At 39.4% G+C, this 72,089-nt stretch overlaps 1 protein-coding gene across 1 annotated transcript; it reads right to left on the bottom strand.

Annotated features, from left to right (window-relative positions):
• Positions 1-27,730: 27,730 nt before the first annotated feature.
• Positions 27,731-30,672, bottom strand: FZD8 (frizzled class receptor 8). The gene has a single exon (XM_063452641.1). It carries the CDS (start codon positions 30,322-30,324, stop codon positions 28,558-28,560), a length of 1,767 nt encoding a protein of 588 aa, XP_063308711.1. The 5' UTR covers positions 30,325-30,672; the 3' UTR covers positions 27,731-28,557.
• Positions 30,673-72,089: the final 41,417 nt, after the last annotated feature.

Genomic DNA, 72,089 nt, shown 5'->3' on the forward strand with positions numbered 1-72,089 from the left:
CAATCTGCTGGTTGGAGAAGATCCGTTAAGCAATGCCCTCCTTCCATCTTGGAAGTGCTGTTATGCCTCATAACCATTGAGCTGTCTCAAATTTATCATTGCAGGAGCCTCTTGTATATGATTAAAGTTCAATTTACAGAGCAGGAGAAAAAAATGATGTAGCAAGTTAACCTATGATTGAAAATAAAAAATGTTTTTCATTGTGACTGTGTTAGTCACAGCCAGGGGAGGTGGGGCTAGTGCTGCATAAACAGAAACATTATTAACATTAACTCCCAAATGGTCGAGAATTAGCAGTGAAACTTCAGAGGCATGATCTATACACCAAAACTGGTCCATTAAGTTGTTTTGGTAACTATAATGTTTCCTTTAATAAATATACAATATAAATATAGATTGTTTTACTCCATTTTCCCCTCTATTGTTTTTTTTCTTCTTACTTGATTTGTGAACCAAATGATGTGAAAATGCACAGATCAGTGTACTGCTAAATATATACAGAATGTTTTCATGCCATTTTGGGTTTTCTGAATAATTTTTCCTGGAACAATTGCATGGACAAAATCTGTCCAAAGCAAAATGCCACATGGACCAAACCCGAACGGCCACGAACAAAAAAAAAATTTCTGACCAGTCGATTAAGATGTACTGAATTTGTCCACTGTGCATAAGTCTTAAGAATATAATTAACGTGTGGTAACAGGTTGATCCAAGGAGAAATCGGACTGCCTTTATGGAGTCAAAAGGGATTTTTATTCACATTTTTGTGCCATAATTACTTCAAATTGTTGTTTTTTTCCCCCTCTTATATCAACAGCATAAAAGGATGTGTTTTAAAGGTTGAGCTCTGTGGACTTGAGTATTTTATCTACCTAGATTATTAGATAACTCTGTAAGAACTAGCTTTGGAAAAATGTCAGTGAACTAAAAACGGAGCTTCAGTTTAAAGTTGTTTTACAAATAAAACCACAAATATAAATAAGAAAACACAGCCCTGAAAAGTGAATATCAAAACACTACAATATGTAACCATTGCAGAGAGCCTTAAAATGGTTAGATGGAGTACAATCATTCCATATATTTAAAAGTGAAAAGTTGTGTCATCTAGTGGTGAACCTGAGAAAATGTGTTTTTAAAAATATTTTTTCTTTATTTAAACATCTGTAATAAAATGTATTTTTTTATTGAGAGGGTGTTTTTATAATGTTCGTAGCTATAAATGTAGCCTTTTGTAGGATGGGGCAGAGTTACTAACACTATGACAGCAGTCACTGCTTGCCAGAAGCACATTCATCTAGCTAAGAAATGTTAATGATACAAAGAGCTTCACACAGACACTTTACGCATCATGTAGTTTTTCTTCTGCAAAAGTTCACATTTATTATAGCACTATGCATAATACAAGGAAGTACAGACAAAAAATTATAACAAAGAGAAAAATAAACAGGACTGCAGATACACTGTAACTATCTACCAGAGGAGGCAAAACAGGGACAAAGAGAGTGTTGGAATGTTAGATCAATGTACAGAAGATTATCATGCCCCCGTGCGGATAAGGGACTGCATTGGTCCACATCTGGGGCTTCACCCCCAAAAACCATAACACCGCCAATGTGGGTGCTTAAATAAATTGAAAATGTGCATACGGTATCAATAAAGATTGCGGCTGTTTGATAAACTCATTCTGCTAATTCAGTGTATACATTGTTTAGATGACATATCCCCTTATGTGTACAGTTTGTTATTTGAATCTCTAAATCCGAACTGTTTTGGTACTTTAATGTTTGCAGCAATATTTTTGATTTATTGTGTGACAACAAAACACAGATCATTCCCACGGTCTCCCCAGCCCCGGTCCATTGTACTGATTGGTCATAGTAATATATGAATTAGTAATAAGGCATTGCATGTATGGGTAGGGCTAGTAATGTGGGCACACACATTGGTTGTTTGAGACAAATATAATAAATAAATATGAATGGGATTCCAAGGGTATATGATTTTTATTTTATATTAATCTCTGGAGAATCATATGGGTCACGTCATGGGGGTGATAGACACTGAATTCTGGTACATCCAACATTCACTTAAATTAGAATCAAATCCTCAAAATAGGCAGTGATAAAGTCAGCAGCAGCCCCTGTATGTGGTTCCATGTTATAGGGATTCGTATCAGTGGAGACATATATCACACAGGTCCTCTAGTGAGAGGTGCAGATGAACAGACCGAGATACAGTCAAACAGAGAGAGACAAACAGGGGGTTAGAATGAGAATTAAATGTAAATGGACACGTGGAGAATGATAAAGCAGAACGTGTGTTTGGAAACAGACAAATGGGAACAGAAAGAGAGACGTAAAATGAGACAGTGAGAGAAACCTGGAAAATGTCGGAAAGAGATTGGGAAACAGGAACAGAGGTAAAGAGCTGACAATGACTGTAATAAAAGAGTAATTGAGGGAGAATGGCTTATATAAAGCATATATAGCGAGATATATAAACATATATAATGTGGAAAAGGCTGAGAGAGGATGCGGATAACAAATACATCAGAGAGGTAGGTGTGCCATATAAGGTGATACACAACAGAAAAAGAATCAGGATGACGCGGTAAAACGTATATAAATATCTGCTACACACAGTTTGAAATGTTAATTACGGCCCTCTATTCATGCTGTAATCAGAGATTGCCGTATCCCCCCTGACATATGAATTTGAGACTCTTCGAATGAGTGTCAGTTCTGTGGGTGAAAAAAAAGTATTTTTAATGAACATGGTCACGAGAATGGCCAGACAGTGACAGTAACAGAATAAACCATGTTTATTTATTTATTTATAATATATTTTACCAGGAAGGGTACATTGAGAATTCACTTGCCTTTAAGTATGTTGCTACCGTGTTCGGGAGAAGAGCTGAACCTTGAAAAGGATTGGTTATAACAGCAAAAAACCACACCGGGTTCTGTAACTTCAAGTTACATAGTTACATAGTTACATAGTTACATAGCTGAAAAGAGACTTGCGTCCATCAAGTTCAGCCTTCCTCACATATGCTTTTGCTGTTGATCCAAAAGAAGGCAAAAAACCCAGTCTGAAGCGCTTCCAATTTTGCAACAAACTAGGTAAAAATTCCTTCTTGACCCCAAAATAGCAGTCAGATGTCTCCTTGGATTAAGCAGCTATTACCCCACTAATTAGAAATTATATCCCTGTATGTTATGTTTTTGCAAGTATTTATCCAATTGCAGTTTAAACATCTGTATAGACTCTGACAAAACCACCTCTTCAGGCAAAGAATTCCATAACCTTATTGCTTACTGTAAAAAAACCTTTTCTTTGCCTTAGATGAAATCTCCTTTCTTCAAGCCTAACTGTGTGACCTCGTGTCCTATGTATAGCCCTGTTTATGAATAGATTTCCAGATAATGGTTTGTACTGGCCCTGAATATATTTGTATAATGTTATCATATGCCCTCGCAGGCGCCGTTTTTCCAAACTGAAGAGATTTACATTTTTTAACCTTTCTTCATAACTAAAATGCTCCATTCCTTTTATCAATTTTGTAGCTCGTCTCTGCACTTTTTCTAGTGCCATGATATCTTTCTTTAGAACAGGTGCCCAAAATTGCACAGCATATTCAAGGTGTGGTCTTACCAGCGATTTATAAAGAGGCAAAATTATATTTTCATCTCGAGAATTTATGCCCCTATTTATACATGACAAAACCTTACTGGCCTTAGCAACGGCAGATTGACATTGCATATTGCTACCTAATTTGTTGTTTATAACAATTCCCAAATCCTTCTCATGTGTGGTTATCCCTAGTTCACTACCATTTAGGGTGTAAATTGCTTGTGCATTCTTAACCCCGAAGTGCATAACTTTGCATTTTTCCACGTTAAATTTCATCTGCCATTTTAGTGCCCAGTCCCCCAATCTATCCAAGTTAAAAAATGGGGAATATTTTCTTGACAAACATTAGATATCTTATTATTGTTTATTTTTTTTTTACATAATCTTTATTAAGAATTTTTCTCTTTTTTTTAATACAAATATTTTTTTTTTTTAAAACAGGACACATAAAACAAAAAAAACAAAAACAGTACAACAAAGAAATAACAAATACAGTTTTGGCTCCGCAGTCACTAGATTTCAGTCCAATAGAGTTCGATAGTTTTGTGCCGGGGCTGATTACGCCATCGGCACATGTGATTTAGGTAGCTTGAGACTCTTTATCAGGCTGCCAAATGTTAATCCTGTGCAGATATTACATCTGATGCCATCATGCACTGCCTGCTGACAACATACTTAATGAGCTTCTACCATCTTGCAGGCAATGATGGGGAGCCTAAAACACTCCCTCCCGCCTCCCTGAATTTACAGTTATTATTATTATTTTTAATAAACCCCCCTTATTTGTCCAATCTCTATTCCCTCTCACTTCCCTTCTAGGCTCAGAGTGTGCGCATGCGCTCTGAGTCTGCAGATTGGTCCAATCAAAGGGAAGTAATGATGTATCATGTCAGATGAGCCATTGAAGAACCTCGCCTGGCCCTGGATTAAAGGTAAGTTAATTATTTATTTATGGATTTTTAAAAAAGGTGGTGCCCCTCCAGAACTTTATATCAGACTTGATTTGAATGCCCCTTGGTATTCATGATGCCGTTTCTTTACCAATGTCCTGTAACAAACCATGAAGAAAGAAAACAGGTGCATTTATTTTGATACGATTTGATGCTTTAATTATGCAAAGATGGATTGGTGGCCCCAAGTATTAGTGGGTCAATTACAGGGTTTAATATATAACCAACACATATCTGTTTTGTTTTTTCATGTTTGAATAACTTGTGTCAAAATAAAAATAATCTGCACATTCAAAGTGTTAGGTATGTAAACAGTAATATCCATTTCAATTCCAGGTAGTAACACCACAACATATAGAGAAGTCCATGGATGGACAATATGTTTGCTAAGCAATATTTGACATGTACGGGAGCATACGAGCCACACGTACTGCAAGGCAACAATTTCAAGTTCTTCCAGACAAAATGCAAAACTTGTAAATTACTCAAAAAATTGTGACCTGGAAACGCTAACATTCCCCTATTTAATAAATATTTGTTCATTATATTCTTCTCTTGGTTTAACAGTACTGTATAATGAATGCACTACGAAATGTCCACTTTTGGTAAGAAAATGTTACATATTTACAAATCTCTTTGCTGAAATCTGCTCACATTACTTATTTTTAATGTCTGCCGCCCTCTGCTGTACAGTGTGCAGAATTCAAACCTATTCATCAATCACAAATTAAAAATGAGCCTTTCAATACATTAGCAAGAGTTATGCAAAGTAACGGCTCGTAGCAATGTGGGTCGGTCATAAATAATCGTCAAACACTTTATAGCTTGGCATCTGAATTAAATGGCTCTACTTTGTAGTCCACGCACATTGTACGGGCTGCTTTTTCCCTTTCAGTTGATTTTGCTAATGAGACCTTACTTCTCAGTTGTGTAGCGGAATATTCATTTGATCTACTAATTTGTACCCTGTCCACATATTGGTCTTGTGTGTATCTCTGGCCCGGAGATAAATAGGGGACTCAGCTCTTTAAAAGCTTGAATACACAAAACTGCAACTTATACATCTGTTGTAGGATGAAAGGCTAAAAGGATTGATTGACACAGCCCTGTTCGGTTAAAGAATCGTTCGGCTTTTGCATTGCAGCTAATTATTAACAAACACAGTTCCCAACTTTGATTTAATAATGGCGAATTTCCCAGTATATAAAATCTAAACACATTTCAAAGAAGTCATGTATTTACATATGTTTTTTCATTACGTTTTAACCCAGTTAATTACTTTACTAGTTATACAAAAAAAACATAAAAAATAACCAGGGCGACCTTCTTAAATTCCTATAACGGAGAGTCTCTTGTTTGGATGTGACATTTTATTACCTCCTCTCCGCTAATTGGCCTTTTTCATTATCGTGATGTAACCCTAGCATGTGGACTTGGGATGTTGATTGGCCTGCGGCAATAGCAACTTGTTTTCGGACACTGTGGGATTCATTCACTAAACAAGATATTGCACATTTTAGGCAAAAAGATGAATTAGAGAATATGTCCCTATCAGCTATTATGGTGTAAACGTTGCAATTCCCTTTTTATTTTCCACAGTTCCCATTTTAGTGAACAATTCTTCTCCTTCCAGTACATGGTGTGAAAGAGGTCAAGTGCATTTGTGTACCATTCCGAAGGAAACATTTACAGGGTTATTCACTAAGGTGAGAATTTGCAGTGAATTCAAAGTGAATCTCAGGTTCAAGGCCTGAGTAGCTGAATTGAAAGCATAGTTGAATTTTTCCAGATCAGCTATTTTGACCTTAAATTTACTTAGAATTCTCACTTTAGTGAACAACTCTGAATAAGTAATCTATGGTGAGTTAACTCTGTACTACATAAGCTAACTACAATTTTGAAAACACTGTTAAGAACACAATATATTGTCACTTTATGAAACTATACCTAACCTTGTATGCTTAGGATATAAGCCATCTATTTACTACAAGGGCAGCATTCCATTTAACCCTTAAGGACCAAACTTCTGGAATAAAAGGGAATCATGACATGTCACACATGTCATGTGTCTTTAAGGAATAAACAGGCTTATTTACTAAGTTCAAAAGCTGACACTGAATTGCAAAAATCAAGGGAGATATTAATATTTTTCCCAGAAAATCCTATTCAGATATTGTTAAAAGTTCAAGAGGCAGTTAAGAAATTGACATGCAGTAATACTGTTTCTTCAATAAACTAATAAATGTTTTCTTATAAGCCTGTCAGGGCTCGAGTCCTGCAGGAACGCGTGGGAACGGTGTTCCTGCACTTTTTTTACAGCAGGAACGCCGTTCTTGTTGCTCCTGCAGGCACTCAGGGGGCGGCAAAAAATGCCACCCCGGTCATGGGGGGTTCAAGAGGTGGCCTGATGGCCACCTGATGGACCCCCCCGAAAGGCTCCTGTCTCCATATCACACGTGGCGAGGGAACTGTGTTCTCCCAGCTCTGATCCGTCGCGTGTAGTTTGCTGATGCCGGAATATGACTTCATATTCTGGCTCCCAGCAACAGTAGACAGCCCGCACGGTGAGACGGAGCAGAGCAGAGAAAACACTGCTCCCTCGCCACGTCTGACAGGCCCCACTGGACCCCAGGGCAGGGACAGGTCCACATCAGCTCTCCAGGTAGGGAGGCAGGGTGGACTTTTTTAAATTTAAAAAAAACATGAATCATTTGTGTGTCTTCCTGTGAGTGTATGTGTGTGTGTGTGTCTGTGAGTGTGTGTCTGTGAGTGTATGTGAGTGTGTCTGTGAGTGTATGTGTGTCTGTGAGTGTATGTGTGTGTGTCTGTGTGTGTGTGTGTGTGTCCGTGTGTTTGTGTCTGAGTATGTGAGTGTATGTGTGTGTGTCTGTGAGTGTGAGTGTGAGTGTATGTGTCTGTGAGTGTATGTGTGGGTGTCTGTGAGTGTATGTGTGTGTGTGTCTGTGAGTGTGTGTCTTTGAGTGTATGTGTGTGTATCTTTTTTTTATTTTTTTTTTTGACATTCTTTATTTGTAGTTTTTCATCATACAAGTATATTGGAAAGTGAGCATCTTTAACGTAGCGGATAATACAGTAATACTTCACTTTAGTCTCCAAACAGGCGTACATATTTACGACAGCAGTCAGTAATAATCGCATACATGGACATTGGTTCGGTCAAAGTAAATAGTTACTGCAATGAGATACATACGTATGACAGTAATACAATAACATGACATGGATAGGCTTACGTAGGGACTTCCCGGCCCAGGGCCGGCGTCCTGGTTCTTAGGTGGTTCTACAGTATCCTGACTGTTATGATTTAGTGAAGGTAGGCCACTTATCGCAATGTAAGAGTTTCATTACCCAACAGCCCGATTAAACTTCTCTTCAAGCTATGTGCGGGTGCTAGTTAGAGCTCTAGGCGGTAACAATAGTAGGCACTTCGGTAAGCAGGCGGGTTTTGTCTAATTTGGCATGTCCCCGTACTCGCAAGTTGAGGTTGCGGGCGGAGACAGCGGGGGTAATGTGTGTGTATCTGTGTGTGTGTCTGTGTATGAGTGTATGTGTGTATGTCTGTGAGTGTATGTGTGTGTGTCTGTAAGTGTATGTGTATGTGAGTGTGTGTGTGTCTGTGAGTGTATGTGTCTGTGAGTGTGTGAGTGTGTCTGTGAGTGTGTGTGTGTGTGTATCTGTGTGTGTGTCTGTGTATGAGTGTATGTGTGTGTCTGTGAGTGTGTGTCTGTGTGTGTATCTGTGTGTATGAGTGTATGTGTGTGCCTGAGTGTGTCTGTGAGTGTGTATGTGTGCACCTGTCAGTGTGTGTGTGCACACGTTTATATATGCATACGAGTGTATATTATTATTCTTTTGGGGGGCTGTGGACCTTGGGTAAGTTCCCACACTTTATTCCGGAGGACTTGACCCCTGAAGCCTGTATGCTTTGTGACATATTCTATATTTATCGCATGACGGGCGTTTATTTTGTATAAAACATTGATGCACCTCATATCCTTTGGACAGTCCTGGTTTATCTTTGATTATTGTAGTTAGACCATAGTTCTGTCCTGTGCAATTTGTTGGGAATAATTAAAATAGTCGAGACCTTAATCAGCTCTCCCATGAATGCTCTCGATGACTTTCTTCAAGCCTCTCTACCTCAAACTACATCAGACTGTAGGAGCAAACTATTACATAGTTACATAGTTAGATAGCTGAAAAGAGACTTGCGTCCATCAATTTCAGCCTTCCTCACACCTGTTTTTTGCTGTTGATCCAAAAGGCAAAAAAAAACAAAAAACAAAAAAAAACCCAGTTTGAAGCACAATTTTGCAACAAGCTAGGACAAAAAATTCCTTCTTGACCCCAGAATGGCAGTCAGATTTATCCTTGAATCAAGCAGTTATTACCCTACATTGAAAGATTATATTCTTGAATATTCTGTCTTTGCAAGTATGCATCTAGTAGCTGTTTGAACATCTGTATGGACTCTGATAAAACCACTTCTTCAGGCAGAGAATTCCACATCCTGATTGTTCTTACAGTAAAAAAACCTTTCCTTTGCCTATTGAGTTATTTAATGCCTGTTCTATGTTAAATTTGGTATATATTGTTTTAGTATTTTATTGTCCCCTACTGTAACAATGCAATGTTTTGTGGACCCAGGACATACTTAAAACCTTAATGTATCTTTCCTGGTAAAATATGTTATAAATAAAAATAAATGATGTGGATAATACCAAATAACAAATCCTGGATACACAAACAAACAAACAAAGAAACAAACAAAAATAACCATACCAAATTTCTAACAGCACATTGACAAATTTACCCTACAGTTTAACCTATTTTAAAAAAAAACAAAAAAAAATTCTCTACCAAAGCTGGGTCTCATAGACAATAATTTCACGGAGATGTTGGAATGAGCTGTGTGGTTATAACGTTGACCTTGGCCTATCTCTTCAAGCCACATGTAGCGTATTGTCATGGATTTTCAATAAAACCAGCCCACCTACCTGATTGTGATACCAGATAATTCAAGGGACTGCTCTAAGACGGTGAAAGCAAGAATCCTGTTCAATAAATGCACTTTTATGATACATAACTATAATGTAATTAAATACGAAATATGAGCATATTTAATATATATAGAAATCCCCAGTTTGTGTATCATTAAAATTGTTTGTGTTACATTGTGTACTCGTGTATCTTTTGTATTCCATCCTCTGATAATCCGAGACATCCCCCCAAACTTTGGAAGCACCAAATTCGTATGTAGCGGTGGCATGTTTCCAGTCACCCTGTGATACGAAAAGACAAGCAGAGAATTGCAGAATCCATTGAACACACATCATCGTGTTCTACACAGGAATACTGACTGCACATTCAATGCTCTAGAATTATTTTTTCTGATATCGTAGCGGAGGTCGCACTGGAAAAAAGCATTGAATGGCAGGGCACAGTCGTGATCACTGGTCTCCAGGTTTGTGCATCTGAAGCTACTGGTATCTATTCTAAGGAGGCTGTGTACACTTTGAAACCCCCCAAAACCAAACAAAGAATTAGTAAATTACTATATTGTTAATGAAATAGTATTCAAAACAAAGCACTTGATTTAAGTGAAACCTGTTTTGTGAGAATCCCTCCTGTTGGCAGCAGTTTGGAGAGTTGAAGCCTTAGAGAATAAGTTACTTGGAGAGATCTGTAATTTTACATTATTTTAGCCTAATTTACTATGAAACCTAACAAACGAACAACGCCCTGTCCCCCATTAGGCTGTGCTTTACCTATGGATGATGCTGTAATATTTTATATTCCAATTTTGCATTTATTGTGAAAAATAACCAATAACATCATTCTTAGGATTTTTAAAACAAAATATTTGTGATTAATCAATATTTGAGGTTTACAATTTTTTAATAAATAAATAAATAATAATAATTATAATAATAATAATAAAAACAGATTATATTAGTACCTATATTAGTTGTGTCTTTGTATGGGTGCAATCAGAACTTGCAAACAAACTGTATCATTTATTATTTTCTCAAATGACAGCCAAAATTGTCGTAGAGTTCGGTTGCACATTTAATTCTTCGCAATCAGCTATGGAGTGAACTCTTTTTAGATATAAGTAATGCTAATACTGCATGGGGCAATGATGTGGACTAAGTCTGACCAAGTTAAACAATCTGTATCACATAGATATGCTAATGGCCTCGGCTAATTGTTTATCAGTATCTGGTGCAGTGGATTAATTCAGCACAATGCTATGTCAGGGCTGGGGAGGAGCACTTAAATTAAGGGAGAGCTAGGTGTGGGAGCTATATGTGTGTCTGTAGAATGCAGCTTAATCCTCAGACCTCCCTGCTTTTACCTACATTAGATAAAGACAATAGGGAGATGCATTTAGAAAATACAGGAACTAATGTTCTTAAAATGACTTAATGATGGCACCAACCAGTCCAATTTTTATAATCCTCTCTGAACCCCCATTTTTGGTGCTGTGTATAAGGAATCTGATTGAAAAGGTCAGTATGTCTTGACTGCAGAGATGATCATGATCATTAATATTTACAGAATGTACACGAATATTTTTATGAAGATATGAATTAAGTAATCTTAAGATGTTTGTACATAATGCGTAGCTTGGAAAAGAAAAGAGTGGGGGGATTTTTATTGACAACATTGCCTGTATTCAACATTCAACATTCAACATTGCCTAAATTCAACATTCAACATTCAACATTGCCTGAATTCAACATTCAACATTCAACATTGCCTGAATTCAAGATATGGAACCATTATTATGAACCAGGGCCGGACTGGAGAAAAAATCCGGCCCGGGCATTTTTGAAAACAGCGGCCCACTGAGAAGGGGGCGGGGCCAGATAGGGATGTGTTTTGTCATCACCAATGACAAGCATACCCCCTCTCAAAGTGAGCAGGTTGGTTCAATGCTCTTCCAGGGTAGCCCATGCACAGAGCCTTGGCGAAGAGCTCTTGCATGAGAAAAAGGCCCTGTATTTGTTCTGAGCAGTGCAAGTACATTTATTAACATGCTTGTGCTGTGTTTGTTTGTGACTTGTCTCTGGTGTCTCCATAAGTGGGATACCAGAGAGGACAAAAGTACCAGGAAAGGGTATAGTGCATGTGTTTGGAGCCTGCTTGTGGGATTGCGTGTGTGTAGAGTGAGCCGATTGTGGTGTTTTGTGTAAATAGGTCGGTTTTAGTTGTGTTGTAATATGTGTGACTAGGTGCTGTAGAGAGTGAGAAAAAGAGTGTGTATATATAGGGTGCATAGTGTGTATAGGGGATGTAGCGAGTGTGTACATTGGGGCTACAGTATGTATGTGTAGGTGATGTAATGTGTGTAAAGAGTGGTATTTAGGGAATGTAGTGTGTTTGCTTACAGGGGATCTAGTGTGTGCACAGGGGATTCAGAGTGTGTATGCCAGAAATGTAGTGTAGCATGTGTGTGTGTGAAGGGTGAGATGTGTGTGTATGTGTGAAGGGTGAAATGTGTGTGTATGTGTGAAAAGTGCAGTGTGTGTGCGAAGGGTGCAGTCATTGTGTGTGTGTATGTGAGTTGTTCAGTGTGCGTGTGTGTGTGTGTGTGTGAAGGGTGCGCAGTGTGTGTATGTGTGAGGGGTGCAGTCAGTGTGTGTGTGTGGGGGGGGTACTGTGTGTGTGAGGGATGCAGTGTGTGTGTGAAAAGGGTGCAGTGTGTGTGTGTGAGGGGTGCAGTTAGAGTGTGTGTGTTTGGGGTAAAGTGTGTGTGTGTGTGTGTGTGTGAGAGAGAGAGATGCAGTCAGGACCAGATTAAGAGCTCAGTGGGCCTGGTGATGACAATTATGATGGGCCTAATTACAGAATCTTATCAACGAAAAACACTAAAACACTCCCAAGTGTAATGTATCTGATGGAGATGGTGCTGGAGGGAAAGAAAACAGCAGCTATAAGAAAACACATACCCTATTCTAATCTCCCTCTAATTTATGTTTTCATCTTTCAAGTAAATCCATAACCCCTAACAGCAGTGTCCAGTGAAGCAGGAAGTCAATTGGCGTGGTAAAAGGGTGTGCCACTGCCAAAAATCACGTAACCTGCCAAAAGGGGTGAACATGCCCAAAAAGGGGGCATGGCTGCCCAAAGAATTAGAAGGCTGTCTGCCAATCATGCAAGCTGGCCAACTAAGGGCATACTATGCAGACAGCACCCTGAGCTTGGCATAAATGCGTATAATAATGTATTCACTCCACACTTTCTAAGGACTGTCCCCTAGCACTCACTGGCTCACTTGTCTACCTACCTTCTTACTAGCAGGCTCCTGGTATATAGTCTGGGACAGAGAAAAGGTGTATGTAGTGAGTGTAGAAGAAAGGGAACATGCCACAGAGTTAGACAAAAGTCAGCATTACCTTAACTTATTTCATTGTCAGACAGTCCACACAAGTTTTCTTCTCATACATCCCTCTTGAGTTTCCATACTTAAGAAAGAGTATGTGAAAAGGAGTTAGGGTTTCCACCTTTCTTGGAAAAAGATAGATGTAAAATGCTGTAAAATCACCAAAAAACTACTTACAGTTTGATTCTGCTGTATAGATGGATTGCTCCCAGTGTCCCCCTGTCCCCCAGTGTCTTAATTCTCCCACTGTCTCAGTGTCCCTATCTATCAGTGTCCCCATGTCTCCCAGTGTCCTCATGTCACCCAGTGTCTCAGTGTCCCCTAGTCTCCCAGTGCCCCTATGTCTCCCAGTGCCCTTATGACTCAGTGTCACCATGTGTCGATTACCCCAGGTCTCACAGTGTCCCTATGTATTACAGTGTCTCAATGCCCCATGTCTCCCTGTGTCCCCCAGTATCCCCATGTCTCTCAGTGTCCCCTAGTGTCTATGTCCCCATGTCTCCCAGTGTCCCCTAGTGTCTGTGTCCCCCTGTCTCCCAGTGTCTCCATGTCCCAATGTCCCCTAGTGTCTGTGTCCCCCTGTCTCCCAGTGTCCCCATGTCCCAATGTCCCCTAGTGTCATGTCCCCAGGTATCCCAGTGACCCTATGTATCACAGAGTCTCAATGCCCCATTTCTCCCAGTGTCCCCATGTCTCCCTGTGTCCCCCAGTATTCCCATGTCTCTCAGTGTCCCCTAGTGTCTATGTCCCCATGTCTCCCAGTGTCCCCTAGTGTCTGTGTCCCCCTGTCTCCCAGGGTTCCCATGTCACTAGGACACTAGGAACACTGAGACACATGGGGACACTGTGAGGCAGGGGGAAACTAAGACAGGGGACATTGGGAGACCTGGAGCATATATATATATATATATATATATATATATATTTATAAAAAAAACCAAAAAAAATATATATAGTTTATATCCCCCCTCCCTTCTTACCTTTACCTATAAGGGGGGACTTTGCTGCCAGCCCTGGTGGTCCAGTGGGAAATCCATGGTGGCCATAGTGGTGAGTGAGCTCACAGCTCCTGGAGTTCACTCTCACGAGATCGGAGCATTGCCATGCAAATGCTCCGACCTTACGAGAGGAACCCGGCGGAGCTGTAAGCTAATAGCTCCCGGGTCCTCCGCGCTCTCCCTTCCTCCTGCGCCGGCTGTCCTGTAAAGTGCCTGTGGGCTGGTGAGGGAGATCTTTGATCTCCGCACTGGCCCATGAAGGCACACAGCAGGGCTAGCGCTCCGATAGCGCAGGCTTGGTATGGGCCAGCAGGGGAGATCTCTTGATCAATACACTTTCGCCAACGCTGCACCAGTTTTTGTAATGTGTCCTTAAAAACAATATTTTTGTTTTTTAAATAATTTACTCACCGCAGACTTTACCTCTTCATTACAGCTGAAGCCCTGGCCATCAAGTGTTCAATTCATTTTGGAAACAATTGCGCTACATGGGTACCCATCTGGCACCAAGTTTGCGGAGTCCGATAACACCAATAATGTAATTGTATCCCACTATCTCCATAAAAATTCCCAATTTAACAGCAATTTATTTTTGTTTGATGTGACAATTTCCGTGGATCAGTTCTTTAATGTGAATTTCATAATATCACAATGTTGGAACCAAACGTCTGAACACTCTTCCATTTCGATGTGCACTGGATGAGAAATATAAGCATCTGTGTGTGCATGGTCAAGAATGATGGAGTGGAGAGATACCGTGAGACTACACAGAACCGGTTTTATCCTGAAATGACTAATGTAACGAAAAATATTACAACGGAGGCAAAATTTATCAGCCCACTCTCATAGAACCTAGAAGGAGGAAATATAAAGATGGCTGCTACCTATAATTTTACTTGGTATCATTTTCTAACAGATTCCATTGGAAAACTGCCAATAAACACAACAAAAAATTGTTGGCTGAAAAGCTACCCACTTTGACGGGTTAATCCGCATTTTATTTCAGTGTAACTGAGTGTATATAATCTTTATTTCTTTTTCTTTAAACGATCTGTAGTTTTTTTGGTGTTTTTTTTCCCTTAGCTGCTAAGAGTCCATTTTCCAGACTCCAATAATACTGATATAAAAAAAGATAATCTGATTTTATTTTTTTAATGGGTTTGACAACAAATCCCTAATGTACACAGGTTTTAATTTACATAGTAATAGCTTTCTTGGCTACCTGGAGAGCCTTTAACATGTTAGGAATGGTAGTGGGTCTTCTTCCATTCAATGAGCTTGTTAAGCCTAATGTTTGAGATTGCTTAAGTTATTTGTCTGTTTGTTTGGGAAACCCATTGAAAAAATATCTACTGTAAAAAAAATTCATTTCACCTCAGCTGAAAATTCTAAAGTTTTTCCAAAATGAGACTGCTTTTTTTTTTTTTTCTACTTCTTAAAATCCACATTTTTAATTAGTTGGACAAATTAGTGGCTGTAAATCAGATAAAGTCCTTTTTTTTAGGTAACCCCTCTAGCGCTTTACCTTTCTCACAATGATTTACAGCTTAAATTTTTTTTCAGAAGAACACACCCTGACTGCCAGGTGTCAAGCTTTGAGAAGGAAGAGCCCTTCCCTTCTGAAGGCCCTCGGGGGTCTAATCTCCTCTCCTCAGACCTGACCCTTTCTAGTAGTTCAGCAGAAACCCAACACCACCAAGGCTTAAACATAAATCTATCTCAGGGAACCTAATCTTTTTTGAAAGATGAGTCATTAGGATTGGATAACCTATTGTATTCAGGTTTACATTTGTAATAGCTCCATTATAGTCTTAATACTCATAGAACATAGCCTCTTTCTATTATTAATCAGACACTTTATGGATTGGTGAACCTTGAATTATGTTTGAAGGGACGGCAAATTGGAGTGCGTTTTGGCAGAAAAAGACGTATAATTAAGGTGACTCTTTCTTACTGCTTTCAGGATAGATATAGCAAGTAGCTAAGTACTGCCTTACAGTCATTTCTGAGCTGAACGATGTATCTTTTATAAGTGTCTTGAGCTTAACTGATGGTTTGGTCTCCCTTAGTGTAAGGAGAAGCAAAAAAGCAAAACAAATTAAACAGAACAGTGGGACAGAGTTCCGAACTTTTCCCAACTTGTTCTGTTAGAATCCATGTCTTAGCAGCTAAAAATGGAGTGATTACTGTTGCAGCCAGGCCAATATTTGGGGCATGTTTGTCATCTGGTAAAAATGTTTTGAGGCTCAAACAAAAAAACGTAAAAAGTCTATAAGTGATGAAAGAACAACTTCTGGGCAATGGTTTAAAATGCTGGTCTTCAGGTTCTCAATTAGCTTGTGGTAAGGCCGAACAGAATTGCATTTCCATTGTCTCACACTGGGGGCAGCAGTGAGGCATAATAATTATTATATATTAATAATATGCGATTTTTATAGCGCTTTTCTCCCTGTGAGACTCAAAGCACTTTACAAATATACAAATCTAAAGACCTAAAAGTTAGGAGTTTCTGAAGGTCAGATAAGCGGACTGAATGCCTGATGGAAGAGGTGGGTCTTTAGCTTTAAAAAAAAAAAAAAAAAGTCTGTAAGGACAGTGCCTCTCTGATTGTGCACGGTAACGAGTTCCAGAAGGTAGGGGCAGCGTGGCTGAATGCCCTGGAACCTGAGTCTGCCTTTATTCTTGGCACTGACAGGAAGGATCTGCTGGCTGACCGAAGTGTATGAGATGGATTGTAGGGTGTCAGGAGCTCTTTCAAGTACTGTGGGCCTTGATTGTTTAAGGCTTTGAATGTCAGCAGGTCAATTTTAAAATATGTTCGCCATTTAATTGGAAGCCAATGACGGGAGTGGAGAACAGGTGTTATGTGGCAGAAGCAAGTTTGATTGGTCAGTAGTCTGGCTGCTGCATTTTGTACCGTCTGAAGGCGACTGATTTTTTTTTCTGGGTGGTACATTGCAGTAATCTAGCCGAGAGGATACAAATGCATGGATTAATGTTGGCATATCATCCGGTGGAATTAAGTGTTGTATCCTGGCTATGTTTTTCAGATGAAAGTAGACATATTTTTATTACGGAGGAAATCTGCTGTTTAAATGATAGTCCAGAGTCAATCAGCACTCCGAGGTTTCGTGCCTTTGATGAACTAATGAGCTCAGAGCCTCCAAGCTCCAGGCCAGTTGGGTGATCATGGGATATTTTTGTTGCCCGGGGTCCCCTCACCAAGAGTAACTCTTTTTTTTCCGGGTTCACTTTAAGTCAACTAGCATTCATCCATTCTATGAGATCTGCTAAGCAACTGTTAATGCGGCATGTTGGGTCTGTGATATCTGGAGCAAAGGACAAGTAGAGTTGCGTGTCATCAGCGTAACAATGATACCTTAGGCCATATCGCCAAATGATGTCCCCCAGTGGAAGCAAGTAAATTGCAAATAGAATGGGAGACAAAATGGATCCCTGTGGAACTCCGCAGGCCAGTTCTTTTGGTGCAGATGAGCTTGACCCTGATGTTACTCTCTGTGATCTACCAGTGAGGAAAGATTTAAACCAGTTAAGGACTGCACCTCCTAGACCACAGATGTGCTGCAAGCGCTCTACTAAAATCCTGTGGTCAATGGTGTTAAATGCAGCTGGGAGACCCAAGAGGATTAGGATGGAGTAATCACCTTTGTCTCTCGCCATAAGGAGTTCATTTAGTACTCGGACTAGCGCTGTGTGCACCTTTTTTTAACCCTCACACTGCTGCCCATTATATGATGGAAGAGATTGGGCCATTCTGACAGACTTCGTAAAAATAATAAAGAACCAAAGGAACTCTGTATTATTTGATTAATCCCCCTAATTTTAATTTTAGCTCGTTGTCCACTGATTGAAATTTATGTTATTCCAGACTAACATGCTGCCTGTCCACATTTTGGTGCTTTGTTGGGGCCGTATCAGTTTCAAAGAAGCTCTAATTGGGGCTAATTTAGGCTAATTCAGACATGACTTTGTGAAGTCCAGAGGACATTTAGTGAGTTTCCTTATTGCCACATTTACCTTCATTTTTTACACATTTTGTGACTCACTTCATAAACCACCTGTAACTGTTTCTGCTGTCTCCAAATCGTGTCTTCTTTCCCACACTCTGTCATTCACACTTACTCTTTCTTGCATTTTTTCTCACGTTCCCTATTTTTCCCCCACAGCTACACTCTCACCTGCTGTCTCAAGATTTCTCTTTCTTAACCACTGTCTCTCAGTCTTTCTCACATGAACAGTATAAAAAAGAACAATAAGGAGCCTCAACACCAAAATAAATTACAAAGAGATTTATTCCACCTGTGTGGAATCGTCCGTTTCGTACCAAACTCAGGGTCTTTATCATACATTTGATAAAGTTTGGGTCAAAACGGACGGTTCCTTATTTTTTTTTATACTGTTTATGAGGTACTTGGAAGGAGACCCTGAAGAGCTGCTCCCAAATTTTGAGTGGAGTGCTGGCCCTCTCTACTTGCTTTGTATTAGTCTTTCTCATGCGGTCTTGCACTCACATTCGCACACTATTCCTTCGTATCTCACAGTCTCACTATTTCTATCTTGCAATCTCACTATTTCTATCTTACACTAGCTGTCTTGCATGCTATTGGGATCACACTCATTTCTGCACTCACTTGTTTCTACACATCCTTTCTTATACTAAATTTCACACAGTCCCTCACGTTAACTTGTCCGCTATCTCACAATTGCCTTAATTCTGTCTTCCACACCGGAGACTCATACACATTCACTTCACTCACTCTCTATGTTTTCTCTCTATCTTTCTTTGTTTTTTGAACTCTTAATCTTTCTATATATACTCTATATACTAACTACCTTAATGACAGGATATGCCCCATTTATGGGCAAGGTGAATTGTAATTTTAAACTACATTGTTTAACTGAATTGTAATTTTGGTAATTTAGATAAACACACAGCTAATTTGTTTACAAAAATTGCTCGGACACCAGAGAATAAATTATGTAAAAACACAAAATAATGAAAATATTTATAAACATATCCAAAATTACCATATCCAAAAAATGACCAAACTATTCATATTTAAAAAAAAAAAAATGAATCACACATACCCAGATATAAAGTCCTCGGTGCATTGGACAAATTGACAATCTCTGTTGGATTAGTGCAAGCCCGGGCTGACCGAAAGATGGACATGCAGCTCTAATTGAACTAAAATTCCAATGATCACCAGTCAGCCATTGCTTTTAGAGAATCCTCTAATCACTGATACATATTTTGAGAATTTGAATTGTTCATCTTTGTTAAATTCTGCAAATAGTTTTGGATCCACAAACTATAAGTCTAGATCTAGAGGTGTTCAAACCACCATGTTTTCCTATATATATATATCACTTGAGATGCTGATTGGCAAGACAGGAAAGATGCTGCCCTGGCAGGGAATTAATTAGCCGATCACAAAGGAAACCAAAAGAGACTATCTTGAGCACCACAAACATGAATGGCAATACAATTTTAAAGGAATGCCGCTACCCCAGTGTGCAATACCTGAGTGGCACAACCTGAGTGGCACAAACTTACAGTTAAACAGTTAAACTTTAATTAGGAGTAATGTTTAACATTGCACTCCAATTCAACTCATAGGTAAGGTGCACTCTAAGCACCATAACTACTATGGTGCTATGTAGTGGTTATGGTGCCTGGAGACCTCTTGACCATGATAAGCGTTCTACCTTAAAGAAACACACACTGCGATGTCAAGGTAGAAAACGATGGGTTAATTACCTACCTGTCACCTCTCTGCAAAATCTATGCACTGTGACCTTCAACTAGTGGTGAGGCAATAAAAAAGGCCACAAAACCACAATTTTTTGTCATTAATCTCATGACATCGCCCCTATGACCTTACCAGTTTGAGTTTAATGAGTGAGTAATGAATTAGGGCTGGTTTTAACTTGATAATGTTTTCTAATATTAGTGACATTATGGTCAAAAACATGGCTCTCTGTGTTGGAGTCTGTTCTCAACATTGCACTTAGTTCCCAATTAATATATCTGTGTCAGACAACCAGCATTTCACCATTAAGACGCCTCTTCCAATAATGCTTGTGAGCGAACTTAGTTCAGCCCGAAGTAGTGGTTATGATGCCAGGAGCACACTTGGACCAGTTTCCCGGAAATCGGGCAAACTATTTTGAAACAGTTTCCTTCTTACCTGTGTACCCACCGAGCTACGAGGCTTCTTTCCCTTCTGGTAAATCTTGTTCCAGGCTGACCAATGATACCCCAACGATGATGCTAGAGGTTAAAGGGGTTAAACTCTGTGTGTGCAGCTTTTCACACCGAAGAGCTGCACATACAGATAACAGTCACCATGACCACTTCACATCACTGACCATAGTTCTTGGAGTAACCCTTTAACTGTAACACAAGTACTTCCTCCCATTCAAATGAGACAGTGGTTGATAGACAGGTATTTTTTTAATTTAATATCCAGTAGTCACCATGCTGTCTAATATACTGTATTTATGTACAAATTCCATTCTGTCCCTTTGTCCACAAATCCATCAATCCATCCATTCATCCATAGGATACATAATATCCTATATTAGGGAAAGGGCCGAAAGGTCTAGTAGTTTATAGATGTTGACAGAAACCCTGAGATGGCATTATTTTCCGCTAACACATTGTTCACCTTTAAGTATTATTCATGTCTGTTGTATATAGTGAGCATGTGTGTGTCTGTCACTGAGCTTGCCTGTAGTGAGCATATGTGTGTCAGTGAGCTTGTCTGTAATGAGTATGTGTATGTGTGTCAATGAGCATGTATGCTGTGAGCATATGTGTGTGACAGTGAACTTGTCTGTAGTGAGCATGTGTGGGTGTATGTCAGTGAGCTTGAATGTAGTGAGCGTATGTGTGTGTCAAAGAGCTTGTCTGTAGTGAGGATGTGTGTGTCAGTGAGCTTGTCTGTAGTGAGCATGTGTATGTGTATCAGTGAACATGTCTGTAGTGAGCATGTGTGTGTCAGTGAGCTTGCCTGTAGCAAACATATGTTTGAGTCAGTGAGCTTATCTGTAGTGAGCATATGTGTGTGTGTGTGTGTGTGTGTGTCAGTGAGCTTGTCTGTAGTAAGCTTCTGTGTGTATATCAGTGGGTTTGTCTGTAGTAAATACGTGTGTCAGAGAGTTTGTCTGAACTAAGTTTATGTGTGTGTACGAGCAAGCTTGTCTGTGTGTGTCAATTATCTTGTGTGTGTCAGTGAGATTATCTATCAGTGAGTCTATTTGTATGTATCATTGAGCTTGTGTTTTTGTAGCAGTGATCTTTTTTTTTTTTTCAAATTCGTGTTTTATTGAGTTTTCAAATTAACCTTATGGGGAGGGGGGGAAGGTACAGAAGAGCAGTGATCTTTTGTGTGTCAATGAGATCTCCTGTCTGTGAAACTGTGTATCAGTGAGCATGTGTGCTTGTGTCAGTGAGATTGTCTGTGCCTGCATGTGAGTATGCTTATTGTGTAAATATTTATTTATTTTTACCCTGAAAGGACCAATATTTTGAAATAAAAAAAGGAACATACCAATAATAAAAGTATATATACTTATATACACACTTAAGTGATAATGTTAAAAGAACACTAAACGGTCAGGAGCACAAACATGTATTCCTGACCCTATAGTGTTAAAAACACTTTTTATCCCCCCCCCCTCCTCCATCAACCTTAAATATAATAAAAACTCACCTTATTTCAAGTGCTGCGTGGGTGCACCAGGGCTGGCCTCACCACCAATCTGCCTCCTTAGCTGGCATAATCAGAATGGATGATCTCAGCCAATCACAATGCTTTCCCATAGGAAAGCATTAGATTGGCTGAGATCTTTATTTTTCTGAAAAAGCAGTGTTTCCAGCAAAAAGCCTTTAGGGACAGGCTATTGACAGCAGAACAATTAGCTGTAGTTGTTCTGGTAAATATATAGTGTCCCTTAAATATTACTTTATAACACTTAAAATATGGCTATGTCTTGCTACTACAGATAATTCAATAATTTATAAACATAGCATTTAAAAAAAAAAAAAATATATATATATATATATAAAATAATATATATATATACACACACACACAAACACTATACCATGGCACAATGTCTGGCATATGTTTTTTCCCAGTGCTGCTTTGCATTCCCAGTCCTGCCCGGAATGCAACACACACACGCATACACACAAATAAACGCACACACGCACTCACAGAGAAATGTATATAGAAATATCAATACAGAAAAACACAAACGCATGAGGAGACAGATGTAAAAGCTTATTTACTGAAGTGAGAATTAAAAATGAATTTAAAATTTTAGGCCAACATTGTCAAACTGGGAAACATAGCTGATTTACACACTTTTTCCAATTAAACCTATTTCGCCCTTACATTTGAAATACTTTGAATTCTCACTTTAGTAAGTGGCCCTGTAAGTGAAAGCATATATAACAGAGAGTTTTTCCATTTTTACTATTTTCACTTAAAATTTTAAATTCATGTTGACCTGATATTGTTCTATCAAACCGTGTAATTCTTTTATTGCACAATGTGATATCTACATCTGCCATACGGGATGAGAATATTATCTGACCTAGAATAGACATTAATTAAATTCTCATCCTCATTCCTTACGTATGTAATAATATGTTTTTTTCACATAGCTAGAATTGTGGAAATTGAATATTGATTTACACAAGATTCTAATATTCCCTAAACTACTTAGCAGCGTGGATTATAATATTTCTATAGTATTTACATTTGAGTAAGAATACATTATCTTTTTAACTGTAACAAAATCATGCCATTCTTTGGGGACCCTCTGGTACTTAAAAAGGAAAATAGTTGAAAGAGAATCATGCAAATGTCCAAATACATTATTTATAACATTCCTGAACAATGAGGTTGCAAGATTGGGGCACTTATCCCTTCTGTACCTGTGTATATATGTATGCCTATGTCATATTTTATTATTATTATTTATAAGTGCCAACAAGTTCCACAGCGCTGTACAATACGCGGACTAACAAACAAAAAGTTGCAACAATACAAGTTGGATGTACAGGAACAGAAGGGGCTGAGGGCCATGCCCAAATGAGCTTCCATACTACGGGAATTCGGGTAAAATGACACAAAAGGTAAGGGTGTGATGTTTTTCATGTAATGGAAAAGCAGGTTTGTAGAATTTACAAAGAAGTCTTAGTTTTGTAGATGACAAAGTTGCAGGTTATATTTCAATTCATGGTTTACTGTCGGACAGCTTTCTATATCTCCTATCATACAAAGATGCAGAAAATGTATTCTAGTGTTCTTGTTATCAGTGGTAGTATGATTTAAAAAAAAATATTTGTATAATTAATCAACATTACATCTAAAATATTACATATAGAATTACCACCAGGTGGCGCTGTAGCATTACCAGCACAGGTATACAGTCGAAAACTATGAATGAGTCAAGAACTATGTCAACAATCACACTTTCAACTATTCCTTTTCTTAGAAAGTATATTATTATATTCTACTCATAATTTGTGAAGTTATATGCCTTGTTTTATAGTACATGTCTATGTAAAAAAAAGGGCTCTTTATATTTTTATTATTTTTATTATTATTATTATTATTATTATTATTATTATTTGTATCCATTCATGTAGGGCCAATCATATTCAGCTGCACTTTGCAATGTTAGAATTTGGATATAAAACAGCAAGTAATTAGCAAACATGTAATGATGTCAACAAAATAACAAAAAAAGAAGGTGGAATGGGCCCAGTGTAGACAAGGTTACAATTCACTACAAATATAGTTTAATCAACAAGTTAGCTGGGAAAGCTGCCAAACAAAACAGTTTATTTGATGAACTATATTTTTTAAGGATTCACAGTGAATTTAAAGTTTTAGGTCAAAGTAGCTGATTTGGAAAAATTATCCAACTCGTATATGGTTACAGTTCTGCTTTTTTGGCCTAGAATGTGACATTCGGTGTGAACTCACCTTCATTTCCTGGCTACTCACACTAAAGCGAATATCTCTGTTGTATTTGTAATGAAAAAATAATTTTGTGTTTATGGAGGTTTTTCAGCTAATTGGTGATCAAAGTTTGTCCTCAGCCCTACCTACCTGAGCTTTAACCCCGCTATTGCTGCACTGACATTTAATACATTGATTGTGATTGTACATCAGATCTCTGCAAAAATCAAGCCCTTAATACAAGCCGAGTCCACGTTACTGATAAATTCCATTGCATTTAGTGCCTGCAGCTACTCTAATCTGCCTTCCACTCCTTCCTTAGAGAAATAAACAAAAAAGGAAAGGGTCACGTAGAAATGCCAGTAATGATTATGGATTTACCTCTATCTAACTTTTCATAAGTCTCTCTGACCTTTTGCTCAACCAGTATTTTCCTATTTACCAATAGTTAAATGTCAAGCAATGTTAACTTCTATAGTATTTTAATTGTATTTGTTGTATGTCACTATGCTCAGTGTGTGTACACTGGGAATAAAAAGTGCTCTCTCTTTCTTTGCATATGTGTTTTAAACTATGAACATTTTTTATTTTTATAAATATTCTTTAGATTGTGCTAAATATCATGCTCCTAAGAATGTGTGGGGTATGACTGTGTGAGTAATCCGCTGATTGGGTTAATTATCTGTGATGGGTCCTGGTAAGCCAGAAAAGTAATGTGCAGTGTGCTGGAATTAAAAAATAAAGTCTCTGTAGTCAGAATTCCCTGAGAATGCATTTATCACGCCCTTATACATCAAGATAAAGTGGAGTCTAGCTGAATTTAGTATACAAATCTGTCTTATCTGCAGCTTAAACATTGACTCTGTGCAGACAGTTTAAGTAATATTTAGTAAAGTCTACCCTCCTTCCCAGAGAACAGCCCCAGGCGACACGTTGAAACAGTTGCATATTTTTTTTCCCTTAACTTTTTCCTGAGTGTCTCCCACACAAAACAATTTGCTGGACCAGTGACTTCCAAATGAGACACCCACACACAGACACAAACACGCACATACACTAAAGATATATATATATATATATATATATATATATATAGAGAGAGAGAGAGAGAGAGAAACACACAATTGTGATATATATACACACACACACAAAGTTTTTACACACACACACACACATACACTAAATATATATAGAGAGATAAACACAAAATTGTGATATATACACACACACAAAGTTTTTACACACACACACACGCACATACACTAAATATATAAATATATATATAGAGAAACACACAATTGTTATATAAACACACACACAAAGTTTTTACACACACACACACACACACTAAATATATATATATATATATATATATATATATATATATATATATATATAGAGAGAGAGAGAGAGAGAAACACACAATTGTTATATAAACACACACACAAAGTTTTTACACACACACACTGAACTATGATAATGTTGAATAAATAATACATAGAGAAGCACATTTTTGAAGTTTCTAATTCTGAGTGATACATTTTTGTTTGGATTGCTCAGGATGGATAAATATGTGAACTGGCAAATGTTTCCATTTTAACCGTTTGGGCCTACATTTACAGGTTGTTAATTCATGACAATGAATTGGTTAGTAAATACTAACTAACTTACTAACTAAAGTAAAATATCTCATTACACAGTTTACATTACACAAAACCAGTAAGATCGTTAATATGTTATATATATATATTTTGGAAAATGTATATATGTTGGAAAATTTAGAAATGCATCTAAAAAGTTATCAAAATGATAGACTTAACGATTGTGTAGCTTGCGATGCCCAAATTGTTCATGATTGGAGATCTAGTGCACTGGATTTTGACACTGCATTTTTTTCTGAGATGGTCAGCCTGTTGGCTAAGTATACAGGACCATGCTATCATGCCCCCCACCCCCATAGATGGATAAATAAATAATTACATAGATAAATAAATAAAACCAGCATTCCAAGCCAATTGTTTCAGATATTGGTAATATTCTGTAGATTGTGCAGCTCCAACCAATGATCTAGCGGAGCATGATGAGAGTTACCATCCACAAGATGTGCAGTGGTAGAATTTGTTTTAACTGGGGAGTCCCAATATTGTGCTGATAAGCACCCAGCAGTCCCTGGTAATAGATGTCATTAGCAGACTAAATAGCTTCTCTGACCCACAATGACAGGCTAATCTGGGTCTCCGGGGCATATGTGCACTTTAACAGCTAGCCTCTTAGCCCTTGCTTTTACACTTTGGATGGAACATCAGCGAATAAACATCAGGGACATCATTTATATTAAAAAAAAAGAGAAGAAAAAAAATCTACTTCCATCGCCTTTCACCCTCCTTGAGTCCTCCCATCTCATTTATTAAAGTCGCAAGGACTTTCAGTGACATGTTCTATAGAAAACCCTGCTTAATAAGGCCTGGGCAATAGGTTCAATTAGGGCAAAGGAGTGGAGGGGAAAATGTGTGTAATGAAATTGTCTTGCAAAAGGAACACTGCAAATTGGAGGATTATGTGGAGGGACCACCTGTAGGGCATTCTTAGTTGGTTTTCTTGAATTTCTGTCCCCTTCTCTTGCTGCCTGCAGTCTGGCTAACAATGTAGGCAAGGCTATTATTTTTTTTTCTTTTCTTTCTTAAAGACCGTCCCCTCTCCCATTCCTTCTGCTGCTCACTAAATGTTACAAGTCTTTCCAAAAAAATATCCTTAGTCCCGCATGCCTTTAATTGAAGATTTTTTTTAAATGCTCTGCGGTGGCCAATTGGTTTTCAACAAGGACATAGAGCTGGGAAAGAGAGCTCACAATCTATGCATCATGTTATAGAGTACAAAAAAAAAAAAAAATAGATCAAAGTTTACCCCATTCAAAAGACTGGGTTCCCCACAGATTAAACCTATTCATTTATATTCCTTTTAACAGGGCCCACAAATTGAACCACTAGGCAGGCAGGTAGAAAGTTCAACCACTGGATACTCAGAAACCACATGTTCCAATCCATGAGGCCAGAATTGACAAAAAGCAAACACTTTTCCCAATAAAAAGCTTTCTTTTCCCATTTTCAAACCACTGGAACTAAAAAAGTTACTAAGATGCTAACCCTTTAAATTAGTTTAGAATAAGGACTATTTGACACATTAAGAATGGGTGAATGGCTCTTGATGCTGTGCCCCTAAATTCTAAATTGCAGTTTGACACCCACATTTGTTTGCAAGTAAACCTGATATTTTGTTGCAAGGTGGGTGCAATTTCTAAACTAAAATGTCATTAAATTGTAACCACCTTGCATCAGAAATGGCTCCCCCAACCCCCCATTCATGGTACAGAGTGGAGTAATTCTAATAATAATAAATAACATTGAGTACATTAAACCAGTCTTATGTATTAGCTATGTTTAAGCAATCATTTGCACAATTCTAAAATAATAGCTAAACATAGAAAAGAGAAGGCAGAGATTAAAAGTTATAATTTATCAAAAGTTTTATTGACAAAATAAAATACTCAAATATTTGTTCTTATTGAGAAGCCTCTAAATTTTATACAACAAAAAAAATGTACAGAAGCTATAAACTTTGTTTATGTACATATATTACACATAATACAAGACATAATTACAAATATTATATAAATACCTCCTTTAGTGGAAAAAAACCCGTATATTAATTGGGGTGTTTTTATTTTTAGTTTTAACTAAGACATGATTTTAACCCTTTTGATGGCCAGAGGGCAGTGTTCCCTCTTCTAGTATTCAATGGGTTAAAGCAGAGTTGATACATTTGTGGCCTTTATTGGACTAGAGCTCCCATCACCCTCAAACTGGCTGAGAGTTAAGAGCTGAAGTGCAAAAAAACTATGAGAGAGGCCACAGGATGTCCCAAGTCTAATTAAGGCATGTGCTCGGCTAACAATTCACTTTCAACAGTCACTTTTCAACTTTAGGACAAAGTTCTAAACGTGGAACGTTCAGCTCAGCAGTAACAGTTTGGTTGCCATGGTGATTGCGCCACTTTTGGAACTTTGCCGCAGAATTACTCTATAATCCATAAGTCTCATTGTGTTAAAGGCACACCCTTGCAGGGTGACCCAAAACATTCAGAAACTTAAATGTTTGAGAACACATTGAAAAATATATATAAATCTATCCAAGCACAAGTCAAAATCTCTTGAGATCTCAGACATGTCCATGGCCAGCAGCCCGAAAAATGAAACTTATTGCCTGTGATTTTTAGCAAGCCAAGAGGACAAACCCCAGTCTCCAGGCAATTAAATGACCGTGTTCAATAAATGATCCTTGCATATAAATGCAGATAAATCAGGGAGTCTTCGATATCAGGTATATTGTTCAGACCAGTCATTCTAGTCCCTGCTAATGGATACCATTAAGAGTTCATTGTCATGCTAACAGCAAGAAACTAAATAAAAAGAGGGGGAGGGAGACGGTTAAGCATGGGTGACAACCTTTTTTCAGACAGTCATTGCTTTCTACAACCCCTCCCCCACCATTTCCAGTCCTCTGGTGCCCTTATACCTGGGATAGGGGCAGCTGTTTTGGGTATGACATTGAGCTGGCAGTGCCAGTCCTCCAGGTTAGCCCAGTGCTGGCATCACTGTACATAGACCCCCCAATAGTTTTGCGCCCCCAACAGCAGCGAGTGTAAAATATTCTCCAAGATTCCAGAGTTTTGTTAGACCAGATCCAAACTCCAGAGGTGATCCCCACCACCAAGGACATGAAGTACTTTAGCATAAAGACAGCGTACTCAGGTTTTCTGGTCTCAGCCAGGTCCTGGTGACAGGAGTTACAATTATGGGCCAGTTCCCAGCCCTGGCGGTTGTGTTGCTCATAGAAAAAACATGCCACCACAATGGTGGCTGGGACAGTGTAGAGGACACTGAAGATGCCAATCCTGATCATGAGCTTTTCCAGTTTGTCAGTCTTGGTGCCCCCCTGTTTGATGACACTGCGGATCCTGAAAAGGGACACAAACCCAGCCAAGAGGAACATACTGCCAATAAAGAGGTAGATGACCAGGGGGGCCAACACAAAGCCCCTCAGGTTGTCCAGGTTCTGGTTGCCCACATAGCAGATGCCAGCCACTGGGTCTCCATCCACTGAGCTGAGGGCTAGCACTGCTATGGACTTGATGCTGGGCACAAGCCAGGCTGCCAGGTGAAAGTACTGAGAGTAGCTGGCGATGGCCTCGTTGCCCCACTTCATGCCAGCAGCCAGGAACCAGGTGAGGGACAGGATGACCCACCAGATGGAGCTGGCCATGCCAAAGAAGTATATGAGCAGGAAGACCAGGGTGCAGAGGGCAGGTCCAGTGGTCTCATAGTGGATGTGCTCCAGGTCGTGGTCCCGGTTACAAGCCACCTTTTCGTGGCCAGCGATGAGCCTAACCAGGTAGCCCGCGGCCACAAGCAGGTAGCAGGCTGAGAGGAAAATGATGGGTCTCTCGGGGTACTTGAAACGTTCCATGTCTATGAGGAAGGTGGACACGGTGGCTAGGGTGGAAGCGAAGCAGATGATGGACCAGAGTCCAATCCAGAAGGTGGTGAAGGACCTCTTCTCGGGGGTGAAGTAGGGGTTGTGGCAGGGCAGGGCGCAGTTGGGGATCTGGCCGGTGCTGACCCGGTTGTAGAGGGGGTGCCTCTCGCTGGTGACCGGTACCATGGGGGCCCTGCACTGGCACCCCGGCTGGCACCCACTGGGGGTTCTCTTGTTGCTCCTGGAGGGTTCCTGGCGAGCTTTGCCCCCCTGTGGGTGGCTAGGCTCCGGGGGAGGGCGCTGGGGCAGCTCCGGTAGGTTGGGAGCTGCCGTGGTGGCCACCGTGCTGTTGTCGTCCATGCACAGGTTGTCCGAGGTGCTGTAAACGGGCAGCCGGTCACAGCGCATCCTGTCCGGCCAGGCGAAGCCGTACTGCCGCATGAGGGGGGCACAGCCAGCCCGGGCCCGCTCGCACACACTCCGGCAGGGGGGCAGGGGCTTCTTGTAGTTCTCCAGGCAGATCGGGGTGTACATGCTGCACAGGAAGAACTTGAGGTCCGGCGAGCAGTGGATCTCCACCAGCGGCCAGAACTGGTGGACCTCCAGCCCAGCTTCGTCCTGCGTGTCGTGGTTGAACTGGTTGGGCATGTAGGTGTAGTTATAGCCGATACCCTTACACAGGGGCACAGTGATCTCCTGGCACACCAGCTCCTTGGCAGCAGCTCCCTGGGCAGGACTCACCCAGGACACCAGCAGCAACAGGAGGAGCAGGTAGGTGGGCAGCTCAGGGCTGATCTCCATACTGTAAGTCCTCCAGAGCAGTCACAAGGCTGAAATGCTGGCTGAGGGTGTTTAATGTGTCAGTTCCCTCTGTCACAGACCAGCCAGGGCAGTCATCCCCTCTGACAGTCCTCCCCTGTCTGCCAGGGTGATCACTCCAAGCAGGAACTCATACAAGTTTCTCTTAGAAAAGAAAAGTCTCAGTAAGTCCACAGGAGCTGGAATACTATGTATGAACAGCTCGAATTCTCCTGGATCCTTGCTTGGAACGTTGTAAATCCAGATTGACAGCTTCCCCTCGCAATCCTTAGAACAGAATACAAAGTAAGTCAATGCAGGGAGGGCACCTGGCTGCCGGACTGAGCACGTTACAATGTCTCACTCACTGCTCCCAGCTCTTCTAATGAATATTTATACCAGGAGCAAGAAGGACCCACCTCCCAGCCAATCCACTAATCCCCCCGGAGGGAGGTGGGCTGCTGCATGCTGCAATCAACCTTTCCCTAAAGGTGGTCTCCTGGGTTTATTAGCAGTGTATTGTTATGCATGAATGGCCAAACGTATTGTACATTTTATTATAGCAATCACACATAATTAGCCCTGATGTATTTACAGATTCTAAAGTAACTAACTCACCGCTGATTGACTCTGATGGATTGGAATAAACATTCAACGTTTCACTTGTTAACTTTCCTTTTCCTGAACTTTATCAATTCAAATCTATTTTTTATTTTTATTTTATTTTTGTACTTTTATTATGATTAATATATTTTTTTGTAATTTTTTTTATTTATGTATTCATTTATTCAAAACACAACTTTTATATCTGAATTCTTACACGCTTAATAGTTTTATAAAAACTGCATTTCTCCAAACTATTTCCTCCTTATTCATTTCTTTATGTGTTAGCAATATCATATATTATAATATATTATTAATAATATATATATATATAATTACATATATAATGATTATATATTATAATTTCCATTATTTTAATAATTATTTTTAATATTATTATTAATAATATTTTTATTTATTTTTCTTGGAGACAGATTGCTGCTGTTTTGTTAACCCATCGAATGGCAGAGGACATTACAAATGGATGGACTAAAACCATTTGGGCCTTAAAGGGTTAAGCAACAACGCACTGGGTAAATTCAATCTTACACTAACACCAAAATAATATACAAGAAAACAGTAAAAAATGTCTTGCTATTGGGTATATTGCTACTCATTATGCAATTCATTAACCCACTGGGAGTTAAAGGGTTAAACAACAAATCACTAGCTGAATACAATCTTTACCTAATAACAATGCGTGACATTTTATACTGTGTTCTTGTATAATTTGTTGGTACAGTTGTTTTGCTACTCATCATGCATTCATTAACCCACTGAGTGCTGTAAAGAAGTGATGATGGTCGTTTAGTTTATTTTCTATCTTTAGCTCAGTGAAAACACACGTTCTCTAATTTTGTAAACTCTAGGCCCTAGCACAAACCAGAATACACTGATATTGCTCTACTGCCAAAAAGTTAATAATTACATTTAGGAAACTAAAACTTTAGTAAATTTTGTGAAAAAAACTGTGTATTTTTTTGTTCTTGTTGTGATGCAAGGTTGTTTTTAGAGTTTTGCAATTTGAAGAATGTCTCTATCTCTTCCCTTGCAAAGTATGTATAGCAAAACGTGTTTATTTATGGCCAGTCATACTATATGGTTGTAGACAGATAGTCTGGGAGCTCAGGAAATTGATACATTGCATAGCATTTAAAGTGGTTGAAGAGCTTGTCATTGTGTGCAACTTAACCCTTCGTGTGCCAAGCAGACATCTGGGAACTTGCTTTAAAATAAACACTGCTTCAAAGAAAAAATATCCCAAATCTTTTTGGAACTACGGAAAAACAAGCATATATTATATTGCAATCCATTAACATTTCTTTCTAATATGCCTTAGAAATATAGAAAAACTATGTGTAAAAATATTATAAGGAAATATGATATAGTGATAACAGTATTGATTATAGTGATGATGAGCGATAAATGCACCCATTCTCTACGATAGTGCTGGCAAAGCTGGGGTATGGGTATCACTCCTGGCACTCGGAGGCCTGGGAGGTGATACTTGGTACCTGCATACAGGGTAACAGGTGCAGAATCAAATTGTCCCACAAGCCACTATTTAGGTCTCTGAGGGCACTTTTGAATGAGTTTAGTTTAGTTTATGTTTATCTTTAAATCATTAGAACTCTGTACACACCTGGTCACACGCATGAAACATTGTACATTGTTCCTTATTTCTTAATCCGCTGTTAAACGTGCACATCCTAATGCAATTTTCTGCACATGTCTATTAAATGAGGCATAGAAGACTGATATGGAAAAGGAAACAAAGGGGCTAATTTGAAGGAGAATGGAAATTATTTGGTGGGGGACGTGCATACACAAAACTCATGAATGCAATAGCAGGTATACCGGCCAGAGGCTGAGGACCAAAGAAAACTCCCAATGTTTCGGCTAGGTGCCTTTTTCAAGGGTATCTCATAAGACCTATGGTTTAAATTAACCTTGGTACACCCCCTGGCTGTCAATCAGACAAGCTGATTGTGTTACTTCCTGGTTGTTTAGCTCAGTGGAGCTAAATTCAAGAAGCAACACCTGCTTGAAAAAGACTTCTCATTGAGCTGCATTGGGAAGTCTGTGACTGGACAGCCACAGAAAGTCTGGGCGGGATTAGAAGGGGAGGGCTTAGAAAGGCTGCAGACAAGATATCTGCAGCTTTTACAAGTTACAGGTAGAGAGATGATAGAAATAAAATGGACGAATTAGACAGTGAAAGTAAACTAACCGTGTCTTTAAATGGCCTTCAGAGAATATAACAATAGTGGTAAATGGTCCTTACGTTTCCACCTTACTAGTGACTAAACACAGGACACATAAGAATATATACACAAAGTTGCTAACAAAGTGTACTACACAAAAAAGGAATAAAATGACAGTTCAGCTGTAAGGACAAATACAAGGGTCATGTCTACCCTTCTATCTGATATGTATCTGGTCTTAGAGAACAGTTCGTTTTGTTTTGGTTAGTTCCCAAATAGTCTTGTTTTGTGGTATAATTTTCCCTAAAGGGACACTATAGGCTCCCAAACTACTTCATCTCATTGAAGTGGTCTGGGGGCAATGTTCCTGTCTCCTTAACCCTGCAGGATTATGAATGCCTTTAGTGGCAGTGTACTAAATAGCCATTAGAGGCACTTCCTGGCCTTTCATGGAGTTGAGCGCTTTGCATGAAGACGCCCAGCGTTTTTAAATCTGCCATAGGAAAGCATTGGGTCAATGTTTTCCTATAGAGAAGGTCTAATGTGTGTGCAGAGCTCTCTGCGTATTAGATTCCCCAGATCGCGGACGTTGGAGGAGGTGGAGGGTAACCCTGTACTGGTGCTGGAATCAGAAGAGTGTTTAAAGGGTTATTTAACCCTTGATTAGGGGAGAAGCAGGACAATAGTGTTAGGAATACAGTTTGTATATTCCTTTAAGGTTATTGAGGTCCTGTGAGTCCCAGCAAAGCCTGATCCAGCCATATGTGTGCTATTATAGCTTACTGTGCGGAACAGCCCGAGGCATGAATTAATAATAGTAAAAAAAAACAGAGATATTATGAAAACTGCATAAGAAGAAGACACTTCTACAACAGACAGATCACCTTTTACCTGCTTCACACGGGAAGTCTGTTTCCTGAGCGGCAGAGGTGCCAACGTAGGGTCAGCATACGTTCATTTCTAAATATTTAGTAAGTGTGAATTGTCGGGGATTTCAAAGTGAAAACAAAGAAAATGTCACATTTTAGGCCACAATAGCTAAATTTAAAACAAATTCTCCAAGACAGCTATATACATTTCAGTTTAATTATCCTTGTTTAAAATGTAAAACTTACCTTGAATTCCCAACTCATCAAACTTTGGAGCAGAGTTGTGCAACTCCGTCTCTCCCCAGATGTTGATGAACTACAACTCCCAAAATTCATTGACAGGCATGGAATTGTAAGAGCTCTAATCCAACATCTCGGAGGGAAGAATCTTGCCTTAGTAACTGACCCTATACAATGTGCCCGGAATGTGCGCTGGGTCTTGGTGCTCATCATGAAGTTAAAGAGTTCTGCATAAATGAGCACATGTGCAACTATACACAGGTAAAATAGGGTTAACGTTACAATAAATAAACCAAGCCACAAAACCTGTTTTTTTAATTTTGCCATTCAATTTTAAGACGTCTGTGTTTTGTAGTTTTTGTAAGGTAGCTTGAAGAAGCAGAAATGTGATTGCACAAAACAGCTGGAATTGTAACTTAACTCCAGAGTTACTTACAATGCACCACAAGGCTTTCAAAGCTGTGCCTATGAAAATAACACCAGTGCAGGAAGTATACAATATGGGGATATATATATATTTTTTTTCAAAATCCATTTTACAGGAAACACAGCAATGTAATTCTTTTGGCACAGCAATAAGGTAATGTCTTAAAAATGTACGTCTGGCTTAAGTACACATGCGCACATAATGCAATATACACTGTAACAGATAACAATAGCTAGAATGCGAATAGTTCAAACATGAATAAACTTAACCGTTTCCATTTTGATGACATTTTTAATTTAAATTTTTTCCACCTACTTTCTAAACGACCCTGTTAGGATTATTCATTAAACTGTGAGTTGTTGGGAATTCAGTAGAGAATTGCAAGTTTTGGGCCTAAACAGCTTAGTTGGAAACATAGCTGACTTGGCGATTCTTTACGAATTCGGTCATTTTTGACTAATATGAGATATTCCTAGGGAATTTCTAATAACTCACTTTTTAGTGAATAAATGGTTTACAGAAGCCTCCAGTAATAATTGCAAATAATTAGATCAAAAAAGCATTAATTTTCAAAGGTTTGTCAACCAAATCCCACTATATAAGGGGAAAAAAATCTTGCATTTGGCAATTAACTAAATGCAAGTCAGTTATATAGTCAATCACAAGGTTGGGCTACCAACATCAGCCATTTATTGAGCAATTATTTGTAATTTGTATCCATTTTGTGACTTTGTTGACTTTTCTTCCCTGACGATGTGGGTGGTGAGTAGGACGTTATAGGGACAGTCCAGGCGGGACGCCACCATTTTATTTATTGTAATTTACAGATGAGTTAAAAAGGTAGACGTAAACAATATATATATATATATAAAAAACATACTGAGATTTATGAATGATATATTTGCTGCAATATATTTCAGTTTTTGCTGTGAGAGCTGACTAGACATGGAAGTGAGTCAGCCAATCATGATGCTCCATTAACATCCTATAGGAATGCTCTGCCTAATCCAAAAATTCAAGACTTTATAGCTCAGCAGAGGCTTCTGGGAGTGGCAGTTCATTAGTTAGGTTTCTGCTGTTTAACAGTGGTATAGATGGACTTACGGAACAAAACTATTTATTATATGGACAGAAATAAAACAATAGAGCAGGGCTTTAACATACATAGAGTGAAGGCCCAAGGTTAGATAGCAGTTGTTAAACAGTTAACAAATTAACAGTTCGCTGGGTCATCCAGAGAGTTTAATAATACTCATATAAAAGTGACAAAACTGTGCCCCACGTGTGTCCAAACTAACCCTAATAAGTTAAATGTTTGGTGCCAAATATCCTTGGTACAATGGTACCCAGCCTCCAATCAGTTTGTTGTGTTGCCTAGAATCCTGGCACAAATGCCATTGTTTAACAGCCTCTGCCCACAGCCCAGGGGTGGAGTAGTTCTTTATTATTCTGCCAACAAGTTGCACTGCCATCGAGTATGTGACTTCTCAGGTGAAGTCGGCTGGCACAACTTTTTTTGCATGCATCTATCTGTCCTTATGGGCTGTATATAATATGCTTTTCGTATTAAAGGGTATTTAACTCTATGACTACACCCCTTAAATGCAAGGGGTGTAATCATAGAGTTACATATATCATAGACGTCTTGTTTTGGGGATTGTAAATGCACTTCAGGCTGGCTTAACATCATGTGAACTATAAATCTCAAACATATTGGGTTATACAGTTTCCTGGCACTGCTATAGTCTGTATCCCTTGATCCCAAAATCGTACAACACTGATAATAATCTTGCAAGAATAACTGTAATCATAATATCCTTCTAAAATAGCTCGCTCAGGAGTTATAGCCACTAAAGTTGGAATTGTCAAGAAAGTGACTGTAACTTACTAACTTGTCAGACTTAGGGTGAGAATTGTTGGGAATTCAAAGTGAGTTTAGAATTTAAGGTCAAAGTAGCCACACTGGAAGCAGACTTAGATAAAAATTCCTATTTGACAAACTCTGTGCTTAAAGGGACACTAAAGCACCTAGGCCACTTTAGCTAATTGAAGTGGTCTTGGTGCATATTCCCTGGTCCCTTAACCCAGCACAGGTACTAATTGCAGTCTTTAATAAATAATTACCGTTGCAGGTTAACTTCACCTCTAGGGGCTGTCTACTGGTAATCTTTCTTTAGGACATCCTTGCTCTAAGTAATATATATATATATATATGAATAATAATAAATATTTGATTAAATGTCATAATAACATGGCAAAACAGGGACAGTCGGCCACAGAAATACTGAATATGTAGATGATTAAGTTATTACATGCTGTCAGTATAGGAGGAAACGGCCAGACTGCACCATTACCAACAGAGGTTAAAAGGTAACTCCCATCACTAGAAGCCACTCAAGTAATTTGACTTCCTAAAGAAAAAAAATACTGTGCTACGTTCAGGTACTTCATTACAAACTCAGACCAACTAGATGGAATTCCGTCTGCTACTGAAAGACTTTGCCCTGGGCAACAAACCAGTTTGACAATCCTTAATGACATATCTGAGCTAATCACCCAATTAATCATTAAACCAATCAATCAATCATTGACAGATAAGCTTAGAAATAGTGATAAATTAATCTTGCTCACCCAAGGCCAGATTTGATTTTCCTGCAATTTGCCAATATTGTATGATGATACGGATCACTAGAGGATATTGACAACTTTATAGGAAATGTACAACAAAATCTTCACTTGTTTGAATCGCTTCGATTTGTATTTGCCTTGTTTCTTTTCCTGTCTTTTACAGCCATCTGCACTGGTGGAAATGCTTTATGAAAATTTGAAATCAGATCATTATTTAATGTAACTATTGGGGTACTCTGCAAATTAGGCAGTTTTTCCAACTTGAATTTTGTGGTCTTGAATTTGCAATTACCCTTGCCAAATCTCCACAATTCATCGAATGGTAAAAAATAAATTAAAATAATAATTTCTTCACTAATCATCAACTTTAAAGGACACTATCGGCACCCAGGCCACTTCATCTCATGGAAGTAGTCTGGATTCATTATACCTGCCCCCTTAAAGGGACACTATAGGAACCCAGACCTCTTCAGCTCATTGAAGTGGTCTGGGTGCAATGTCCCAGTCCCCGTAGCCCTGCAATGGTAATTGTTGCAGTTTTTGAGAATTTTAATTCCACCTCTAGTGACTGTCTACCAAACGCTATAGTGTCTTTTTAACCCTGCAACGTAACACATTGCGGCTTTAGAGACAATAGAATCCGGTACGTTTTTAAACAGTATATTTAACCCTTTACATGGCCAGGAGGAAGGGGACCGGTGGGTCATGGGGGCCATGGGGGAAGGGTGACACTAAAGTGTTAAGAATACAGCTTTCCTTAAAAGCAAATTGCAAAATACCAAGCTGAAGTAATAGATTGTTGGCAAAATGTTCTTGGCTAACGTTTGCTGTTTTATTTTCAGTTCACTAAAATTGGTGTTTAGTGAATAAACCCTGGTGTGTTTTTAAGGACAGGTATATTATGTTGGTTTCATTAGAAGTACACCTGTCCATTAACTATATATTGTGTTTAGATTATTTTCAAAATCACGATTCTAAATGTGGTATTTTAATTGTATTTGTTTTGTTTTACCAGGCCCCTGGAAGCAGGAGAGTAGTTCTAAGGTAAGGCTGTAATTTCCTAGCAATTTATTTTAATTAAAAACATACTGGTTTCTAAAAACATATGGTGTACTAACAAAGGATCTACTTCTATTTAATTCTGCTAATACAACTTTTCATAATGATTTTTGTGATGCGATTCTTGGAGCTGTGACATTGGTGTACGTTCTTTAAACATTGAATTGTGGTGAATAATAAACCAAAGTGCAAAAATTAGGTCAAGATGACTTGGGGGAAATTTTCTTTTTTAATATAATGACCGTTTGAGCTGTGTGCTGCAGCTTGTTTTTAATCTCACCGCTATTCACTGTTTAGCGAATAAACCCATTTAATCTTTAATATCCAATGTATTTTGCTCTATAATGGAGCTTATTCAGTCTAAGGGATACTCCAGACACCATAACTACTTAAATGGAATGAAGTTGAAGAGGTCCCTGAGTGCCAGGTTTCCTCAATGAGTTAAAGGAAGACTCCAGGCACCCAGACCACTTCTGCCCATTGGAGTGGTCTGGGTGCCAACTCCCACTACCCTTAACCCTGCAACAGTAATTATTGCAGTTTTTATAAACTGCAATATTTACATTGTAGGGTTAAGTCCTCCTCTAGTGGCTGTCTACTATGTGAGGACCTCCAGCATCACCGGAATCCCCACAGGAAAGCATTATGCAATGCTTTCCTATGCGCGTGCGCGACCATTGCGCATTAGGTCTCCCCAGCTGGCTGACGTCAGCGGGAGAGGAGCATAGGCGGAGCCTGACCCAGCGCCGAGGGACATCAACGCTGGACTCCGGTAAGGCACTGAGGGGGTTTTAACCCCTTCAGCAACTTGGGATGGGGGGGTGCGAGGTAGAAGGGACCTCGAGGGTCCTGCATTGCCAGGAAAACAAATGTTTTCCTGGCACTGGAGAATCTCTTTAAACTTTTAATGAATGGTTTAACCGTGAATCTAGCGTGTGGTCACTCTGCCCATGAACATCAGCAGTCCAAGGCTTGAATCAGGAAGCCACTGACAGGGGCACCGCTGATTGGCTGAGAGTGTTTGTTAGCGATTCAGCCCCTTGAGGTAAACTGGCATCTGGGGTTCCTCTTCACACCATAACTACTTAATTCCAATGTAGTTGTTATGGTGCCCGGAGTGTCCCTTTAATCTTTTAAAACATCATGTAGTCCATCATGATCCAAGGTCCAGTTCTGCATGTACACCTGAGAGGACCTATTGGAGACCTTGCAGGTAGGGTTACTATATTCATAATGTTTTTTTCTGGACACACATCACTTGTGTGGTCAGTGAGTGAAGAATCCTGCTCTGGAATATGTGCAATTCATATAACAAAGGAGGAAAACCAATGTATTAATGGTACTGGATGGATCAATTGGTTTGATCCTCTCCGGTAATGTCCTAGTGTTACCTACACTGGGGTAATGGCTTCTGTGCTCTCCTGATCAACATGAAAATTATCTAGAAAAACATGGCACTCCTGATAACCCTTTCAGCACTCCAGATAAATCACAATGTATGGCATGTTTCAAATTACTTCAAATAATTTGAATTATCATTGTTACGAACTTAGTAACATAGTAGTCTTGGGTTTATGGTGATAAAAATGCTGACTTTACAAATACATAAAATGCTAATGTCTTGGCAGCATTAGGTGAAATAAAAGCTGTGGTCCAGCATATCCTCTTGGACCTAAGTCCTGATGTATTGTTTGTAATAAACACCATTAATAATATCAGTAATTTCATTGTCTTAGTTACACCTCTTGGAGTTCACCTGGAGAGATAAGTCTTCAATCAACTGCAGAGAAATTGATTAACTGATGAGTTTAATTACTTAAGTAAAAAGCTGAAAACTCATGTTTTTTTTTTTTTTTTTTACAAGAAATCATTCTCTGCATTCTGTATCAATAAAATCAATCAGCTAATTAATCAATCACTGGCATCTATCTACATTCAATAATGTATCCAAATATATCCAAATCAAATTCTTCTCTTGCTAATAATTCCTGACACATTGCCCAGAATAATGTAACAATGTACGATCAATGCATCAACCTTCAACTTGCCATATTTCTCGGAAAAAAACTATGTAATAGCAAAAAGTGCTTTCTCCAAATTAAGCAGGTAAAATGTTTTCATTATTACTGATAAAATACACATCTTAAGAAAATACACATCTTGCATTAAAGAACAGTCAAAACATCATACTAAAACTACAGCTCGGTGTAGTGGTTATAGTTCCAATACTGTTTGGGTAGTGTACACTTTACACTGCGATATTATCAGAATCATATCCGTACAATATGCATTACAATAGACTGAGAGCTATGGTTTAGTTCTCAAACAGTTTAACAAAAAAATAATATGGCGGAACGGCACCCACAGACTTTTTGTATTATAACCGATTATAAACCAGTTCATTAGCTTACTTAAGTTTTAATCTGCATGCAAATTGTCCAGGTGCTGGGAGTAGTCCTTAAAGATAGACATACTTGACAACAAGATAAATCTTAATATATTCTTCCACCTAAAGGTTCGGTTCTCATCCTCCTGAGATCTCCAAAGGCTAAAGAAAATGTATACATCACATGTTTATATATTTTATAAGCATGATAATACAAATAAAGGAACAAAAATACATAATAGCATATTTTATTGATAAAATTCTTAATATCACATCATGAAAAGACATGATAAATCATACCAATTAGAGGAAAATAAATGGAAAAAAAATCAATATCCAATTTTATTGTTCATTTTAAACTGTATTCTCCGAGCTATCAGATTAGCATATTGGGTTTATGAATCCTCTTAAAAAAAAAAAAAAAAAAAAAAATTAAGTCATGTTATGTCACAAATTCTTTTTATTTTCCTGCACTCTAAATAATAATAATAGTAATTATAAGTGATTTATTTCTGATGGATGCAGTTTACCAGCTGAGCGTACACGAGATATAGCAGTTGCTCAGATAAACAAACATACATGCCAGAGATTTACTCGGCAAACAGTTTGAACCTTGACTAAATTTGCGGGACATTTAACAAACCCAGTTAATTCCAGTGCTTGGATTACACATTGATAATTGCCTTTCGGTACGTCAGGTTTAGTGATTTGGTTCTGACTTGAGCTTCCAGATGTTCCTAGTAAGTCCTTCCTGCCTTGATTAAACAGAAAGAATCCCTTGATAATTTTTTTTCCATTAATTGTCTACACCTTCAATGTATCCAGTGTAGGCAGATAGGCAGGGAGCATGGCTAGGCCATTCACGCTTGTTAGACATCCCAGGGGGGTAGATTCTCTGCAAGAATACAGTATTTACCTTTTAATTGATGTGCTGATGTTTCATTTAGCGCTTGTATGGGCTTCATGCTGGGCATATAATTACTGTAATCTCAAGAACAAGTATTTTAGAAGCATGCAGGGAGCAACACTCTTCCCCCAATCTCCTTATGAAAAAAAAAAAGTTTGAAGGTTCTATCAAGTTTTCAGCTCTGAAAACTATTGGGAAGTTGGGATACGTTCACCTCCCCCCAATAGCTCATTGTTTGACACAGAGGAGGGTCCGAGCTGTAAAGAAAAGAAATGTCAAATTAAACAGGGTGAGCTATTGTACATGTTTTGCATTGTCTGCTTTGTAACAGTTTGCTTGCAATCCCCCCCTTATTTACACAGACATAATTGGAAGGAAAACAGTCATTAGGGCTGTTAATTATGTGTTACAACTAATCATTTTATAAGTGAAATATAATCATGGCCGTTTGCATTCTTTAATTGCTATGATGTGTCTTGCTTTGTCTTAGGGATAGGACTTCAGATGTGGAAGGTGCTGCTCGTGTCAACTATCAAAATAAACTCATCACGTTAACGCACTGCATAGTGTCAATACTGTGTTATATCAATGGAAGGAGAAGGTATTTACGCCCAATCATTTTTCTAGAGGGGAAGAACTGGAGTAACCTAGGAAAGGCGAAAACAAAGGGGGGCTCTGCAAATGTTTGTGAACTGCATTTCCCATGATGCTCAACGGTCTAAATTGTAAATTTATCAATCAGACTTCTGCAGTGCCAACGTTAAAGCCATCACAAGCCTGGGCGGGTAAATATGGGAGTCCAGCATGGCCCCCCGCAAGCAACATGGTCACAGGCCTTGACCTGTGTATGGATGATGAATATGTATTTAGGGGGTACCAAGGGCCGTATGGTGTCTTAATCTCTTTCACTAATAAAATAAATCTCTGGTACTCGCATCACTCTAAGCCTAAATGTTTGCGTGTCCAATCACAGGAGAAATGTGTGTTTTAGAAAATTTCCATTTAGACATGTCTACAGCTCTTTATATCTCATGGTTGGAAGGGCCATCATTGAATGTAATAATACAAAGCAGAGTAACTCTATCAGCTCAGTTTAAGTGAGTTCAAATATGGATATTTTAATTTAAACTATACTGACTGCATTGGATTGCACTGTCTCATTAAATTTTATTAGTATTTTTCCTATTCTTTGCTAACAGTCACCTACTGGAATAATTAGTGTATATTTCTAACTTTACATATGGGTCGCAATTAAGTTCTATTTTTTCCCAATATACTATATCTTTCAATATTTTTTGCAACATATATATTAAAAGTTACTTTTTTTTTCTGTCTGTGCCATGTTTTTCATATTTTTGTTAACCAAGAAAAGTATTCTATGCACAAAATTGTTGCTTTGTCCATATTTTGTTAAAACAGTACTATCCCACTTGCATATTCACGTTATTTTCCATTACTCAGCATTGGAGATATTTATAAGCAGTGAATAAACTGGCTTGGGTGCCGTGGGAGGCCGATCCTTTTTTTTTTTTAATTTTGATATGCAAATCAGCCTGATGAATCCCTTGGTCTCCAAACAAATGTCTAGAAAATACATCTTGCACAGAGCAATGCAGTTAACGTAGAGCAGCAGTAAATATTTTCCGTTGTCAATAAAAAAAGACTTCTGTCTATTGAAAAATGAAAAAAATAAAATTACATCAAGATAAAAATCAGATACTGCAGCACCTCTTTGAGTGAAGAACTGATAATTTCATCTCTGCTAACTAATTGTTATTGACAGCTCTTTGCAACATCACGCACTCTGATACTTTAAGGTGCCATCAATCATGGGATAATGTAGAGGGATTTGTATAAAGGCTGGTCGTTGAGGGGTTAAATCGGTAAGCTTAAGCATTCCGTGGAGACAAGTCTTTGCAATGAATGCACAAGCTATTAGTTTGGAATTATCTACCAGGAAGTAAGAGCACAGAAGGAGTGCAATGGCGCCCCTCCCACCCAATTTGGCCATACACAATAAAAAGACTCCTATTAATGAGCTGTAAAGTCCATACAACCTATAACAATTACACCCAAGGAAAGGAGACACAGTGTAGACAGTAATGAAGGGCTGATCTTTGTCTTGTCTCTACCTGCATATTACACAACTAGTGAAAGCTGCCTAGCGTTGTATAAGACATAAACAACTGACCTTTCAGAGTGACCCCATTTCCAATACATGTGGGGTGTCTGTTTAAAAAGGAACTGTTTTGTGCAGGACAGAAGTTACATTTAATAAAGCTGGTAATATATGTTTTCTAAAAAATAAAATCCTGTCTAGAAGAGTCACTAGGTTATTCTGCTTTATGACATTCGCGTATACGGCTGATTGGAGAAATCATTCGTTAAAAAGTGGCGAAAGTCTAAGGTTCATCTAGTATAAATTTGGGAGGATGTGATGTGCTACAAAGAAAACTGAAATAGTTTTTATCGTACCTTTAAAAGTATAACTAGGGGGCTACTGGAAGCATGTTGAGGAGAACACTGAACAATTCTCGAAGTCAGTAAGGCTTTGAGTTTTTTGCTACACTGGTTTTAAATGGGAAATTCCTTTTGAATTCTCATTTTAGTGAATATCCTGTTTGTGCAGAGCAGGCATTGACCGGAGCAGTGTAAGTAAAGGTGGGTGTGGGATAGAGGGGGGCATCTAGGATGAACACATGGGGAAATCCTTTAAGGGGCAGTAAAGGTATTTAAGTTAGGGAGTTTTCACAAAGCGCAGGCATTATAGACAGCGCTATAACTGCGCATTGTCAGACATGGTCAGTCAGGAGGTTTAAGTTTAGTTCATGGTAGGACAGGTAGATTATGTAGAGGGTGTTTTTACATTTTTAAAAATATTTTTTTATTTATGCGGCACCAGCTTTGCGATAATCCTAATATATTTTTTAGCTGATGCTACTTCAAGAGCATGCATCACTAGAAGCTTGTGTAGGGCGGCATTTTTTGCTCAGCTTACCGGCATCCCACCCACCCAATTATCTGTCATAGGCCTTAAGTCAAGGAGTAAGGTCACCTCCAATTTTGGGATTGGACGGAGACACATGATAGCCCTTCTGCAATATAGGAGACACAAGGATAACAATCTGGCTCTCGGGATTAAATTAGTTTCAGCTCGGTTTTAAAGTTACTGTAAGGTTTATTAATTCAATTCTGGTCATGGTTTAATCGTTGAATGATTATGTGCAATGCCTTTCAAACCGTTTAAATAAAAGCTACGGCCATGATATACATTTACAGTGTCTTTGTATTTTATTGCATGTGTCTTTATTCATTTTGTTATATATTGTCCGTGCAGTGGATATAGGTAGAACACAAGTTGGATCAGAAAAGACCCCAATAGATTGTTGTTTATAGCATATTTACTAACTATATAGCGTCATTAATTACAATACTCATATATTAAGCATGTCTCAAATCTGAAGAAAATCAGGGTAACTGAAGGTACACAATGCAACTAGTGGGTAGGTTAGTACAAAAAGATGAAGTTTCTGGATGGTTAAAGAGGTAAGTGGTAAACTCTGAGGTAGGTAGAGTAGGTTAGTACAAAATGATGAAGCTCCTGGTGGGCTAAAGAGGTAGGTAAGCGGTAAACTCTGAGAAGGGTCTAGGCCTATAGGCGTAGGTGTAGACCTTTTAAAAAAAATAATTGTAGAAACAATGCCATAATTTTTTTTAAATATCTTAATATAATCTATAGGTTATTATAAACCATTTCATTTACTTCCTTTTTATTTATATATATTGATTTTATTTTTAAAGAAATCCTTTGCCTATATTCCCTACTCTCCCTTTCTGACTGCCATATTCACGGACATTCAGTAAGACAGTCCGTTATTCCAGTCATAGCTCGCTATTTTGCAATAGTCTGTAGCTTTTCAACTTGCCTGACAGAAAATGCTTCAGGCAAAACAGTGTTGAAAAAGCAGAAGCTTGGGGGGGCGGGGCCTGACAGCCAAGATGGCCGGACGTGCATTCTGAATCCTCCTGCACCGGCAGACACAAATCCACTAATCCTGCCCAAAACACAGGGGCTGGCAACTTCAGGTGTTTGGAGCAAGACGCAGCACCTTGCAGGGATTACAGCGATACCAGTTTGGCACCGATCCGACCTGGTAAAGCCTGAACCGGCCACGCGGCCTAAAATGGAGCGGTGCCTGCAGCATGGGGGAGGCGGCCGATCACCCAGCAAGGGACCCGCTCCCATACGAGACACACACACAGCCCTGCTATCCCCCCCCATGGACCGGCGGGGGTTATCCCGGTCCTCGCTGGGGACGGTCACCCCCAACCAAGCGACAAAATCAGCAGACAGGCAACAAGGCATGTGCCCACCCAAGATGGCGGCTCAGACGCGGCCCGCGAAGGGGAGAACCCGCATCAAGCCGCCTATACACACTATGGAGTTCTTTGACCGGCTTGGTGCGAGCCTCTGGTCGGCACTCCACACTAAAGGCCAGGCCTTCAAGATGGTATTGCAACAAGCAGCGGCATGGATACGCCCTACAACCCGCCACCGCTTAAACAGACACCCGCCAGCGGCTCCCAGGACGGCTACCCGACGGTGGCTACGCCAGGCACCCAAACGGCAGGGACAAGCAATGCATCTCCCGGGCGCTAGCTCCAGCTTGCACGTACACCAGAGGGAGACCATCCTTCATGCCAGAACCACTTCTCGCCCAGGGACATCTGCGACCTGCAAAGCGGCGCCATACCGCATGGGCGAACTCCCAGACCCCTGCACCCGAGAGAACAAGGCGGCTGAGCCGGCATCCCACACAAGCTACTCACAAGCTCTAAAAGCCGGCGTCCAACCAGGCTTACATCTTCCCTTCCACGGCACAGATGCACACAAGAGAGCAGCAACCATGATCGACGACGCCAAGGCCCCATGGGACTTATTGGTATGTGACCTGCCAGAGCCGACCACAGGTGTAGGCTGACACCCACTAACTCTCAGTGCCGCACGGCGACCTGGACTGCTGACATGCTACCACATCTACGCAGCCCTTGCGGACTATGTCCCTCCAACTCTTTATTTTTTATTTTTTATTTTTCATGCCTTGACCTTCTTGTGACAAGCGAATAATAGAAATGTTGATATTTGTTTTTACAGCGTATAATGTAATGCTAAACACACACCTTACTGTTAAACCTATACCATTCCATTTACTTATACAGCTATTTGCAGGTAAGGAATAACCGTATTAAAGCAACCTCATCCATGGTTAGCCAGCAACGCAGGCTGCATAACTAAATGTACATAGCTTCTGACCCAACCGATAGATACTAGGCAGCAGGCGATTACTCGCAGAAGGTTTAACATATGCTGGAGACTATTTTTCGTATTTGTATTTGTTATATTGCCTGTGGCCTGTTATTTTACTTTTTTGCCCTATCTACTAAGCTGTTCAATGAAGGCATGTTGTGGCCCGTCTCTCTAGCAATACCAATCCACTTAGGCTGCCTAAACTACCCTCTGCAGGACTTCTTAGCCTGTGAAACTCAATTACTAGCATATATTGCATATTTAAGCTTATACTAATCTATTCAGAATGTTATGCCAGATGCAGCCAACCACTAATATATATATTACATAGTAACATCAGCTTGGACAACTAGCCTGCACTGTTCTCTATTACCATTGTAACCTGTATTACACTACTTCAGTTTTTTCATTATATTAACAGTCAGCCTTGATAGAACTCTGTGTTTTTTTTTGTTTTTTTTAAATTCTTTATTTGTCTGTGCTCAGTTGTACAATCAAATTACATTCAGCATTTCTTGAAATCGTCAGTTTACAGTAAGTCAACAGTAGTGAGTATACTCCCAGTGTTTGGGGTTAGTGTCTAGCTATTTCTGTGAAATGCGTTGGACTAGCAGTTTTTATTATGAGCATGGTTGAAGACAAACCTGGAGCTGGTTAGATTTCTGCAGGCTAGTGGTTGGTTGTGTTGCGCTCCCGGTGTACTACAGGCGTAGGTAAACTCCTGTGTGTTACATGAAAGTGTTAAGCTGTGCAGGGGCTTACGCATGTGCGTGATCTCAGGATGGTTTCATGTGTGTATCAGGTGCCAGGCTATGTGTACCTTCTGGGTACTATGTGTGTTGTGTTATGCGTGCTTGTGTGGACGTCGGTCCGTTGGGTGCCTTCTCACAGTCTGGCACTCTCAGTGTGGCCCCTGACCTAAGAGGGTGGCGGGGGGGGGTATGTAATACGCCTCTCTTTGCTGTGTTGCCTGCGGTTTGGAGGCCGGTGTACAGCTCCCATTGTGTTTGGGTGGTGTAGTGCCTGTCTCCGGTATTGTGGTGAGATATCTGCATGTACGTGCATGGAGATAAGAGTAATTGGTAGTAATAGTAATAAGAGTAAATGGTAAGAAAAGGAAAAGAACAAAAAATAATGGTTAAGCATGGAGATCTATCTTTCTAGATTCTGAATCGGTTTGGGTGAACGTTCAGGCTGGTCGTCAGTCCGTGTTGGTTTCTAGGCCTTGGCACAGGCTGGAGGCTCAGAGGTCAGGCCGATACAGTCCCAGGTTTAAGTCCGGTATGCGGGCGCTGTGGGTGGTCCGTCGCTTGTTCAGTTGAGGTGCCGGCCGTAGGGTCCCAGGTTACCGTGTCGTCCGTAGTAGACGGTCGATTCAGTTGTAGTCCCACTGCAGATAGGAAGGCAGGGGCTCCTGCCGGGGAGGTAAGGCTGTGAGTGGTCCCAGCGTGATGGACAAGTAAAGAGCCGGTGGTACCCCATCTGTATGGTTTGTTTGCGTTACGTAGGGCAGCGGTTACTGGGCCGAAGGATTTGCGTCTAAGCAAGGTGGCTCTGGTGAGGTCTTGGAAAAATAATAGCTGAGCTCCTTCAAATGCCAGTGGCGTTTTGCCTTTCAGGGCTACCATTATTTGTATCTTGTCATGTATGGTGACGCACCGCAGGATGACATCCCTTGGGGTGTCTGATGGGGTGCGGGCCGTGCCTGTCACACGGTATATCCCATCCAGTATAATATTTTTAGCTGCTGGCTGCGACAGGATCGTAGTTAGGAGACGTCGTATGTAGTGCGGCAGTTCTTCAGTGGTGATGGTGTTGGGTATGCCGCGGATCTTTATATGTGTGCGGCGTTGCCTGTCTTCAAGGGACATTATTTGGGTTGCTAGTACGTGTTGTTCCACGTGCAGTTGTTGGACTGAGTTTTGCAGGATGGTTATGGTGTTTTGGACTCCCTCTATGTCCCTTTCTGTATTTGTGACCCGGTCTGTAACTTGTTGTATATCCCTTTTAATCAGGGCTACATCTGCAGCCAGCAGTTTCTGGATGTCTGCTAGGAGGGCTTTTAGGTCCCCTTTAGTGGTGGGGGCTGAGTCCTCTGGCGAGGCTGGGGGTTTTGTGGGTTCCCCCTGAGAGTTTAATCTGTGTGGGGTCCCCTCTCCCTCTGTCACCTGGGCTGGGGTCATATTTGGCGGGGGATCCGCATGTACTGGCGTGGTCTGCGCCGGCCGCAGCAGCATTTGCCCAATGTCCCTGCTTTGGGGGTGATCACTGGTCGTGGGTTTGGGGGTGCGTCTGCCCATGTTTGGTGCTGCCTGTAGGGGGTAGTCTGAGTACTCACTGCCTGCTCTCTGTCTGCCGAGGAGTGACTCGAGGTGTGGTAGGCCGCGGTTTTGCGCCGCTGCCTGGGTTGCTTGGCGGCTTGAAAAAAAGGCATCGGACTGTTCGTCTCGATGTTGTGGTGCCGGTCCTGTGCTCCGTTTGAGTGGATGGCCCCAACGGAGGGAGATATCTGCCGGATTGCGATCGGCACTCGAGGAGCTAGGGAAGATGGCGTCTTTTCAGGTTGGTCGTCAGGCTCCGCCCGATAGAACTCTGTGTTAAACGTTAAAAATTTAAAAATGTGCAAAGTTTTTCCACTGCCTAATTGATGTAAACATGTGTTCAACTCTACATACCCTGACTATTGTGGCACGGTGTGCTATTTGTGAATTTCCATGCACAAATAAAATAAAGAATTAAAAAAAGAAAAGAAAAAGCAGAAGCTTGCAAAATAGTGAGCATTAGCTCTGAGACCTGACAATCTGAGCGAAGGTGCATAAAGATGGCCCCCTGTCAGAAACGTGAGTGAGGAAGGGAGGCAAGTGATTTCCTTAATAAATGTATATGGTATATTACAATATGAAGAACATATTGAGCTAATATAATATTTTAATGTTGTGCTCCTTTAATGGTCTACGTGGAATAGCTTATATAGTTGGTGTGTACACTATCACTTGCTTTTGGAACCTCCATAGAAAGGAAGTGGCAATCTAGGGAATGGAATGATAAATATCATCATGTGTAGAGTATAGGAATACCAGAAGAGGAAGCTCTTCCTTTAAATGAACACTCCAAGCATCATAAACACTACATAGCTGTCAGCAAGGCGATCCCTTAGCCGTCAGCTGATCAATGACTGGCAGATCAACGTTTCTCCACTCCTTGCTCATTCCTTTGGGCTATCTGATGCTGGCGGCTGAGCACGCGCACATTTTAATGACGTGATGCATGCGTGCCGGTGTCATGACATCACCAACACCAATTTCTCTAGTTTTCACTGACCCCTCACACTTTGGGGTGTGATTACCGCAATAACACCCAAGCCAATAAAAGTGTGGTTTGCCAGGTGTACAGTGCCCTGTTGTGGTTCCTTTGTGTCCCCATAGTGCATTTATATTATTCTCTTGTCTATTCTGGTATTTGATTCGGTTTTACCCTGACTATTCTGTATTCCAGCTCCCTTGAATGGACTTTGTCTTTCATACATTTGATTTCTGGCTTTCTTTGACCATGACTTGATTTAACCTTCCTATCTGGTATTATAATATGGCCACTCTAAGGACTGGTAGATGTGCCGACTTTTCTCTGTCCCTGTCTGATGGGTTCATACACTGCGTGTTGGTTTATATGTAACCACTGTGGTGGTTATGGTGCCAAAGTACCCCATTGTAAGTAGACCAACCATTTTGGAATGATTGACTTCTTAACTGGGGTCTACTGGGCACTGCTCCTCACCACTAGGAGTGCCGAGAGCTCCTTCTTCAGCTTCAGTTAGCTCTTCTGAGCTAAGCAATGCAGTGCAGAGCCAGCCCATTGGCCGAAAGCATCAGCTGATCACTCTCATCCAGTATTCTAAGCCTTGTACTGCTGGACTTAGCTCTGGCAGAGCATTTCTGACTGCCCAGAGACTGCAGTTGAGGCAGGGAGCAGCACCTGGTGTACCCCAGGTAAAAATCAAACCATTCTAAAACTGTTTGACTACTTACAGTGGGGGGCCATGGTAGTCCTGGCATTAAAACCCCACTGTAGTGGTTATAGTGCTTGGAGTGATATTATAAATTGTGTAGATTATGGGGATACCAGAAGAGAAATTCATAGACCCAGAAAGCTGCCCCAGTTTCAATGCTTACAGATACCATTATTTTCATTTTCCATTTAATAAAAGTTGTGTTTTTCTATTTCTAGGAAACAAAACATGGGAATTGCACCACATTGCACATTCCGTTAATTTTTGTCCCCCTCCTCGCTTCCCTTTCCCTTAGTGATAAGAATTTCTGTTGATTTTTTTGTTTTCCCCCCTGAAATATTTGTCCTCAGAGTCCATGGATAAAGCTGTGTAAAGTGCGGCGGAGAATTCATTGAGACTTTATTTTCCTATAGTTGGCAGGATGCTGTGTCGCATACGTCACTTTCCCAAAGAGTCATTGGGTGTCAGATGAAGTAATGTCCTTTCCCCTCACGCTGAAGAGAGCCATGGAAAATGATCACAAATCCTCTAGTGATGAATTATGCCTTTCCTTATTTTTCCTGCAGCTGGTATAGTAGGAATGATTGTTAACCCAGCAGTGCCCGAGTGCAGTGTGCTCACTTGTTTGATTTCCATCGTATAATGATATTTACAATAATAACAATGTTGTTGTTAGTTACTAATACTATTATTTTATAGATCTTTTCTCCAAGTAGATATATATTATGCAGTCAAAGTAATACTTTTTATTTAAATTTTTTAGGAACAAACAAACTGTAGCAATTCTTATTTTATGAGTTTATTTCATAGGTGGAAGAATTACTGATATACAATGCTATGCAGAAAAACCATTGCATGTTTCCGGTTGCGTTTTCGTGAATGAATCTCTGAGCTCCATTGGGCTCTTTGAACCCAATGATGTAGCATTTTTGAGCAAAGCTCTAAAGGTGGAGAAGTCGCCATAGAGAGCAGAGCAAAATTACTGCCGATTGATTCACTTTACATACCTTGCTCTAAAATTATTTTAACCAGACACAGCTTGGAAGGGTTAATTCAAGTTAAAACTTGGGTTTTCACAAGGGAATCTGCTCCGTCACACAGATCATTTCAAATCTCATCATGAAACTTTCGGTTGCCTTCTATGATTAAATAAAACTACACTTTCTGACCAGGGCTGGAAACCTAAAGCGATCAACTAAGGCACTCCTGAGTTAACTTGCTAGTAAGTAGAGCCAGAACAAATCCCAACAGTGATTTCTCAAAATATTAGTACCAGCCTATGCTAGAAGTAGTCATATAAGAAACAAAATATGAACATATTTCTTTCTGTTTCTTATGTATGGCTAAATGTACACAAGGTGCGTGATATGGACTCTGTTCAGTCTTTTTTTGACTTTAAGATTGGGGGGATAAAACCCAAATATTTGGGACTGAGAATACCTAGTCCCCAAACTCATTAAACCTTGGGGATCAGTTACCTTGCTTCCAAGAGAAATTTGGGAATTTGGAGACCAAGGCAAGACCTTGAACTCTTTGTCATGTTCCTCAAACCATTCCTGAACAATTTTTGCAGTGTGCATTATCCTGGTGCAAGAGGCCACTGCCATCTGAGAACATCATTGCCATGATCTGTGGTCTGCAACAGTCTCTTTGTAGATGGTACATGTCAAAGTCAGGTCCACATGAATGCCAGGACCCAGGATTTCTCGGCAGAGCATTGCCAATAACACTGCCTCCCCAGGCCTGTCTTTTTACATCCTCTGGTACATCCTGCTGCCATCTTGTCCCCAGGTAAACAATGCATACGCACCTGGACATCCACCTGATCTAAAAGTAAATCTGATTCATCAGACCAGGCAACTTTATTCCACTGCTCCACCGTCCAGTTCTGATGCTCAGGTACCTACGGATGGCACTTTCGACAGTGGACAGGGGTCATCATGGGCACTCTGACTGGTCTGCAGCTACACAGCCCCATATGTAGCAAACTGTGATGCACTGTGTGTTCTGATACCTTCCTATCATGGCCGCCATTACCTCTTTTAGCAATTCGAGCTACAGTAGCTCAAAAGTAGCTAAAGTAGCTTTTGTATGATCAGCCTAGACAGGCTTGCCTTCACTCCCCATGTGCATCAATGAGCCTTGCCCACTCGGTTCACCGGTTGTGCTTTCTTGCACCACTTTTTGTTGGTACTAACTGCATATCGGGAACACCCCTCGAGACTTGCCGCCTTGAAATGCTCTCATCCAGTCATTGAGCCATCACTATTTGGCCCATGTCAAAGTCACTCAGATCTTCCTCATTTTTTCTCCTTGCAACTGACTGTTTACTTGCTGCCTAATATATTTTACCCCTTGACGGGTTCCATTGTAACAATATAATCAATGTTATGCGCTTCACCTGTCAGTTGTTTTAATGTACTAGCAACAACTGTTGGAAGTGACAAAAGTTGATGCTGGGAGCTCTACTATTTCAAAAGTTTTGGTAGCCTGGACTTTGCCTGTAATGAAAAGTAGCCCATACTTTGTTTTATTATTATTGTTATTAATTATAAAGTGCCAACACATTTCGCAGAGCTGCATATAGGTGGACTAACATACAAGTAGTTCCAAAAAGACAAGGTGGACGTACAGAAACTGAAGGCTCTGAGTGCCTTGCTCAAAAGAGCTTACATTCGAGTGCGGTAAAATTACAGTTATTTAGTGTATGGAAAAGTATGTTTCTAGAAGAATTTACAATAAAGGCTTAGTTATTTTATGACACAGTTGCAGCAGAGAAAGAAAGGTGGGTTAGAGAGGTGTGAGGAGGGAATAATGTTAACAGTTTAATTGAGATGCTTTCTGGAAGAAGTGAGCTTTCAGCAATTCTTTGAAGGAATGGACACTGGGTGAGAGTCTAATGGAGAAGGGAATGGATTTCCATAGGAACTTTTGATGGCATTGGAATTTAAATGGAATCCCAATGGAGTCAACATTAGCATTTTATGAAATGCTGAAAAAGTGACAGATCGGTGGTAAGACAAACTAAAGCATAATAAAAGATCTTTACACAATGTATAAATGCAATAGGGTCTTCAAAGTAAACCACCATGGTTTTTTTTTGTCTGGAATTTGGGTTAATTTTTAACTTAATGAAATGTTGTTGAGTATGCTCTCTGAGAATGGTGGCCGCTGCTCTGTGGATGGGAGGCAAAACCCAATGAACCAAAGTTACTTCTTCAGGTTAATGTTTTGCAGCAGCATTGAGTTAACAATTATCTATAGCTCTTTAAATAATATAGAATTTGCTGGGTAAGGAAAGAGGGATTATGACCAGCAAAACCCATTTCATTTATGGTGAAATCAGTTTTCTGACTTCGTATGTAAAAATATTTAGATTAATAATATTTAATCAAATGTCAAAAAAAAAAATAAAAAAAAATCAATGTACTGAATGTGTACTGTAATGAAACCATGTACTGGATGTGTGCTCTGCCTATTTGCTGTTATTTTAAAACCTTTTCTAAACATATTTTTCACTTCTTTCAGCAAAATAATAATTTGTTTTTTTTCTTGAAAAATTCTACCAAGAACCAATTAGTGTGCCTTTACCACGCAGTGCCCTTAAGTCCAAATTCCAATTGGCTTCATATTTTAACAGACATGAACGTCTATTTCCTTTTCTGTACGGTTCATTTGCTTCTTTTATTTCCTAGAACGTTAAAAGCTCATTGATCCATGCCCAACTTCCATAGGGTTCCATTCATTAAGTTGACATCCCCACTATGCTGTCTATATTTCTAAAAACTGAGTTAAGGTCACGGATAGAGTTTTAGAGACTAAATGAAATGACGGTATACATAAACTGGTAGATACAAGGATTATTTTTTCCTCTGTAGTAGTTTGTAATGTTGCAATGAATACATTGACCACATGATGTTTCTGTGGCTGTTAAGTCTTTTTCTGTTCCTTTAAATGTTTTTTTATTATAATTTTGTTCCTTAGGTTAGATATCATCTTGACTTTTCTTGTAGTTATTCTGATTTATTAACTTTTTCAACTCTCTTTCACAGTTACTAATATTAAGAGCTTCTAGGCTTTTTTTCTGGCTTAAATATTAAGCTATGATCCTGTTTTAGATACTTGGTTAGTAATGCTAAAAACAGGACAATATTTAGGTCTGGGGCTGTCCAACCTGCGGCCCCCCAGATGTTGCTGAACTACAACTCACATGATTCTTTCAATGAAACAGATAGCCAGGCAATCATGGGAGTTGTAGTTCAGCAACATCTGGGGGGCCGCAGGTTGGACAGCCCTGTGATTTATAATGTGTTTTTCTTGGGGACAGACATATTTGTCTCCCTATTACTGTGCACATTTGGAAGGATCTATGCTGAGATCTGCAAGTGATTGTATCATAGTTGGAAGAAAAGAAAAACGCTTATTTAAAGGAACACTATAAGATCAGGAACACAAACGTGTATTCCTGACCCAATATTCTTAAAAACACTATCTAGCCCCCTACCCAACTAAATATAGTAAAATCTCACCTTTATTCCAGTCTGCTGGCGCTGGCTTTGCCCCTTATCTGCCTCCTTGGCTGACATCATCAGAAGTGGTGATCTCAGTGAATCGAAATACTTTTCCATATTAAAGCATTGGATTGGTTGAGATTGTCAATGACGCAGATCAGGGGCAGAGCCAACACAAGCCAAGCATAGCCCTGGCTAATCAGCATCTCCTCGAATAAATGCATTGAATCAATGCATCTCTATGAGGAAAGTTCATTGTCTCCATGCAGAGGGTGGTTTATGCATGCAGAGAAAAGGTTTATGGTTAAAAGTTAAATAACCATCTCAGTTGAAGCATCATTTAGTGATCAAAAACTGTGATAATCTCAGTAATATGTAACATTACATCATTGGGCACTTGTTCAGTATAGCATCCTCTTTTGTTACAAAGTCAGCATGTTCTTAAGTGGATTTGTAAATATATGCTTAAATCTCACAATCTGGATTTTTTTTTTCTTCCAAAAAGGCTAATGCTGCCAACAATTTATGTATTGGATTGACTTCTTTTTGCTGATTTTTGTATTATCCCATGGGTTTCAGTGTTTACGTCGGTACATCGTGTGTATTGTTGCCTGTGTATGTAATCATAATCTTTGCTTGAATTTAAAACCTTTGACATTTGCACTTTAAAGGGAAAATAATTGCTCAAAATACAGCTCCAGTAATAAATACAATGCATGGAAACATCTACTAAGTAACTTCATTAGCTTGTCCTTTACAAAACCCAGAGGAGATCGCTAGCAAAGGTAAACCTTTTAACTCAACTCAGGATTCTTAGTGAAGAAAATGGTTCATCAATTTTTGTCACATAAAAATGTGGAGGGTGGGTTGGTCTGTTTGGTTTTATCCTTTTTTAATAATGTTTCACTAAATATAATGCTTTTCTTTTTTTCATGTGAGTTTTATTCCCAATGTTTTTCTTTTAAATTAAATTAAAAGCAATAATACTTTATATATTGTATTCTCTTTAGTCCCTATGAAATTGGCTTCATGATGAGAGAAATCGTTTGGTTGAATATTTTATGCCAGTTTCAGATATCCGTTAAATGTTTTGTTTTCATTTCATGCACATTTTCAATGTTTATATTTTATTGGTTTTAATATCTGCGCTCAATAAGCAAATATTGCACACAGTTAGAGAAATACATCATGGAATCCTTATTAGTATAAAACAATGCTAATTAGCAATCTGTGATCTATTTAAAAGCAAACAGCTTGACTGGTTTATTGTCTGAACATGTTCTACGAGAACTTGTCTCCTCTCCTTCTTGCGAGGCCAAACCATGACAGTTGCTGGGGAGGGCTTTGCGGGTTAAAGCCCCTAACGTGGGACTCTTTAGCCTTGAATCTATACAGGTAGTGGAGGAGGCAGAAGATTATTAGTCTTTTTATATTTTTTATTTTACTCAAAGCAGCTGCAGTAGTATAGTGCTCTGCAAGGCAACTAAGGGAGAAAGTGTGGCGCAACCCAGGTAACTGTTAGGTTGGGGAACAGAACTTCGGTGCACACCCATTTATTACCTTGATAGGATAGCAGGATCACATTGAATTCCTGACTGTACAGTATGTGCTTGTTTTCAGATATGCTGGTATTGAGATCCTGGAGACAATAAGCAGCTCAAAGTGCATGGGTAGAAAGAAAGGGACATAACACAAGGAAGTGGGGATATGTCATGACATCCCCCCACCACTCTGTTAATATATCGAGGGATATTGAGTTTTGCTTTGGGCTCAAACCCGAGTTGTTTAATCAACATAACAACACTCCTGGCCCAAACATACATACTAAATACATCTTTACTAAATTCCACATTAGCATAGAGCAGTGGTAGGCAACCTTTGGCACTCTAGATGTTGTGCATCACCCATAATGCTCTTACAACCATAATGCTTTCAAAGCATCAAGGGAGGTGTAGTCCCCAACATCTGTAGTCCTGAAGTTGCCTACCCCTGGCATAGTGTATGCATGGTCCAGATTTTCAGTAGAGTGTGTAAAATTCACCATCTAGTAGTTTCATAGGATTTTAAATGATTTGACCATACATTGACCATCAAATCTCTTTAATTATTATAATTATTATTGCCATTTATATAGCGCCAACAGATTCCGTAGTGCTTTACAATATTATGAGAAGGGGGATGTAACCATAAATAGGACAATTACAAGAGAGCTTACAGGAACAATCGGTTGAAGAGGACCCTGCTCAAACGAGCTTACAATCTTAAGTTAATACAGTCAATTCTACTTCACTGCTAATTTCTATAAGCATCCGTTAAATCTATTTTATGAACCGTCTTAAAAAAAAGATTTTACATCAGTAAACGCAGTGTGAATATGTTACGTTGTTATGCTAGTTATTGTCACGTATGGCATAATTCTGAAACCATTGTTATTGTGCACAAGTTTTCTGCACCAGTTCACAGCCTAATATTGACCACGTTGATAAATGTTTGCATTGTACGTCGAGGTGAAACTAGGGTAACTTTAAAAAGGACAATTAGAGGAAGGAACAAGAGTGAAGTTTCCTGGTGGCAGTGTCTCAAATGATATTAAGCGCAGACAGAAGTTAAAAACAAAGGACTTCATAGAAATTAAAAGTTAGAAGACTCTCCTTAGAGATTCATCAACAGATGTTCTTAGAGTTAGAACTGAAATTCAGTATAAGGGATAACAGATGCAGAAAAATTAATCTAGCCACTTACCTTGTTTATATAAGTATTATTTACACGGCCAATAGTAACATATATCCTCTCCAACTGTTGGATGCCATAAGAGAACGAATTAGTTCCATATGGAAAAGTATTTGAGATGGACAATTACATTTCTCTTATTGCATATTTGTGAACTTGATAAGTTCAGATTGGATTCTAAGAGCTGTGGTTAATGACCCGTTTATCGTATCTCTGGAGTTTCTGTTTTTCTGTTACAAAAACATCTAAAGACAAAAAAAGCAGCAACAATTTTAGAACTAGTAGAACGTAGCCATTTAACATGGAAGATTGACAGTACAAGGTGAGCAGGCCTAGGACTAAAAGATAATGCTCTGATGTGATCGCATACCCAAATATTTGTGCATAAAAAGATGTTTGCGGAGATGTCAAGGTCCATTCATGACGAGGCCTCCAAGGCTATGGAAAAAACTGTCCTCATTTATCAGTTTCTGAGAACTCCCTGAACATAAAGTATGTTTGTTTTGGAGAAACAGATAGATTCATGATTAACCAACGAGGGACAATTGCATAGAGCTATAACGAGAATAGCAAGAGTCTTGTTGTAAAAAGTCTGATACGTCATGCATTGTAACTGTGGAATTACTGTTATTGTGCGTTATTCCAATATCATTTATGTGGGGTTAGACACCACTAGGAGTAGGGAAAAGTAATAATTATACCAAATGATTTATTAGAAACTTTACTTTTGGAGTCTTTCTTTTTTGCTCTCATCTTAGACTTCCATGGTTTCATGCCCTTCGTGTATGATGTATGATTAAGATATTATGATCACTGGTTATCTGCATGGCTGTAAGAATGATAACCTTTTGTATCTTGTCTATGCCGTGGGAGAGATGGGGATTTCTTCACTCCAGTGTTTAAAGAAGGTGCTATTGCACACAAGTACCATGCTTCTAATGCACAAAGAAATGACCAATGGACATAATGTTCAGAGGACACAGTAAAGTCCCCATATGAATATAATGTAATTGAAACTCAATTTATTTATATATGTTTAAAAAGGAACAGAAATTGAACCCCTCCGCAAAAACACACACACAAAAAAAGGAAAAATATATAGCCACAAAATGTTTTTCAGATACATTATCCCTCTGTGATCCTCTGGTTATAGGATTTAATTGCTACATTGTATATATTTCATTGTTTTACTATCCTATAGGTGCCATATTGTTCAAACTCTCTGTGAGTATATTTTTTACTCACCCTAACTACCTTGTAACCTATATACGATTAGGATTCATAATTGTCGCTATCTTATCATGGAAACATAGAAACATAGAATGTGACGGCAGATAAGAACCATTCGGCCCATCTAGTCTGCCCAATTTTCTAAATACTTTCATTAGTCCCGGGCCTTATCTTATAGTTAGGATAGCCTTATGCCTATCCCACACATGCTTAAACTCCCTCACTGTGTTAACCTCTACCACTTCAGCTGGAAGGCTATTCCATGCATCCACTACCCTCTCTTTTCTTTTACAAGCAGCCTCCATTGCTTTAAAACCTGTTCTACCCCATTTCTTACCTAGAGCGTATCAGCTCCCCCTGTTCCTTTTTAAACATATATTAGTAAATTGAGTTTTAATTACAATATGTTCATATAGGGACTTTACTGTGTCCTCTGGACTTTATGTCCATTGGTCATTTCTTTGTGCATAATGTATTCTATTTCTAGGGTTACCCCCTATTAAGTTCCCATTACACACTCTAGACGCATTAGGGGATCACCCCCTTTTTCTAGGTGTTTAATTTAACCATGCTTCTAAAACAAAAATGGATTGGATCAGTACCAGAGCAAATAAATAGCTCCACATGTATCAAAGTTTAAAAAGAAACAATAGAGTGTTTCTGCTGATTGCACCATGTTAAAACTAGCATATTGACAAACCAACCAATTATGTAAAAATAATCTGTCTGTCCTTCTATCCATCTATCCATCTATCCATCTATCCATCTATCCATCCATCCATCCATCCATCCATCGAGCCATCCATCGAGCCATCCATCGAGCCATCCATTCACCAACCACCCTTCCACCCACCCATCCCTCCACTTTGCAGCCTCCAACAGAGGTGAAAGAGTTGAAAACTTCAGGTGAAAGAGTTAAAAACGTAATTTGTTAAGCTCCTACTAGGAGCTTCCGTAAGCTCTCTTGATCTAAATACAGGACCAACTCATGGGCAGAGAGTGTCCCCTAATTGCTCTCAGCCAATGAGCTAAGCTCTGCTCTGCTGACGACTCTCACTGAGGTGTGGGGTGAGCCCAGCTAACCACTAGAGTGCTCCAACATCTAACACACCAGGTGTTTGCAGTGTTCCTCTGATAACCTCTACAATGTTCCTTTAATAAATTCTCATTTACATATTTTATAAAGATATTCTTATTATCTATGTGAAAAATGCATCTGAAAACACAGAACCCATTCTGATTATCCTAGGAAGTAGAAGTATTATTATTATTATTATTATTATTTTATTATTTATATAGCGCCAACAAATTCCGTAGCGCTGTACAATGGGTGGACTAACAGACACATAATTGAGATCAGACCACTGGACGTACAGGAACAGAGGGGGTTAGAAGTATTAAAGATACGTTTTTTATTTTGCACGCTATTGACTTTCTGATGTTATTTGCATCGAGGCACAAGCATCCTCTGGACCTGCAATCGCTGCGGGCTACAATGATTGACAACATTGACAGTGTCAAAGGTCACTTTTCCATTTCCCAGTATGTTCAATTGATAGGACTAAGCCATGCATAACAGGAGAGAGTCTTGTTTAAATAAAATGCTTGTAGCTGTATCTATACATTGTGCTACCTGAGTAGCTGGAACATGCATAGATTCGGAGATATTTGAAAAATACAGCCCTTAACCCTTTCATAGCTGCAGTACTGGCCAGAAAGCGCTGCGTGGAAGCATGAAGTGTGATATGTAGTTCAGCCTTAGCCAAAATTCTGTTTGTTGTTCATTTTATTGTAAGACCCTTTTTTACAGCTTTGTGAATGACACAGACTAAGGAACAGCGCACATATAAAAATACAGTTTAACATTTTATAAGGCTACTTAAAATTACCTATCTCAGCAAACAAATATGGGGATTCAGTTCCACTATATATGAGTCGGTCCTACACTAATTTTAACGAGGGAGTCAAATTAAATAGTGCTAGTGCCAAACAAACTAAAGCATATTTTAATAATCTGATGTAAGAGCATTGTGAGTATATATAATGCAAAGTTAATGTGATAAAAAAAAAAAAAAAAAAAAATGATAGCGCTTTAAACTATATATTCACAATGCATCTCATATATCTGTTTTATACCAAATGGGAATTATAATTAAAGTGACATTACAATCCAAAACCTCTTTAAAGTTATAATTTCCTATGGTCAGCTCCAAAGGGACACCGGAAGGTTACTGGGTGGGCAGGGCAAAGTGCTCAACCAGAAAGGAATCGGGTCTGGACTCCAAACTTACATAGTAAAGACAAAAAGGGAATTGGGGGTACACCCAGTGGTGTATCCTGGTTTTGTGCTGCCCTCGCCGGCCGCCCGCCCGCCCGCCCGCCAGGCAGTGTCGCCCGATCGCCCAGCAGCCCGGCGGCATGTCTTTTAGCCGCACGGGCATTTGGGGGCGGCTTTTTTTGCCGCCCCCTGTAAAATGCCGCCCAAGGCAAATGCCTTGTTTGCCTCGCGGCTAATACGCCCCTGGGTACACCCACAACATGTATTTTACAGGAATGGTGCTGCCGTGTTTGCTGAGATAGGTGATTTTAAGTAGCCTTATACGATTTAAAACTGTATTTTTACGTGTAAGCTGTTCCTTAGCCAGTATTATGTATGAATTTTGGCATCTACGGCAGCACCATTCCTGTAAAATGCCTTGTTTTGGGTGGCCCCCCAATTTCCTTTTTGTCTTTAGCTGTGTGAATGAGGCTGAGGGTCTCTCAAACTGCTACCGCACATTCATGCAGTGACATTGTGGGGTCGCTCTGAGAGTCACCATGATTACGGAGGTACCGTGTATTGTGTGTCCATCGAGCATGCTCACAACGGTTGCCCAAGTAGAATGTACACTGCAAAGGAGGCAGTAAATATTGTTACTTTGACATCACAGGAAGAAAGGGCAGTTTGTCTCTTTTATTATAACTACCCTTAGCTGTACAATAGAAATAGAAACCCCTGCCCTGAATTTATAATCTTCCCTTGGTAGCTCTTCAATACCAACTGCTTAGTGAGTTGGCCAAAGGTGGCAAGCAAAACACTGAAACATACAATAAAATAATAAGTGGAATACTGCATAGATACCGCAATAAAGCATAAAGTATTGCGTAATAACACAAAGCATGGTGTAATAACAGAAAACACAAGTTGCCTCTGAAATAATTATGTTAGATGTAGAAATGTATATGAATTGTAATATCGCCATGTGTCATCATGTAAGACAGAGACGTGGTTTGTAGTGAGCGAATTTGATGTAGTATGGTACAGCTCAGCGCTCTGGTATGTGGCCTTGTTCACATAGCAGACACATTACATGTCAATATCCTCTACTGGTTGCCCATTTTATGTCTGATTGTCAGAACGCTATTGATTTACAGGATAAATACAAACTTACATCACTCTTCTTTCTCTTCGCTGTAATAATATGCCACCTCTGGCCCTGCAGAACACTAAAGAGGATCTGTTCAGGCAGGACTCAATTAGCCGTTCTTCTTAACCAACACTTTGCCTGAGGTAGAAATCTGGTTAGTACATCTAGATGCAAGAAAAAAAAAAGTTTTTCTAAATATTAACTTGTTCATCAAGGACAAAAGAGAGCCCTGTGGCAGAATAGATGCTGGCGACGTTCCAGACCAGTGAGCATCACTCCTTGACAATGGTTGGAAATTTGACCATTCCTTAACCTTTTAAAAGCCAGAGAGATGAGATGCTGAAAATTTCAAATGTTTAAAATAATGCTATTCTTTAAATCAGATTGTTCTTGTTACTAAGCAGCCTCTGTGATACCTTTCCCTAGCCCAAAGTCTACAGAAACAACGTTACATCATTATTTGCTTTGTACAGGATGGGCCAAAATTCAGAGTAGGATTTGACAGGGAAATCATTTATTTGTAAGTAGTTACACTGTGTTGCAGGTACACATTATAACTGAAACTTGGGAGAATCATCCTGGGTAATTTCACGAAGGAACGATGAGTAATAATTTGTGGAATTTTTTTTCAAAATGGCAGGTCCATTATTTTGATGCAAAAAATTTACCGTCACCACTTGTGGTTTCAATAGGATGGGGCCATTGCCTCTACAGCCAGGGCTACAATAGACCACCTGAGACAACAGTTCGGCGAGTGGATAATTTTAAAGAAATTCATAGATTACTTTGCTGCCATGTTCGCCCACAATCATTTAGCTCCTGATTACTTCCTGTGGGGATATCTGAAGGAGCTGGTGAACAAACCACGTACACTTGAGCAGCTCAAGAGAATACCCATGCAGAAATTGGAGTGCTAAAACCTCAAACATTAGCTAATATTATGAGCAATGCAATAGAAAGAGTTCAACTTTGCAAGGTGGCAAATAGAGCTCATTTAAAATATGTAATATGTTGTACCTAGTCAAACTAATCTCCATACATGAAATAATTGTATGTAATGTCACTGAAATTGGTTAATTGGTTCGGAATTTTAGCCCACCATTTTATTATTTTATTATTATTATACATATTGAGCAATCATCTCTCTGGATACATTGCTATTTATATTTGTGTAATTTTATCCCACGACCAAAATATCACTTAATAAGAAATTACTTTAGAAAGGTTTTATATTCCCCATTCTACAGCAATGTGGAATATATACTAACACTACTAATTATTAATATTGATATTTTCTTTTTCACTTTCTGTACTGTTGCATAGGTGTTTTTATATTGTACTTTTTTGATAAAGTACTTTTTCTTTTTTCCTTTTTTTTTCAAATAGAAACAACAAGCAAATAAATTACATTATAATCTACACACGATATCTTAAGAGAGGAAAGACAATTAAAGCAAACTTTACGAAAAGTGCAGATTTCAATAGATTTAAATCAGACCATAATGAGTTCTGTTACTTCCTGGTTGTTTTGCTCAATGGACCTAAACTCAAGAGGCAGCCCAGAGCACCTGCCTTGCAAAGACTTCTCATTGAGCTGCATTGGGGCATCTGTGATTGGACAGCCACAAAAAGTCTGGGCGGGGTTAGAAGGGGAGGGCTTGCACAGACTGCAGAAAGCAGATCTGAAGCTTTTGCAGGCTGTTTTTACATATACCCCCAATTAAAAAAAAATGCAACAATAAATGCATGCATGTTTTCATCGGAATTATATCTGCTAGATTTCTAAAGAATTATATATTTTTTCCATTAGAGTGTTCCTTCAATACTGCAAGCAGCCCTTTTAACTTATAATTATTTGATTGACATTGTAACCCCACATTTTAATGAGAGAACCGTTCACAGGACAAATAAAGAATCCACAAAAATATAGGAGAGCAGTGGACCATGATTGTTCTCCTCACGCTATGTTTAAGCACACACTTTCATTGTGAAAATAACTGATACTTAATATTCCAACGTTTTATTGTGTTGCTGACAAAATAACACGTAAATATAGCTGAGTGTACTGAGGTAGCCCAAGAAATACCGGTAACTGAAATATTAATTTAATAGAATATTGATTTGCCTTTTGAAGTGCTCCTATTCTATCTATTTGTCTGTCTGTCTATCTGTTTATCTGTCTGTATGTCTATCTGTCTATCTGTCTGTCTATCTTTGTCTGTCTGTGTATCTATCTATCTATCTATCTATCTATCTATCTATCATCTCTCTGTCTCTTTGTCACTCTGTCTGTCTGTATCTCTGTCTATCTATCATCTGTCTCTCTGTCTCTCTGTCTCTCTGTCTGTCTGTGTATCTGTCTATCTATCATCTATCTGTCTCTCTGTCTGTCTGTCGGTCTCTCTGTCTGTCTGTCTCTCTGTGTCTGTCTATCTGTCTATCTATCATCCATCATCTATCTGTCTCTCTGTCTGTGTCTATCTATCTATCTATCTATCATCTATCTATCTATCTATCTATCTATCTATCTATCTATCTATCTATCTATCTATCTATCTATCTATCTATCTGTCTGTCTGTCTGTCTGTCTGTCTGTCTGTCTGTCTGTCTGTCTGTCTGTCTGTCTGTCTATCTATCATCTATCTGTCTCTTTGTCTCTCTGTCTGTCTGTGTATCTGTCTATCTATCATCTATCCGTCTCTCTTTCTGTCTGACTCTCTGTGTCTGTCTATCTATCATCTATCATCTATCTGTCTATCTGTCTGTCTGTCTATCAATCTATCTGTCTCTCTGTCTGTCTATCTATATATCTATCTATTTATCTGTCTCTCTGTCTCTCTGTCTGTCTGTCTGTGTCTGTCTATCTATCTATCTATCTATCTATCTATCTATCTGTCTCTCTGTCTGTCTGTCTATCTATCTATCTATCTATCTATCTATCTATCTATCTGTCTCTCTGTCTGTCTATCTATATATCTATCTATTTATCTGTCTCTCTGTCTCTCTGTCTGTCTGTCTGTGTCTGTCTATCTATCTATCTATCTATCTATCTATCTATCTGTCTCTCTGTCTGTCTGTCTATCTATCTATCTATCTATCTATCTATCAATCTATCTGTCTCTCTGTCTGTCTATCTATATATCTATCTATTTATCTGTCTCTCTGTCTCTCTGTCTGTCTGTCTGTGTCTGTCTATCTATCTATCTATCTATCTATCATCTATCTGTCTCTCTGTCTGTCTGTCTATCTATCTATCTATCTATCTATCTATCTATCTATCTGTCTCTCTGTCTGTCTGTCTCTCTGTCTGTCTGTCTGTGTCTGTCTATCTATCATCTATCTGTCTCTCTGTCTGTCTGACTCTCTGTCTGTCTGTCTGTCTCTCTGTGTGTGTCTGTCTATCTATCATCTATCTGTCTGTCTATCTATCTATCTATCCATAGACGTCGTTGTTATTATAATAATAATAAATAAAATAAATCCAGATACCCATAAACACATACACAAAAACTATGAATACACATGGAAAAGTTCTCTTAATGGAAAGTTGTCCAGTTCTTTTCATGGATAGCAGCGCTAAGTAAATAAAATCAAATGAGAGATTATTATTTTTTACCCAGATTCCGTACTTCCTAATCCTTCTGGCTACACCTTTCCCAAGGTAACTAGATCCCCCACAATGCCTGTGAATGGCCTTTTGTTTGCTGTGTGTTAATGGGTTACTTCCTCTGGTTAAATGTGTGTCAGTCAGTTTAATTTTCTATTGGAACTAGTTGGAAGTCATCACTACTTCATTTACACTAAGTATTGGTTTGTGAAGATTTTTCAGCTATGTCCACAATGAGTAAGGGAGCTTGTTTGTAGAAAAGCCATAGTTTAGAGTTTCCACATAGTACACAGCAAACGGGATAGATCTTCCCCTGTGTTTGTCAGGATTTGCACAATGTTTAATCAGCTTACTCTACAAAATATGCTTCTACATGACGGACGCAAACTTGCATTTACCCCCTGCCTTTTACTGACTTCTGTAACAGTATTTAAATACCACAGTACTATTACTACACCATTACCACTCAGAAAAAATGGGCTCATTCTTAGAGATGGAAAAAATATGCATAATATCATATAGTATATTTTATATAAATAATAAAAAAATAAAGGGTTACCTTTTTCAGTTTAAAAAAAAAATAACTTTGATCTTTTAAAAAAAAAAAAATTTCTTGCAATTTAAATTAAAACTGAAAGGTATTTGGAAGTTACAGCTCTTTGTCCCCTTACCGCAGTAAGCACAATTAAAGTAATGCAGTGGAGATAAGTATAATATAAATTGCTCCGTGATGCTCACGGCAGGTGAATTAAAGGGTTAATTCAAGCAAAACCCAGTGTTTTTATAAAGGACGCCTCAATGACGTGACTGGAGATACACATCCGATAGCAGAGGGGTTAAACTATGTATGGGCACTGCATATCGAATTGCTGCATACAGACAGCAGGAACCATGCTCACTTCGAATCCGTGAAGTGGTCATGGTGTTTGGAGTAACCCTATTGTGTATATATATAAAACTGGTATTGTAGATCTTTCAGTGTTTTCCACTAAATTAAACATTGTGGTGGATTGAAAACTTAATTGCAAAATATAAGCAAATATGTCTGACTTAATTTTCCATTTGGATATAGATTTCAACTTACTGCATTTCAGAGCTTAGTGAATAACCGTGACGAAAGAGACAACACCATAACCACTACAGTGGGGTACAGTGGTTATGGTGCTTGGGTATTCTTTAAACTTGTTTGCTGTATGTAAATGTTTTGAGATCAATCAGTTTGGCGAGTCCTATAATCATGAAAGTACAGTTTAAAAAAAAAAAAAATCTTATTGTTAAATATCTTATTCTACTTATATTTATTGAAGGTTTTATTATATTTAGTACTGTGGGTGATTTTTGTTAAATGTATACATGCAATCCCTATTAATTTGGTATATAGCAGGCTAACTAACGCATTCATGATTTATTTAAGATTATTTTTGATGCTTCCCTTCCCAACCCACAAATAGCACCAACAATCCTTGTTTCCTGTTTTACTATATATGTTACTGTTATCATAAGTTTGTATAAGCACAGGATACCAGCACTTGTAAAGCGCCACTTAACTCCAGCCAGGATTCCTGGAGCTGGTCTCTCCATCTCCCCAGGTGAAGCAGGGGTGAGTGGTTCAGACCACTTCATGAGACTGACACGTCCTTTGCTGACATACCATATACTTTATTTAAACTTTTCAGTGACGAGGAGGGGCGCAATGTATTGCTCTGCTCACTCCTCTGATGTTTAAAGAGTTGAGTCGTTTTTTTTTTTTCTAGAGAGATTAGTAAAAGTATCTGAATAAGTACTCACAGTCTAATATTATAGGGTCTGGTTAGACTTTTATTTTATTTTATTTAAATCTACTATTAAATTAACCTTTTCTTTTCACTTACACAATCATGCATACACATTTTTGCTTTTATTTTTATGTAGCCCCATAGGTGACATGTTCATTTTGAAAAGAAACTGTGGCCACACTGTACTATTTAATACGCACAATTTAGTAGATCCTGTTCAAAGATAGGCAACATGGTCTTGGCATGATATAGTTAACTTGTTGGTGTATCTACTAAATTGTGAGCCAGCTGCGGCAGCAGCGGGGTAGGTGCTAACAGGAAGCACCGGCCCTGCTGCCCAGGATGCAGTTATCCCATGCGCACGATTTATTATATCGTGCCTCCGATTGATCTATTTCATGCCCACACATTGAATAAACTATGAACATGTGTTAAGTATAAGATCGTACAGTGTACACCACATAAGGCGTGTTATTTGTGGTGTTATTTCATTGACAAACACTCTGTTTGTACAATGGTTTACTGTAACTATGCAATTCTGTAAAAATGCAGACATTGTGTTTGCATTCTGTTGTGTTTTTGCAAAGCTATATTGTTGCAAATGCCATCATCTACACATACGCAGGATATTTGATCAGTGGGAGAACATAGAGAGGGCCCTGGTGCAATAATTTTTTAGGGCCCTCCAATCACAAGGGTGGCCAAAACGTAGATCCCCATCTGTTGCACAACTCCCACAATTCTTTGCTAGGTCAGATCTACCATTTGCCCATCCTCACTGGTTTGTATTTAGCACTGAGCAGAGTTTGTATGCTTGAATGTAAGCATGTTTTTGTATGGAGTATTTGTGTGTGAATGTAAGAGTGTGTTTCACTGTAGTGTTGACGTTTGAATGCAGGGGTGTGTTTGTATGTAGTGTTGACATTTTAATGCAGGGTTGTGTTTGTAGGTAGTGTTGACGTTTTAATGCAGTGTTGCGTTTGTATGTAGTGTTGAAGTTTGAATGCAGGGGTATATTTGTGTGCAGTGTTGCTATCTGAATGCTGAGATATACACAAACACTGTCACACAAACAAATATACACACACTGACACACATGCGGATACTGACACAGATGCAGATACACAGACACACAGATTTACACACAGACAGACACATTGACACACATGCCGATATACAGACAAACAGATACACATACTGACACGCATACTAATATACAGACACACAGATACACACATGCAGTTACACAGAAATAAAAACTGACACACATACAGATACATTGTCACACATACAGATACACAGATACAAAACTGACTCCCTCCAGTTTTCTACATTCCTGGTCCAGGACGGTGGTTCCCCTGGGGTCCAGTCTGTTGATTGAGGCTCTTGGGAGTCACAGGCTGGCCGCCTCTCTCAGTTCTCTCCCCTCTTCTTTCTGCCTTCTTCTTCTCCTCTCCCTTCTACGCATCTTGATCTCTGTTAGCTATGAGGAATGATTGACTCTCACTTCCTAGCAGCACTTCCATCATTAAAGGGACCCGGTCGCATTGTTAAAGCACTGCAGCACACAACCGAGCTACTGATGACACATGACCATTAAGCGACCAGTAGTCCATGGTCACCGAAGGTGCACCCTCAGCTTGCGGCCCTGGTGCAGCCACGCTTGCTGTACCGGTGGTAGTCCCATTACTGTATTTGCTTATTTTTTTTAATTTTATTTTTTTTACACCCACTGCATATGGCTAAACTTATACTGATGCATGCATACTAAAATTTCAGACCCTGTCTTAAATATTGCAAGAAATGTGATTCCATATAAGCTCAAAAATGGTTCCCCCAATGCTTCGGTAAAGGATGAACAAAACCCCCCCGAAATTAAATTGTGACTTTTAAATAATTGTCACTTTGATGTATCCCAGGGCAGCAGTTCATGGGCAAAATCAGTTTTATCCTGCACTATTAAGCCAGCTAGGCATCCAATGCAGCACTTGGTTAATTTGTACAAAAATATATAATGAATAAACTTAAAAAAAAAAAATATATATAACAAACTTAAGTCAGCAAAACATGGGGCTAGAGACAGTAAATACAAAGTGGAAGAAAACGGGGGAAGGGATTGAAGGTGAATAAGTATGAGGAGGGTGATGGGGGTTAAAGAAACCTGGGGTCCCTATGTGGGAGAAAATCTGTACGGTGATGTGCAGGGCTGCCATCAGAAATTTCTGGGCGCCATATACAACTCAAGGCCTGGGCCCCTTACCCCACCCCAAGTTTTCCTACTCACCATGCCACCAATTCTGACACATCAGGAAGGGTAAGCAGTGCTACGGGCCACGGGGAGAAGGGCAAGAGGGATCCGGACCCCAATCTCGGGAGCGGTACCAAAAGATTAATTGCAGTCCTGTATGAATATATATGTATAATTTATCTTAAATTAATATACATGATCCACAGGAATAACTCGCACAAAGAAAGGAAGAGGTCTTCGTTCATTCATTTGAAATATCTTTTCATTCATTCGTCTTTTTGATGAATGAGTGAATAGACGAAATTCCCGTCCGAATGCCCAAGTGTTTAACTGTGCATGCGCAGGAATTTCACAGCACTATCTAGTGTGGGCAGAAGACGTGTCCCACAGGGCCTTTATGTTCCCACCAAATATGGCGGCCCCAAGGACCTAGGTCCGGGCACAAAATAAAGTTTTAAAAAAGATAATATGGGAGACCTAGGGTCATTTGGGGGTGACTAGGAGGGGAATTAGATGTAGTATAGTCCGGTCGGGGGTTAAATAAAAAACGGATGCGGCCATGACAGTGCCACTTTAAAGTTGCCTTTGGTCTGAACTGATGTCAGATGGTTTGAACTTGGAAGAGGCCCTCCATTGTAGGATTCTGCAGTAGTTAGGTAGGGGTAGGGCGGGATCTAGGGCTTCTCCTGCTAGGCGGACAATATTTTTCTCCACGGGTAGGGGATTGATGGAGCCGAAAAAGCGGGCAGATGTTTCAGGTGCTCCGTCCACTAGATCCCCACCAGCAACGGCTGGCCAGTAGTTTCCAAGGTGGAGCCTGGCTCGGCTCCTGGAATAGACACTGGCCCACAGGGCTTAGTATCTATGATGCACACTCTGTGCTGAGCCTGGAGTGGAGTCTGAAGGGCAATGGGATAGGGATTGTAACAACGTGTTAGTCAAGTTGTTGGGGACCGGTCCCATCAGGCTCCCTGGGTGGTCTGGGCCCATATACATGTACTTGTTGTACCCCTCTGATGGCAACCTGGTGATGTGTATTAATACCTGTTTATTTAAAGAAGTATTTTTAATTCTAACCTCACCCAAAAATACCTCTTTAAAGCCTTTTCTCCTTTAATGCAATTTTACACGCATCATTAGGCAAACACTTTGGAATCAGTGAAAAATATGGAAAGTTAATGATATATTCATGGGTAAGAGGGGGGGAGGGGGCAATGTAAGTACATGTTCATTGAATAGAAAATAAACTGAAACCCCTCTGAACATTTCAATCCTTCAAGTGTAAAACCAACTTGCTGAATGTGTTCCTTTAATACAGGGCCAGGTGGCAACCTTAGATCTGCAAGAGAATGCACGTGAATAGAACCCAGGAAAGCACGAGGACAGAGGTCTTTTCAACCACAATTTATTGTGAATAATAAATAATTAAAGAGTTAATGGTCATTGAAACAACAGTCAGCCATACGTTAACCCCTTATGTCCCTGCTGCTCCTTCCAGTAAAATAATTCCTTTGAAATTAATTTATAAAATACAAATGGCTGTATTTCTGGTAATATTCTAAGACAAATAGATACAAAAGAAGCAATTACAAGGTAGATAGATAGATAGATGATAGATAGATA

This window comes from Pelobates fuscus, chromosome 4 (assembly GCF_036172605.1).
Source record: "Pelobates fuscus isolate aPelFus1 chromosome 4, aPelFus1.pri, whole genome shotgun sequence".
NCBI classification, from domain to species: Eukaryota; Metazoa; Chordata; class Amphibia; order Anura; family Pelobatidae; genus Pelobates; species Pelobates fuscus.

What these genes read in the sequence shown, in the direction of transcription:
- FZD8 (XM_063452641.1), bottom strand. Translation starts at nt 30,324, where the DNA reads ATGGAGATCAGCCCTGAGCTGCCCACCTACCTGCTCCTCCTGTTGCTG.